This window comes from Coffea arabica, chromosome 9e, assembly GCF_036785885.1.
Source record: "Coffea arabica cultivar ET-39 chromosome 9e, Coffea Arabica ET-39 HiFi, whole genome shotgun sequence".
Taxonomy (NCBI): Eukaryota; Viridiplantae; Streptophyta; class Magnoliopsida; order Gentianales; family Rubiaceae; genus Coffea; species Coffea arabica.
The window spans coordinates 5716978-5789066 of NC_092327.1; the positions used below are offsets into that span (position 1 = coordinate 5716978).

At 35.4% G+C, this 72089-nt stretch overlaps 2 protein-coding genes and 1 long non-coding RNA gene across 4 annotated transcripts; 1 reads left to right on the top strand and 2 right to left on the bottom strand.

Annotated features, from left to right (window-relative positions):
• Positions 1–10477: 10477 nt before the first annotated feature.
• Positions 10478–13263, top strand: LOC113709665 (putative receptor-like protein kinase At3g47110). The gene is made up of 3 exons (XM_027232487.2): positions 10478–12382; positions 12494–12831; positions 12931–13263. Exons 1-3 carry the CDS (start codon positions 10546–10548, stop codon positions 12994–12996), a joined length of 2241 nt encoding a protein of 746 aa, XP_027088288.1. The 5' UTR covers positions 10478–10545; the 3' UTR covers positions 12997–13263.
• Positions 13264–21187: 7924 nt separating this feature from the next.
• Positions 21188–26811, bottom strand: LOC113709293 (high mobility group B protein 14). Of its 2 annotated transcripts, XM_027232020.2 has the most exons (6): positions 26635–26808; positions 26374–26520; positions 25038–25095; positions 24865–24909; positions 21615–21695; positions 21188–21487 (listed from the first exon to the last, which is right to left on the bottom strand). In XM_027232020.2, the coding sequence occupies exons 1-6, from the start codon at positions 26715–26717 to the stop codon at positions 21437–21439; spliced, it is 465 nt and encodes a 154-aa protein (XP_027087821.1). In that variant the 5' UTR covers positions 26718–26808; the 3' UTR covers positions 21188–21436. The 2 variants fall into 2 exon arrangements, with proteins under 2 accessions (XP_027087821.1, XP_027087822.2); XM_027232021.2 differs by lacking the exon at positions 21188–21487 and having other exon boundaries at positions 21616–21988; positions 26635–26811.
• LOC140014768 (uncharacterized) lies at positions 22055–24858 on the bottom strand. The gene is made up of 2 exons (XR_011821444.1): positions 22749–24858; positions 22055–22642 (listed from the first exon to the last, which is right to left on the bottom strand). It is a non-coding gene; the product is annotated as an uncharacterized lncRNA (long non-coding RNA).
• Positions 26812–72089: the final 45278 nt, after the last annotated feature.

Genomic DNA, 72089 nt, shown 5'->3' on the forward strand with positions numbered 1-72089 from the left:
AGATAGGACGAAACACATTTCACCAAAAATTTTCTTTACTCATGATTTACAGAAAAATGGTGAGATTGATGTGTTACAAATCCGATCAGATAATAATTTGATAGATTTGTTTACCAAGGCATTGCCGATTGCTACATTTGAGAAACTGGTGAAGAATATTGGAATGCATCGGCTAAAAGATATCAAATAATATTTGCATCAGGGGGAGAAATTATTACACAAGAATAGTGTACTCTTTTTCCTTCACTAGGATTTTTGGTCCCACTGGATTTTTCCCTAGTAAGGTTTTAACGAGGCATATTCTTTGTGTAATGAACATCCAAGGGGGAGTGTTATGAAACAATTAAATGGGAGTGAATGTCCATTAAACTCTCCTATGTTTATTAAGCTTATTTATTTCTATTGAATCCGTCCAAAGATAAAAGAATATGGATGACGGTTTGATCTCCCTATACAATTAATTTGTAACCTCTCAGTGTATCTATAAATAGAGGTGTATTCTTGATCGTTTGAAAGGATATAGAAGAAATATAGTTCTCTACTTTTATCGGCTTCTCCTTATTTTATTTTACCCCACATCTTGTTATTTCATTAGTTTTATAACAACAAATGATTTTTTTGAGCTGTCTTTTGCTTAATTATATCAGGGCATTCTGGTCATTTCATCCATTTCCGTTAAATTTAAAGTATTCCGTCACCTTTACAATTTAGTTCAAAGTACGGGGTGTCGTGTTATATATTTTGAAATCACGGGGGGTTTTTCTGTATATTAGATTTATACAGGGTACTTTTTTGTTTTTTACCCTAAAAAAGTCCGTAGGTCTTGAGGAAACAAATTTACTCCTAAGAAAGAAATTATCATTTTAGATGACGATGCTCTTGTATTGGAAGTTTGAACCATTTTAGTTTTTGACAAGTTTTCACACCCAAATCATTAATTTAGTTTTGACTAGTACTGTCAAAAGTCACGAGAAGTGTGTTTATTTATCAAATAAAAGAAAAAGAAAACCTGGTAAACTAAGCAAATACAATTGGTTTAATTAAGGGAATTGGAATATCATATCTGATATGCTTGTTTCGTTAATGTTTTCTGAATTTATCATTTTTGTATTTTCTTTTTTCCACAGGTCTTAAAAATTTATTATTCTATGTTTTCTTCTAAAATAGTAAATTATATTTTTCCTTTCAATTTGTCATTTTATGTGGATAAAAAGTTCCAAATTCATAATAGTCTCTCTCTCTCTCTCTCTCTCTCTCTCTCTCTCATAATAAGCTAAGATGGCCTTGTTTTGGTTTGATTTAGAATTTGGAAACCTACTATCTCTTTGTAGTAAAATTAAGTTACTTTAGGGACTTTGAAAGTATTATGCATCTTTTAGACAAAAAGAAATAAAGAAAAATAATAGCATAAAGTTGGCCACACTTTTGTTCAGGGGTGAGCAAATTCGGTATAGACCGAATTCAAAATCGAAATCAAATTTAATTTGGTAATTTGAAATCGGGTATTTGGTAATTTGGTACAAATTCGGTACATACCGAATTCACCGAATTTTAATATGGTATGAAATAGGTAATGAAATTATGAATTTGGTAATAACCGATTTCATATTCAAATTCGGTAAAATGAAATAGGCTACCGCATTACCGCATTCGAATACGAAATTAGTTTATAAAATTATATAATATATGGATAAATGCTATTTAGTATTAGTATATACTACTAATATATTATTATATTATATAGGTAAATGTTATTAATAATAGTTAGTAAATGGTATAATCATGTACTTATAATAATAATAATAATATATAATAATGTACAATATATTATTTTAGTATTTGTTAATTGTTAAATGACTATAATAATACAAATATATAGTAATACATAACAATATAACATAACTATAGTACTTATTATTTTATACATTAGTAACATGACTAGAATTAGATAATAATTAATACATATATGTATAATACTAAATATTAAACAATAAACATAATTAGTAATTAGAATTTAGATATTGGTAATTTGATACATCATTTATGTTTGAATTATTGAATATTTGAATGCGTAACCTGTAACTTACAAGTATTAATGTGCTCTAAATTTACATTACATATTTAACATAAAAATTCATATTCTCTATTCACTAATCTTAAGACTTTAAGTATAGACAAGACAACTAAGCAATGTAAATAAATGCATATAAATTGCAAATCAATGTATTAGTGTATTGACTTTCACAATAACATATGTAAGTAAATAAGTTTTATTTTGATTTGAAATAAATTATAAGTTTGTAACTAATATTACTTATTATTAATCATTGTAAATTATAAATTCATAAATTATCACTAATCATTGTATAGTCTAAGGTTTATTCTAGTTTCAACTAATCACTTTTTATGTGTTCCTTAAATCATAGACTAAGGATTCTAGGTATAAGTGATCAAATAGATGCCAATTAAATTAAACGACAAAAATGATTAGAACATAAGTAATATGTTAAATTATGAATAAATTTGGGGATCAAATCAGTAATAATTTTTAAAAAATCAGTTTTTTTTTTATAAATGAATTCGGTTAACCGAATTCATTACCATTTCCGAATTCGAAATCGGTTGCGAATGAATTCGGTTATAACCAATTCGAAATTGAAAGCGGTTTAGATTTCTATAAATCAAATAACCGAATTCAACTAACTGAATTACCGAATTTGTACCGTTTGCTCACCCCTACTTTTGTTCTTAGTTTTATGAAAATGAATTATTAGATTTTAAACTTTTGTTGCCAAAAATAAAATAAAATGACAACTAAAGAAAAAAAAGGAAAAATAAAATAGATGTAGTTGAAGCACACACAATTAAACTTCCGCCCCAATTTTGTTGATTTATTTGAAATGGTCTTTTTTGTCTTTTTTTTCAACACAAGGAGTATCCCAACTTTGTCAGACTAATTTCCCAGTTTTTTTTTTGTCATTTGCAAAACTCTTTCCTTGCCAAAAGTTTTTCAAAACCAAAGACATCACTTCTTAAATGCTAAAATTTATAAATTATGATAACTTTATCTACCCATTAGGCATTATTTCCAATTAATGCGTTTGGAAAGTTCAATATTCTAATTAATTGTCATTGTATCCTTCCATTACCAATCATATCAAACTCATAATAGTTGCGATTTTGCAGGTGCAACTCCAAATGAGATATGGAATCTAACTATGTTGACGGGTTTAGATTTTAGCAACAACAAATTAACTGGTATGTCAAATTTCCCTATAGGATTAAAAGGAACACAATCATTTCCAACTAATGCATTTGGAAAGTTCAAAAATATTATCATTATATGTTACTCTAGTTTTCCATTACAAGTCAAATCAAACTCATAAAAACTGCAATTTTGATGGTGCAATTCCGACTGAAATACAAAATTTAGCAATGTTGACGATTCATATTTTCCAAATCCAAACAACAAATTGACAGGCATGCCTTAGTTCCTAATTTCAAGGTCTTAATTGCATAGACCGCGGTTAAAACTCGGCATCAGTTTGATCTATAGGATAACTTGGGCCCATGTATTTTTTTTTTCCAGAAACGATAACGATTTTATTCATAAAATTAATGAGAACATACACATTATATGAGCAAGGGCTCAAGCATAGGCTTTACAAAAGTGGACTAAACCACAGAGGAACCTAAAGGTCCTCATTAAAGTATCCGCATAGCTAGCTTGCTCAGTTTTCCACTGAGCCTATTCACTTCAACAGGTAAACTATCAAATGAGCATTTCCTAAACATTGAGCTAAGGTCTCTGATATCCTCCAGGTGAGTTACCAGCCTTGAATTGCTAGTAGCTTGGGGTCGTAGCATATTCAGCACCTGAGTACATGGTGTTTGGATCTTGATATGTTGCCACCCTTTCTCGTTTAGCTTGCAGAGTGCCAGTTTGATGGCCATCAAGTTGTCCAAAACAGCCGAACCAGTACTTCTCTCCTTCAGTATCCAAGCTGCACATTTCTGGCTCCTGTTATTTTCTGCCGTAACTCCAATTCCCATGTTTTGGCCTTCTGCATGTTGTCCTACCTCAACACTGATGTTTAGCAGATTATCCTCTTCCCTCAGCCTTTCCTCATCTTCTTGTGCTACTTCTGTTTCTGAGATGCTCATATGATGTTCCATTTGTTGCGCTTGTTGATACTCCTCCCAATCCTTAATTGCTTTCCTGATAACTTCCATTGGATGTCTATCCTTCTCTTCGAATTCAGCTTCATTCCTAGCTTTCCAAATCTGCCAGAGTATTTCCACTGTTAAAGCTATATGTTCCAGTCCCTCCCGTCTGGTTTGTGCCTCCATTAAAATGCTCCACCATCTTCTGAAGTCAGCAGTATGTTCCTTAATTCCATCCCACTGGAGGGGTGCCATCTGCCATATCATTTGAGCCTTTGTGCAATGAAAAAAGATGTGTTCAACTGTCTCACTACCTTCTCCACACAGCTTGCAAATCATGTCACCTTTGCCTATTCGTTTGTATATTGCTTCCCTACCCGGCAAGACTTGGTTCAGACTTTTCCATATAAACAGCTTTTGTTTATGCTTTATCTTCAACTTCCATAGCTGTTTCCAGACTTTCTCACTCCCTCCTTCCCAGCTTGTCTCCCCCTTCAGTCTCCCGTTGGATTCCTGCTGCTTACCCTCCCTTGTAATTGCCTCATACGCTGATCTAACTGTGTATTGGCCATTGGTACTATAACTCCAGGAGTAGCAGTCAGGTCGACCAGTTAGGCTTACAAGAGTATTAAGTATCTGTCCAGCTTCTCTTGTGTTAAAGGTCCTGAAAACAAGTGGTGAATTCCATCTAAAATTAGATATCAGTTCACTCACTTTGCTCATCAGGCACCCTGTGGGTTTAGGGGACTCTAGCTTTCCATCCTTCCCATCCTGAATCCAAGCATCCTCCCAAATTCTGGTCCCCTTCCCATTTCCAATCCTCTTCCTTACACCTCGCTTAACCTCCTCCCTAGCTCCCATCAAGCTTTTCCAAATCCAGGATGAGTTGCCTTTTACTTCACAGCTCAAAGGTGACTCCTTCCAGTAGTACTTTGCTTTCAACACCTTGCTCATCAGCAGGTTTGGACTCGTGAGGAGCCTCCAGATTTGTTTACCCAACAAGGCTTTGTTGAAAGCTTGTAAGTCTCTGAATCCTAGTCCTCTTCTGTTCTTCCCAGCTGCCATCTTTTTCCATGAGCACCAGTGTACTTTTCTTTTTTCATTATCTCCTCCCCACCAGAATTTTGCCATTAAGGCATGTATATCCTTACACAATTTCACTGGAAGCTTGAAGCAAGACATTGCATAGGTTGGCATGGCCATAGTGATTGCTTTCAGTAACACCTCTTTTCCTGCTTGGCTAAGCTTCTTGTTGCACCAGTTAGAGACCGTTTTCTGGCATTTGTCTCTGATATAGCCAAATATTTGTTCCTTGGTTCTGGTTATTACCATTGGCAATCCCAGATACTTTCCTTGATGCACCCTTCTTATATTTCTTAGTCTGCTGCAGATTTCTTCTTGATCTTCTTGTGTCACATTCTTACTAAAGAACACTGAAGACTTGTCCATGTTTATCATTTGTCCCGAGCCTTTTCCATATTTTTCCAATATCCTCAGCACCTCTTCAGCTTGACTTGTATCAGCTTTGCAAAAAATCAAGGAGTCATCTGCAAAGAAAAGATGACTGATTGCTGGTCCACTTCTGCTAATTTTCATTCCTGTCAGCTTCTGGTTACTCTCAGCTTGAGCCAGCAGATTTGAAAAGCCTTCAGAGACTAGTAAGAATAGGTACGGTGATAAGGGGTCACCTTGCCTAATCCCCCTAGAAGGTATCACATATCCTCTTGCTTCCCCATTTATATTGAAAGAGAAAGTAGCTGTTGTGATGCACTCCATGATCCAGCTGATCCATTTTTCACAGAATCCCAGTTTGATCATCATTTCCTTCAAATATCCCCACTCCACCCTGTCATAGGCTTTTGACATATCTAATTTTAAAGCCATGAAACCTTGAGATTCCTGCCTTTTGTTTTTGAGATAGTGCATGTACTCATGAGAGACAATGACATTATCCAAAATTTGTCTTCCAGGCACAAAAGCTGCCTGGTTTTTACTGATGCAATTATCCAGCACTTTTTTCAATCTGTTTGCAAGTATTTTGGATATGATTTTGTAAATGACATTGCAAAGACTAATGGGTCTGAACTGCTTTATATCAGTGGGATTTTCTACCTTAGGTATCAGGGAAATGATGGTATGATTAACTGCTTTGAGCATATGGCCAGAATGGAAGAAACTTGTGATGGCCTGAATTACATCTGTTTTGAGGATATTCCAGAATTTCTGGAAAAAGTTTGGTGTCATGCCATCAGGGCCCGGAGCTTTTGTTGGGTTCATGGAAAACAAAGCTTCTTTGATTTCTACCTCCCTAACAGGTTCAGTAAGTCTAAGGTTCATTTGGTCAGTGATGGTCTGTGATATTCCTTCTAGAACCATGTCTACCTGTTCAGTCCCTTTACTGCAAAAGAGGTCTTTATAATGACTCACCACTTCTTCTCCTATCTCCTCTTCTGAGTTAGTCCAATCCCCATTCTCTCGTAGTAATCTGTGAAGCTTGTTTCTCTTTCTTCTACCCTTCACACTAGAGTGGAAGAAATGTGTATTCCTATCTCCCTCCTTTAGCCACTGAACTCTAGATTTCTGACTCCAAAACATCTCTTCTTCCTCATACGCCTCCTTTAATTGCCTTTTTAGCATCTTGTTTCTCCTCTTCTTGTCTTGGCAGTCAGTGTCTTTCAGCTCCTCCAGTTGCTTTTTTACCTTGTCAATATTCTTCCTTGCATTTCCTTGAAACTGGTTCCTCCATTTGAGGATTTCAACTCTGCAGGTTGCAATTTTCCTATGTACTTTGTACATTCTTGATCCACTGTGGGGACTATTCCAAGCCTGTTTTACTACTTCTTCCACACCTTCTTTTTTCAGCCACCTTTTATCAAATATGAATCTTTTTTTCCTTCTTTCTCGCAGGGGGTTAGCATCCAGCAATATCATACTATGATCTGAGCCAAAATTCTCAATGTGTTTGACTGTAGCTCTGTCAAAATGTTGGCTCCAGGCACTACTTCCTAGTGCTCGATCAAGTCTTTGTCTAATTTCTCCTTCTTGAGTCCATTGATTGCTCCATGTCCACGGTTTCCCCTCAAAACCCAAATCTATGAGGCCATTTTGATGGATAAAAAGTCTGAAGTCCCTAAAAGAACCTTCCTCTCTTCTTCTACCCCCCCATTTTTCATCATTGGAAACAATATCATTGAAGTCTCCTGAGATCAGCCACCTTTGTCCCCACAGTACCTTTCTTCTCTCAATCACCTCCCATTGATTCCTCCTAATTTGATCATCAGTGCTAGCGTAAATTCCTATGAACCACCAGTCCACATTAGCCTCAGAATCCATGATATGGACTTCTACTGTGAAGGCAGTAGTTACCACATCCATTACCTGCATCTCATTGCTCCACATTACCGCCATCCCTCCTGCTTTATTCATAGATTCCACCACCACACTTTCCTCAAACCTCAACTGTTTTTGTAGTTTTTCCATGAAAATTTTTCTGTTTTTGGTTTCACACAGGAGCACCAAGTTTGGGGAGAGGAGGTTACAAGCCTCCCTCAACTGGGGAATTGTCAAGGGGCTCCCAGCACCTTGACAATTCCACACCAGAGCTTTCATTTATCCATGGGTGACCAAGTTGGGCTGGTCACCTCCCCCTCACCTTCCATTACACAGCTTTTTTGACCTATCTCCATTTTTCCTTTCTTTCCCGTAACCTCAACCACGTCAACATCCACCATATCTGCATCTACTAGATGAAACTTCCTTTTTCCTGCAGGTTCTTTATTAACCAAGAGGTTTTGTATCTGTTTCAGAGGTTTCCTCCTTATAACTGGAGTTTTGGCCTGTTTCCTTCTCCTTATAGATGCCTTCTGATTGCTTGTGTCCCCAACATTTTCCAACGTTTCTTCTACTTGCATACTCTCAGTTTCTAAGTGCTTTAAAAGCTGTTCACCAGAATTCTCTGGCACCCTGTTCAGCTTTTCTGTACTGAACATCTCACCCTCATCTTTCGTAACCTGTTCCATTCTTACTGTCCCTACATTCCTGCTCTCCTCCATCTCTAATCTCTTCCCCTTTCCTTCTGTTTTTTCATTTTCACTCTCTTGTTCTTTTGTAGCCCGGTTAGTCCCTTCCTGACTACCAGCCACCTTCAGTCCAACTTCCTTATCGCCTACATCCTTAATACCTTGCTGCTTTTTTTCCATCAGTTTCCCTCCTCCTGTCCTTGGCACCAGTTCCCCATCTTTGAATCCCCAGCGCTGTTTGTTAGGAGATGTATTACCTGACTGTCTGTCTCTCCCTTCTCTCTGAGGTGACATCTTCCCCCCTCCTGCCCTGAGCCATGGCCCAAATTGGTTATCCGCCTGGCCTTTCTCCACTTGTATACTATCAGTGCAATTCCTTTCACTATGTCCTATTTTACCACAAGTGTAGCAAAAATCTGGGCACCTTTCATACCTAAAATTAACCCATATCACTTTTCCATCCATTTTAACTGTGGTACCTCTCATAAGGGGTTGGGATATATCTGCCATCACCAATACCTTAATGTGCCTTCCTTCCTTACCACCCCCTTGAGGTATGATAACTTCCTTTGTTTCCTGGAACACCGAAGCTATTTTTCTCCCCACTTCTTTCGAGAGCCAGTGCACTGGGAGGTTCCAGATTTGTATCCATAGTGGGGCGATATTAAACTCAGCCGTTCCCTCTTCAAAACCTTCAAACCAAGGCCTTACTACTAACATATGGCTGTCGATGATCCATGGCCCTCCCTTAGAGATCCTGTCTCTATCTGTGTCACTGGGGATAATGAACTGAAACGTATTGACTCCTACCTCCACAACCTTCAAACCTTTAGGGTATCCCCATGCTAAGGTAACAAAGTTTTTCACTCCCACAAAGTTTATTATTTTTTCACCTTTTATTTTCCCTACCAGGCTTTCTTCACATTCCTTCACGCTCGGTCCTACGTCTCCCCGGTCAATTTCTGTGCCACCCAACTCTTTTTTTGATAACACGAATTTTTGCAAAATCTCTGCTATCTCCTCAGCCATAGAAAACCAGCTATGTTTCCAGAGAAGGAATATCACTGACCAAGGCACCTCCAGGAGATGAAGCAAGGGTTAAGCCTACTGAATAGGGGTGGTCTAAACGAACTCTAACACTCTAGGTATGAAGCTTCCACTGAAGGGAAAGCAGTTCAGAGAGACGACTGGACAGAAAAATAGAAGCGTACAACTGCATCAGTGCACTTAAAACACCAGAAACCAACAAAAACCAACACAAGGCCTACTCTTTTTTTTTTAATTATATAAAAACCTTTTAAGGCTGTAGAAAGCCAACGAAAAAACAGAGTGCCCTCTCCTATCCACGAACAAGAAAGAAATAAACAAGATTTCGGAAATAAAAAACCCTTTTTTTTTTTTTTTTGGAATGCACAGGATAAACGCGAGGACAGAGAGGACCTCAGCGGGAAAAATAAAACACCTTTCAAGAGTACTTGCAAAACCAGGCTAGATCCGTACAGTAACGCTTTAAAGTTACCTGTCTGAGCTTTGAAGACAGAGGTTAGTGGAAATCCTACCAGACTGCCTTGATTTTTGGCTCCACCTATCTGAAGCTGAGAAAAAATCTTGTCCGTTGTCTTTTAATGCTCCTACTTAAATCTGTCGGAAGCTTTAAAATATGTAGAGAGTTTTGTATTCTTGCATATGGGTTGGAAGTTGTATGGTCACTCAGGTTTCAGGCAAAGTTTCTCAGAAAGACCTCCCAAGGAGGGAGATCTGCACACTTCCCAAGAGAGAGAAAATTTTGAACTCTCACACGGCGGGAGAGAAAATTTTTCAACTTGGGCCCATGTATGGTTGATTGAAATCAACTTTTCCTTTTAACGGAATTTATTTTGAGTAAATATTATATATACCAATAATGTATATACTATGACAGTTAGATGCATGATATATAAGTAAAATTTGGATTTAAAATTTAAATTCAGATGAGTTATCATGCATCCAATAATGATGATGTATACATTATCAATGTATAAAAGATTAATCCTATTATTTTATGTTCAAAGAGGTGAATTTTAAAGTTACAAATAGAAGGATTAGAGAGGACCTATAACCCTCATTTATTCTAAAGGTTTTTTAAATTTTTGTTTAATCTTGGAGCCTTGCTAGACAATGCCAATGGTATGCTAACATAATAATAATTTACCATATTACAGGTGGAATACCCGAAAAGATTGGGAACCTTCACAGATTGGGGCAGCTTTATTTAGACAATAATACATTATCGGGTTTTATACCTACAGCAATTTTCAATATTTCATCTCTCCAATATATTGCACTCGACCAGAACAAATTCTCAGGAACAATTCCTTTGACAATGAGCAATAAGCTGAGCAATCTGAAGTTTCTTTCTCTCCAACAGAATCACTTGACTGGAATTATACCTACCTCCATCTCAAATGCTTCAAAGCTCGTTGCTTTGTCGCTTCATGATAATGAGCTCACCGGTTCAATCCCCAACTCTTTAGGAAGTCTAGGAAAGCTAGAATTGCTAAACTTGGATTTCAACAGGCTGTCAGGTGAATCCTCATCTCCAGAATTAAGCTTTCTCACTTTCTTGACGAGTTGCAGATCCTTGAAATATTTAGTAGTGGGATACAATCCTCTGAATGGTTTCCTTCCAGCTTCCTTCTCTAACCATTCAACCTCTCTTGTATACTTTACTGTAAGCAATTGTAAAATCAAAGGAAACATCCCAACTGGAATCGGCAATTTGAGCAGTTTACTGCATCTAGATTTTTCAGGTAATGAATTGGTTGGATCTATCCCCAAAAGTTTCAATAGGTTGAAAAATCTTCAGGTGTTCTACTTGGGCATCAATCAAATAAGGGATGTCTTGAATATTTTCTGTGAACTACATAGCTTGGGGTTGTTACAGTTGAGCCAAAATCAATTTTTTGGTGGGATTCCAGAATGCTTAGGAAATATGATAAATTTGACTCAGATTTTTTTGGATTCCAACAACTTGACTTCTATGATACCTGCCAACCTATTGAGCATGAAAAATCTCCAAGTTCTCAACCTTTCATTAAATTTCTTGAGTGGTTCGCTACCTCTAGAGATCGGGAACCTCAAAGCGGCATACAATTTGGATCTCTCAATTAATCAATTGTCAAACATTATTCCTACTACTATTGGAGAGCTGCAAGCTTTACAGAATTTTTCATTGGCAAAAAATAATCTGCGGGGCTCTATACCAGAATCAGTTAGCAATATGGTCAGCTTGGAATTCTTGGACCTTTCCCACAATAATCTCTCTGGTGTGATACCCAAGTCAATGGAGGCACTCAAAAATCTTAAGGAATGCAATGTTTCTTTTAATAGATTAAGCGGCGAAATTCCTCAAGGTGGTCCCTTCAGAAACTTTACAGGTCAATTTTTCATTAACAATGAAGCACTCTGTGGTGACTCAAGGCTTAATGTTCCACCATGTCAGCGTAATTCAACTAGAAGGTCAACTAAAAGGAAGGTGCTTCTACTTGTCATTAGTCTGTCAGGAATTGCAGCAATACTGATAATAGCAATTGGAGCAATATTGACTCTAAGGAGGCTGAAGAAACGAAAAGGTTTAGGTGGAACAGAGTTGATGTTAGTGGCAAAATATGAAAGATTTTCATACTATGACCTTTTGCAGTCAACTGATAACTACAATGAAAGCAATTTGCTTGGAGAAGGGAGCTTTGGTTCTGTTTACAAAGGGATCCTAAGTGATGGCATTGTTGTGGCTGTCAAGGTATTCAACTTGCAAGTGGAAGGTGCATCAACAAGTTTTGATAGAGAATGTGAGATACTAAAGAGTTTACGCCATCGAAATCTTACAAAGGTGCTCGGCAACTGCTCCAACCCTGATTTTAAAGCCTTGGTACTCAAATACATGCCAAATGGGAATCTTGAGAAGTGGTTGTACTCCCACAACCATTTTTTAGATCTGTTTCAAAGAGTAAACATAATGATTGATGTTGCTTGTGCATTAGAATATCTCCATTATAGTTATTATACTCCCGTGGTACATTGTGACCTGAAGCCTAGTAACATCTTGCTTGATGAAGATATGGTTGCTTCTGTAAGTGACTTCGGTATCACAAAAATGTTTGGCGAAGGAGAAAGTATATTGCATACCGTCACCCTGGCAACACTGGGATACATTGCACCAGGTTAATCTTGTAGCTTTGGCTATCTATATTTCCTTTACTTCTAGGTTTTTCCATCTGTTGTTTATTCTTTTGGCTCTTTCTATTATTCTAACTATTGTAATCTTATGATAGAGTATGGATCCGAGGGATTAGTTTCGAGAAGAATCGATGTTTATAGTTTCGGAATAGTTCTGATGGAAACTTTTTCGAGAGTGAAGCCTAGCGATGAAATGTTTTCAAGTGATTTGAGCCTTAAAAGCTGGGTAGAAGATTCTCTTCCTAATGCACTTCAGGTCATTGACGCAAACTTAATAAGGCCAGAGGATGAACATTTCACTGGCAAGCTGAAGTGTGTTATATTGATTCTGAAATTGGCTTTGAACTGCTGTAGAGAATCTCCAGGAGAAAGGATGAACATGAAAGATGTTTTAGCAGAATTGAAGAATATTAAGCGCCAGCTTCTTATGACAGTAAGTGCCTTGCATTTTTTTTTAAAGCAAATTTTACTTTTCAATGTAGGAAGTTACTTTCCTTATCCATTTGAGCTCATAACCTACTATTTATTGCAGCAAACTGTCAGACCTCGAGTGGACCAGATACGTTTTTTACCACATCAAACAGATATTGCTGTATAGTTCTGAAGCTTGATTTATTGTGCATGCTGGATTCCATAGTTTTCACCTACATCACATTTGGACTTTCAGTTAGATTCCATAGGTTTCTCCTACGTCATATTTGGACTTTCAGTTATGGATCACATTGCACAGCTTTTTTTTTTTTTTTTTTGGCTTTTCGTTTTCTATCTTTTAATTCTGACTAATTTCTTGGATACATTTTGAGGACCTGACTATGTATCTTTTAATCTTGATCTTGAATTAAGATTGCAAAATGATGAGAGCGAACCTATTCTTGCAATAAATCTTTCTCTTCGGTAAATGAATATATCATGTTCCTTGAGCTCCTCCTAAACTATAGAAAGAGTAGCAGCTGCTGTTTGTTCTCTCTCCTTTACAACAGATATATCTTACATGCCTCCAAAGCGCTCAATGAAGAAAGCTGACTTGTGTTGGCAATTGTCTTACCTCCCTTTTCCTACATCACAAGTCTTATGGAATTCTTGAATCATCATATATCCGATTTTAAGTGCCTGTTTTTCTATGCAATGAAAATTGTGTGCAGTGGATTTGGTCATGATAGAGCTCTGCTGCCTGCTGGACTCTGGGTGTGGAGTCTAAAGAAATAGAGGTATACAAGCATGAAGTATCTAAGAATTTATAAAGCATTTTACCATAGAATATAGTTCATCAAACTTCAGCTATCGGTCTTTAATGCTACTTAAAGAATTGGCCTCGTGTGTGTAAAATTCTTGTAATGTACAGTTCTACTTTAAACAATGGGTAACAACCATATAGAGGACGTTGATGAGATAATTAATTACTAGGGAAAAATAGCAGTCGTGTTCTTGTTCTTGGAGTCTTTTAGTCTTATATATGGACTTTTCTCCAATATCCTTTGATTAGTATGAGACTAACGAAATTCATGTAGATAAAATGAGGATACACATGAGCATTTTGTTATACTATTGCTTTCTTTTCTTTACTCTTGTGGCAGAGCTATTTTGTTTAGAATCCATGTCATAGTTCAAACTAAGGTTGCAAACGAATCGAACCACTCACGAGCGGCTCCAGTTAAAAGTCGACTTGACATCGATCAATATCGAACTCGAGTCGGGTTCGAGTTGGCCAAATCGAACTCAAACTCAAAAGTATTAAACTCGTTATTTCGCGAACTCGAGTATATATATATATATATATATATTATTTTAATAGTAAAATTACATATATATACACTTAATATTTTATTATTTATTTTTTAAAAATATTATTATATTATTTTTTAAAAAATAAAATAATTATTTTTTATTTTTTCAAATTTGAGGTCAAGTTCGAACTCGACTCGAATTTGAGTCGAACTCGAGCTCGAATTTTAAATTGGCAGCTCATCAAGTTCGAACTCAAGTTCAAGTGTGATAAAAATAAGTCAAGGATCGGCTCGATTTGACAAAACTCGACTCTATTTGACTCGTTTGCAACTCTAGTTCAAACGAATTGTGATGAAAATACATGAGAGCTTCAATATTCAACAATTTGAGTTTAATATTTTACCAATAATCAATTGCTGTCTTTTACAACCTAATGGTAATATCATGTCGAATATTCTACAATAACGTAAACATTTAAAACGTATGTTAGCAACAACCAATGCAGATAGAAATTCAAGAAGTGAAAAAATGGGAGAAAAGAAAAGATTGCTAATGAAATTATTGGAAATTAATAGCTCCCTTCAATGTAATGGGCACTAAAGGTTGCAATTCGATAAATCAAAGGAAAACAAAATCTAGACAGTAGGTCAAAAAAAAATTAGATTGAAAGTTGAGTTTTGAAAACATGAAGAAAAACCAATGAGAGAAAACCCCTCGCTTAGGTGAAGATTATTATAGACATTTGCCACTGTGGAACATGAGACCAGTGGATGTTGGGGCTCACGTGGATGTTGTTACTAATGGTACTTCTAAAATCCATTACCTTATGTAAATTTCGATCCAAATAAGAAAGGCCAAAAAAAAAAAAAAGAATCCCTCAAATTAGCTGTGTGGAATTTGGGATTTCAATTACCACAAAATCTAGCAATGAATTTTCCATGCATGGTCATGATAGTTACGCAGTGAATAAAAAGGGGTATGCTTGGGTTGTAGTTTAAGTTTTGCAATGTTTGAAGACAAATTATGTAAAGTTAAAGCATGAATCACCATGTCTTGGAATATCCCAAAAAAAATTGAGATGATACTGTCAATAGTTACGGTGATAAATTACTAATTTGTTTAGTTTTTACTTAAAGATAAACTTTTAGTTGCATTTCGGTTGTTAAATTCTCTCGTACATTTCAGCTTGTAGCTGTACACAATACTTATGATAACATTGGAATAAGGGGGAAGAATGTCACACCTTTACAGCAAAATATAATAGTCCTTTCAAAAAATTATTTAATTGAAACTTTTATTTATTAATCTAAAAAAACAATATGTGATTATTAGGAATTACAAATGATAGTACTTACAGCGTGCCCAAACTTATAAAAGTAAGTGGGAGTGTGGTGTTTTCAGTTAGAAAGATACTACTCCTAATTAACTTTGAAACAATTACCAGTTAATTTAATATCTATAATTCTATACTATATATAAAGCCTGAGGAAGAAATTTGAGATTAACATTGGAGTTAACACTTTATAAGTTTTCTTTTTTACCCTTATAAAAAAAATTTTCCACTGCTAATAGAGTCCAAATAACAGTTCCCTACCATAAATTGGAATAGCAAATGCATATCATTCACTTTCAAAAATAGTAGATAATGTACTTCATATTATGACAATTGGCAATTTCGTATATATAAACAAATAACAATATTGATGTGGAGATACCAACCAATTGTGCTAATTGGTAAAATACAGTTACGAAGAAATATGATCGCTAAGCACAAGTATAAAATAAGTTGCCGCTGTATTATACATGTACAACAATTGGTAGATAATGTACTCCATATTATGGCAACTGGAAATTTCGTGTATACAAAAAAATAACAATATTGATGTGGATACATGAAGAGAGCAATTCATGTCAACCACGATATATGTATATGAAGAATCTAATGTAATGGTGAAAAAATAACTATTATGACCTATACATTAGGAATCAAATGCAATAATAAGAACTCAAAACTATGTATATGTATTTTTCGTGGGGTGTTTAGCCTAAATCAACTATAATGCTTCTAATGCTTTATTCTTTTTCCCCCCCCCCCCCCCCCCTATAATTTTGATTTATTGAATGAATCCTATCCTGAATGTACTATTTAAAATTCAAAAGTGTATTAGTCTTTGAAAAAAAAAACATGTTCTTACTTATAACACGGTAATCGCTTCCTTTTTTTTTTCTTTAGTCAAACGTGGTAATCACTATTTTTAATTTACAAATAATACCCGAGGTTCATGTCAATTTAATGTTATGTTTTCACTCATGTATGCCAAGTTACCCCTTTTCAGCATAGAATATAAAAATTAAATGTAAATATTCAGAGAATGATAGTATAACTTAGCTTACATTGGTTCCTTTTTATATATTTTCAATTCAGAATGATGCATGGATGGTTTACAAGGGTTGTTGGATCTTCCTCATGGAACAGCATGCACTAAAGCAAGGTAGAGTAAGTAATTATACCAATGAGAGAATGATAATGCGGTGGTCTATCAGTTTGATAATGCCATATTAACTAATTGACACTTCTTTGGATAGTGATAATGTGTAAATATTCATAATAATATTGTAATTTAGCGGACATAACTACCAATACATTTTGCACGTAATTAAAATGTTTTGTAGGTAGTAAGGGATATGAGAAAGAGTACATTCTTAAATCAACTAGAAAATAATATCAAAGTGGCCGTTAATTTAATTATGTCACTTTTTGACCTATCTTTATTTATGTTAGCCAATTATATTATATCGATGTAAAAATGTAACTTTAAGGTGTAAATATTCATAAGGATAGTGCAATTTAACTAACATAGCTACTAGTACATTTTGAATGCGATTTAAATTAATTTATAGGTAAAAGAAAAAGTAATGTAGATGGGATATTCCCCTGAAAAAAAAGTGATATACCCTAAGAAATTTTAGTAAACTCTTACAGTAATGACAGAAAAATAGGTTGTGACCACTGATTTTATAGTAATTAATCTAATGACTTTTTCATCAATTTTTATTTATATGAACTAATCATGCGCATTACTTAATGCAGGACTAGAAAATATGCATTATTCTACTTCCAAAAAAGAAAATGTACTTCCAATAAGGAAATCAGGTAGGAGTTGAATCATCAAACATAGTGAATGATAAAAACTGATGATAACAATTCTAGCAAGAGAACTAGGTCTACCAAGCGGTACAGAACAAGTCCTAATTGTTTTCACAGGAATTAGTCGTTCAAGTATCAAAGCGGCCTTTGCCTGACTCTAATTTAAATCTATTCATACTATTTAGGTGAAATCAAATAGATATATACAGCGAAATCAAATAGAGATATATTACATGCTATTCGTACATGCTATTTGTACTATTCAGGTGAAAATCAAATAGATATATATATATATATACACATATATGTATATGGGTTTAAAAAAAAACTATTCGCACATATGATCAATGAAGGATGAAAAAATCTATTTTGAAAAATGTGAAGGATGAAAAAATTAATTTTGTAAAATATAAGGGATAAAAAAAATTCATTTTGTGAAATATGAGGGATTATAAATCGAATTATATAAAATTTGATTTGACAATTTTACTCGTAAAAAATAATCATGTGCAAGGTACGTGGTAGATTCTGGCTAAAAATTAGTCGAAAACCTAGGTAGAGATCAAATTTGACAAATGTAAATTTGTAAAGGACATAAAATTATACTTTTAAAAGTAAATGACAAAAAAAGTTATTTTATAAAATGTGAGAGATATTTTAAACGAATCCCCCTTAAAATTTTCTAAACTTAGCCATCCTTGACTCTGTCATTGCTTGGATGATAATTCACAAAAAGATCCAGCCCATTAAGAAGTTGATGCTCCTTCTAGGTATTTGCATTGATTTCGTAGGATATCCTTGAGTGCTTGGATGATAATTCATGAAAAGATCCAGCCCATAAAAGAAGTTTAAGTCATATCAGGAAATCAGAGTTGTTGAAGGATTTGGACAGCATCTGACTTGAACTATTGCATTAAAGCACATCGAATCAGATCTGGACTAAAACATGATAAGTTGTAGGATATTGATCCAAGGTTAGATCAGATCAAGTCAATTGGAAGTTTTGGTTATTGAGATACGCCAAAATTACCACCTACTAGTCAAAAGCCTATTGAGGAAGTTTTCAAAAACTTGGCAGCAGGAATCGCTACTGTAACTCAACTTTTTTTCAATATTAAAATGATAGAACTGGATTTTGGTATTTTTCATAAGAATTGTAGCTCCAGATATTAGTTTTTAATGCATATCAAGAATAATCTCAATCTTATATCTGTAGTTCAAGATATATTCAAAATACTGAAACCTGCAAAATCTGAATCTCAAGCGCGATTGGATTGTAAAACTGATTACCATAAGTCTTCTATGGTAGTGCTAACGCGATTTCGTTCTTTTCCACAGCTTTCCCAACATATTTTGGCATCGACAAACCTTCCTTTAACAACCCTTTAAGTCCATTTAAGCACGGATAAACTCTAGAAATTTCAGATTAACAAAATCATGCGAAATTTTCCAAAAACTTCAAGGAAATAACCTAATTTAGGCGACGACCTACAAAAATAAAAATAACTCATTAATGTAACAAATGTGATAATAATGATGCTAGTAATTAACTAAAATGGAGTAAATTAATACATAAACAGTTTGTCTAACGGGTGCCCATAAGGCATTCATTAAGATATATTTCAGGTGTTATATTTTTGAAAATATAAGATTAATTAAGGAAAGTAAATAAATATAAGGAAGGGTAGATAAGATTAAATAAGAAAAGTATATAAATGCAAGAAAGGATAATAATTATTAGTATGTGTATATATATAATAGGTTAGGTGAATACTAGATGTGTTGACGAGTAACCCAAGGACACCCGTTAGAAAAACTCATACATAAAATGTAACTACATTATGAGCTTATCAACTACCCCTTTTTCTTGGGGAAAAAATGATTATAGATCATTATAACTGCTACAAGACAAGATATCAAACACATATAAATGTAACCTGAGAGTTTTGGAAGACATTTTTTAATCACAAGTAGGGTGGTGTTTTTGAAATGATACTTGCTTAATTTGTACTATCATTATTTTTATTTTTTTTTGTAACATATTATTATCTTTTTACTAGTGGATGAAACATGGTTTTTACTACACTCATACCTTCTTTAGCCGATATTCGTTTTCTTTTTTTTTTTTTTTTTTTTTGCCTCTTTTTCTTGAGTGTTTCTTTTGGACGTTGATTTCTGTTGTATGTAAAGTAAGTTTGTTGTATTGCCAAAGTTTGAGTTCCAAAGAATCAATAACTCTATCATCATAAAATTTGGTTTGTATTTGGCAAAACATAAAAATAAAAATATATATATTTGGAGATGAGAGAATATTATATTAATCATGGTCTTCATTTTCTCATAGACACAGGCAGCATTAGCAACCAATGGTGGTTGAGTATTTCAAATGGATATGATTTTCTTTCTACCTTCATTCACTCTCTCTATGGTTCATAATTCATAGAAAAACATACACGAAAAAATGAATTGCTTTGAAAATTGAAGAAAGTTTGGTGCGGGATCAGCTTTAAGTGGTTGCAGTCCCATTTTGGTATTAAATTTATTAATAGAAGGACCTTAGAAAAATAGACTGGTTTAAGTGGTTGCAGTCCCATTTTGGTATTAAATTTATTAATAGAAGGACCTTAGAAAAACAGACTGGTTTAAGTATGCAAACTTCAATTGATGCAATTGCTACCAAAGAAAAGCATTAATCAATCAACAAATAGACACTAAAAATTGGATTAGTTTCATTGTTAAAGCATCATTAGAAGCTGATAATACAAATGTTGATTAGGTTCATAAGTTTATTTAAGCTAATTATATATGTGCATCTTTTGCCTAGTAATAAAAAAGAAAGAGGCACACAATGAACTCTCAAAACTATTTCCCTTTCTTAGTAGTTTGCTAGGAAGCTCTATTTTTGCTCTTTAGCAAGGGATGGATGTTAAAATTGGCCAATTTTATCTGACAACTTCAGTCCAGACTCCCAGATTCTGAGTTCAGGAATTGAACAAAGGGCCTATAGCTTCATCTTAGGTCGTTTTCAAAACACCAATAAAATAAAATCAGCTTATTTTTGGAACAAACTTGAGGTTTTCTCATTTCTGTTACCCCATTTTGTTGCTTTAGGCAAATGAACACCGAAGGGTAAAACTCAGGTCCAAGGGACATACTATCAACATAAATTTGCTGCTCAACAAAATGAAACAGTCGATTTAGGCATTTAAACAGAGTGGTAAAAATTATTATCGATCTATTGATTAATAGCTAGTTATAAAATAAACATTGTTACACCATATAGAACCCGCTTTCCATCTACTACCTGGTGTGAGAGAGTCTGACCACATTGTTTTAGCCCGACATTGATTTTTCAATGTGCCTTTTTTTCTTTTTTTTTTCTAAAAATGAATAGTTGTCAGGACATGCAAATACTAGCTGTAGCATGCATGAATGTAAATCCCTCTTACTCCTTATTTTAACAATTCAATTAACATTTTCATCCAAAATCTTGAACTACATGTATGGCAATGTAAGAATAATTTCTTTCACTTGCAGCTTTTTCCTCTTGATATTTCCTTCTTGGAGTCCAAGATCATAAGATCATCTAAGAAAACGAAAAGTCAACGTGGAAGGTGGTGTTCTATATTGCACAGCTTAATCCCTTCTTCCATTCATTTTCAGATTGAATAATTTAGAGAGGAGAAAAGGTAACAAACAGAATTAAAATTTCCATAAGAAAGGACTGTAAAGAGATCTAGAATAAAACAAGATTCAGACAAAAAAGCTTCAGCTAAAATCAATTTGTCAACTATTTGTTGACAATTCAAATAAGCTCATAACTGATGAGAAATAGTACATCAAACCAAACGTCATTTCTGAATAAGCTTAACTGGTTCAAAATATCAAGTGAAATACTATTTCTGGACAGTTAAAAGAGTACAAAGAATGACAAGTATCATTTGCAGGCAATAAAGAGTACATAAGGATAGATAATACAGACAGTTTTGAGTTGTCAAGTCATTTCCTCATCTTTTAGTTCGTGATTAAATAGGGCTGGCAAAGAACCATTAATCAAGGATAAACGGGTGAAAGGCAATTTACATGATCCATAAACTAAAGGGACCTGAACACTAGATACAGACATCCTACTAAAAGTTTTTCGGAAGAAGCAATACTAGTAGTCCTAATTATCAAAGTCAGAATCATCTTCATAATCCTGATACTCCCCTCTTTCCTGCAAAATGTTTAACGCATTATAAGGAAAATGCTGCTGGATGCTTTGGTCTTAGGAAAGCTATTGCATGAACGTGCACAGAAGAAACTAAAAGTGGCAAAACAGAATAGGATTGGTGGAAATTAACCTTTCGTTTCATATATTCTGCCATTGCTCTGTCAAACTCTGCTCGTTTCTCTGTGGCTATATCATAATATTGAACCTTTTCCTGCACAGTATCAAAACAGTGGATGGAGAACAACTACTTATTCCATAAGCAGGCAGCTCATAAACTTCTTTTCTGTCAGAACACCATAAGGTCCATTTAACAGTTGAAATCATTAAAGAACATATTGCCTTTTTTCTGGTGACAAAAAATCAATTTTGACACCTCAGCATGCATCACTGATCCATCAAACACAAGAACAGGAGCTAAGTTTGCCAGGATCAAGTAAGCCACTATAGAGTCCATCTGATGGAGATCATTCTAGAAGGATAATGGCTTTCTTCTTCTTTTTTGATCTAGCAATACAAGCCAAAGCTAGTAGATTCAGTAAACCTTACAGAATCCCTAGTATACCGGTTACCTTTTCAGTTTGAAGCAGGAGGAGAATTTAACAAGATCCCCAATATAACATTTTGCTCCTTCCACATAAATACATTTGTATCTTGGCATATTTCTAGGGTTTTTTCCAATTAAATTTGTTCAGAGAAGATTGACTAGAGTGAAACAACTAGCTGAAGTTCATTTGACCCTCCCAATCTTAGTATGTAAAGGGTGAAAATACAAATAACAGCACCACATTTTCCTTTAATCCCATACACCCAAAAGAAAGTGTCCCCAGTCAAATGTGGGTAACAGTAATCAACTTGAGAGTTGAAACCCTTAAAGCACTTTGATGATCCCCAAAACACCTCAGATTAAAATTTCATAGGTAAATCATGACTTGTTCACCTGTCAACTACTAAAACTTGTCCTATGGAATATGATTAATGGTTATTAATTAGTTAAAAGCACTATATTGATTAAGCATCTTTCACAAACACAGACAAAATCTCCTTAGAAAGCGATGGTAAAATATGTATATCACAATTGCTTACTTGGATTCAGAATACTGTTGAATACACATGGGCATGCCCTACTCTTATTGTCCTTCTAGAAAGAGTCAGTGATATCTACCATCAATTCGAGCTTGTTAGACGGATCTTGTAGAACATATGAAGTGTTGACGTGGAACTCTAGACAGTTAGATGAGGTGTTTACAATGGCTAAATTTCTCACCTCAGGATATAAATCTGAGGAGGATGTTTCATAGCTGAAGATTTTGAGAATACCAGGTACGGTGCTATCTATAATTCTTTCAAATACAGATTTCATTCTGTTCTTATGCATGTCTCCAGAACCTTGCTGCTGCCACAGCTACCAAAACCAGTACTTATACCCCAATTACTCAAATGAGTTCCTAGGGCAAACATTTAACTGTTACCTGTTAACAATATACACAACAAAATCTGGACTCAAGCATTATGTTCATTTTAGAGACGCAAAGTTTACTGGGTGATACAGACATGGAAACTTTTCTTTTTATCGTTGGTAAAAAACATACTTCCTAAATTGACCTTTCAACTGTTTATTTTATTTTTGAATCTGAGTAAAATACGTTTTTACGATGGTAAAATACGTTCGGAAAAAATCCGTTTTTCGTTCTTGAACTTTGAGTTGGGGACACATTTTGTCCCCAAATTTTTAGATGCATCACATTTAGTACATGAATTAATTATTTTGGGCCACATTTCATCCAAAAACAGTAAAATATTCAATTTAAACTGAGAAATTGGTTTTGCTTAACGATCACATGCCAAACACGTGACTTTCTTCATCCAAATTAAGCAATTTATCATTTTTGGACTAAATGTGACAAAAAATAATTAATTTATGTACTAAATGGTGCGTCTAAAAGTTTGGGGACGAAATGTGTCCCTAACTCAAATTTTAGGGATGAAAAGTGAATTTTTCCCATCAGAAACTTGTTTGCATTTGAGTTCAAAAACTTTCCTCAAATTTGCACTCAACAGATTTTTGTATAGAGTTAATCTTATGTACACGAGCTGTGTATATAATGGATCAGATCTCAGATTCAACAAATGAGAAAGGCAGAAAAGGTAGAGGCAATAAACGAAAGAGACACGTAAACCTAAGTAAAAAATATACTTCAACTGACAGAAATTTATCAAGGTCCTGCTTCTCAATACAACAAAGTGGCTATTACAATTCTTAAACAGGCTAGAGCAGCAGTCCAGTTCCTTACGTGGTCATGAAAGAGCAAATGTAATGAGAGTTTCACAAGTCCTTCCAGATGCCCTTTTGGAGATGATTTAGCAGGATCAACCTTAGGATATACTAAAGCATAGTTTCAAAAAGATTTAGGCTTTTCAGTTGAACTTATTGTGTGGACTATCTGGTTTCACGTCTGGAATATGTGCTTGTTGGGTCAGTATAACCATAACTGATCACGAGACATCACTGTGAATAAGTAGCATTAGATGTGTTTTTTTCATTTAATCGAATTAGTTAGTTTTTTCAACTGGGATAAGATTTATATGAACATTTTGAAGCTTGTGATTAACCTTCTATAGAAAGGCTGTTTGTTAGCAAACCAGGTGGACTCTATGAATTTCTTCCACATTTACTATTCCAAGTGTCACTTTACAACCCCTATTTCACCATCCTTTTGGCTTCTAAAACGTTTCTTTTCTCCTAAAACAAATTCTAGCCCTTTGGCAATTACAAAACATCAAAAATTACCACCCATCACCATTGGCAGCCTCTTTTTTTTTTTTTTTTTTTTTTTTAGATTCCAAAATCTGTCCTGCGATAATACCTAAAATGACAGATCAAATTGTTTCCACTTCTCCGGATGACTTTTACTTTCAGATAAGAATTACAAGATGCAAAACCAAATGTAAGAGGATACTGATCTTGGATACATATTGCCACCTTCAGGATCTCAATATAATTAAGTTATTACAGATCAAGCCTGTAATGAGAAGGCCATTAGAATCTTTAATTTCGTAGCTTAATTGCAATCCTCAGAGAAAAAAGTTCAATCACTTCTAAGATGCCACACTAACATCTTGTGTGTTATGAACTTCAAATGCTTTACCATATTATACAACATTAGACATACTCCAGTACACTACAGAGTTCCTTCTTTCAGATTTACTGTTAATCTAAAGAAATTACCAGCCATTGAACATATTTTGCCCCAACATTATCACCAGATTATGTGCTCATGCGATTTCCCTATTCTGCTTACCAAAACAATTTGACTAGCAAAAAATATAGAGATTACGAAAAAGCATCATAAAAAAGTAAAGAACTATAAGAGTTCAAAAACCTCATATGTCATTGTTTTCCACCTCTCTCCACATGCCTTGCCAATCTGATGCAAGCAAATGTTGCCACGATTCATGCACAAGAGAAACAACACTGCTTAAGTAACCACAGTTGAACCAAATTGAAAAGAAAAAGAAAAAGAAAAGAAAGAAAAAAATGCCATAGCGAATATACATCACGCATAGTTTTGATATCAGGATTCTTCTCTTGAAATTCCTTGCGAAAATCCTCCCTATAGAAACATAATAATCAAGCAACAATTAGTAATTCAAGGGATTGTATCCCTTCATATTCAGAGCAGAAGATACAGTTCAAACACACGAAATGCAACATGACTCTTTCTACTACTTCCAGATGCTAGACTACAACAAAAGACCACATGATAAAGTTAGCATGATTCTGATAATTCACAAAAGTTAAACACAACCACAAACCAAAACATTGAAAACTCTGCGATACTATAACAAATTTCGACACAGTAAACAGAAATAGCAGATTGAAACTGGGAACCACATAAACTACTTCAACATTAAAAAGGCACAAATATGCATGTCCTCATCCTTGGGTCATACTTTACAGATTTCAATCGAGTTTCTGCAAGAAATAATCCAAACTAGCTACAAGCTGTTCTTGATTGCTTCCTAGTTGCTGTCTTTATTCCATAGGATGGAGATAATCGGCACATTCAACTGTACATTGGTTGGATAACATAGATTGTCTTTGAAGAGTACAACCACAAACTCGAAAAGTCTAAACTCAGAGTGCAGCATAAGATTTTGGATAGTAAAATAAACACAGATTTTTTACTGTAAAATTTTTGGTGGTCTTTAACAAACTTAACCTATATTGGTCAAGAGTGATGCCTAAAGTACACCAGAAATGCTTGGTGGTCTTTAACCTACATTGGTTAAATTTTTACTGTAAAATAAACACAGATTTTTGACTGTAAAATTTTTTGGTGGTCTTTAACAAACTTAACCTATATTGGTCAAGAGTGATGCCTTAAGTACACCAGAAATGCATTCCAAGCATCTTTCAAAAGATAACTTTATCTAACATAAACCCAAACTACCATAACATATTGTCGGACCACCTACGCCACTCTTGTAGATTCATATAATCAACCAATTTCCAGCTTTACTCTGCCTTCTCTTTCCCCCTGCTTGCAATCCCCATGTTTCAAAACATATCATCTCTATATAGCTTATTACATTAATTGCTTTATCATCTCTATATAACTGACTAATCAAGATTTTACCTAACTTCATTATCCCAATTCCAAATTTAAATATTAAAAGAACCCAACTCTAGTATTAAATTTCAAAAAACACGCCATAAGTTCATTATCAAATAAGAACAAAAGCTACAGCTGAATTTATATCCCAAAAAAATAATAATCAGTTCATAATAGAATTGGAGCAAATGCAGCAAGAACCCATGAGCAATCATAAACAATGAAAAAGTATTGACAGTAGGGGGCAAAAGGAGTATAAATAGAAGAAGAACATACAAGAAGTAGAAGAAAGCAGTAGGGGGCTTCTTGGGCTTAAAGGCATCAATTTTGGAACTCTTCTTCTTCTTCTTTGGTGTCATTTTCGACTTGTTTCCAGCAGGGTTTTTCATTTGCTGTGATGTTCTCACCCTCAAAACCATTCTCCTGAAAACTTGAGATTTTTCACTCAATAACAGCCAAAAATTACAAACAAAATTGAATAAAAAAACATATAATTTCTTTTATATGAAGTAAAATCCAGAAGCCAATAGTACCAACCCATCTGTTGTTTTGGCAGTAGCTGCTGAAGCAGAGGCAGAAGCAGAATTTTGAGAGGTTGAAGAAGCTCTTCCCTTCGCCATTGTTTAGTTGTGGCCTGGTTCAGCGTCTGGGAGGTTTGATTGTTCTGCGACTCTTTTGAGTCCTGACTAATAGTAGGTTTTTATGCGTCTCTGGGTCCGGACCCGGTCTGGTTCGATGGTATATACGGTCTTAGCAATTGAAATTTGAAATATCTAGCGGTTTTTTTTTTTAATCTTGTCATTAACTAGTTGTTTACATTGTGATATCTTCAAGCAACTTTTTTATATTTGACAAATATTTATTGAACTTTGACAAAAAAGATATTTATTGAAAGAATATTCATAGAAAAGAATCAAAATAATGAATGATATAAAGTTAAGATACCAAATATAGGATGAATAGTAAAATTAAACGGAATAAAAATAGCTGTGCACAAGTTAATAAACAGTTCATAGTGTTAACTTGTGCTTCATTTATGTACTCTTTTTTTTAAGAAATTTGTAAAGAAATTGGATTTTGGCAATGGAGAAATTTTAAGAAAATAATATCCAATTATACAATTTAAATGGATTAGTATGAGTGGTATGTTAAAAAAAACGTGGAGTAAAACATGATAGAAAATGAAAATTTGTAAGATCTTAGATCTATTATTAAATAATCAATTCAAATAATAGGAATAGAAAATGTAATTGTAAAAAATTTTAAAAATGAAATTATAAGCTGATTGATAAAAGAATCAATAAATGCACGATTAATATAATCCTCTTTCCTGTCCCTACTTCTTAAATCTTACTCCTCCTGTACCGGAAAAATTAAAAGAAAATGCACCATCAATGTAAACGCATATAAATTAGGGGATTACTAGACTAATTGAAATTTACTATCATTAAAGATAGTAAAAATAGAGGAAATGATATGAGAGAATTATGGGTTAATTGATAAAAGAAAATTATCAACTAAGGAATGCACAATCAATTTTTATTAGTAGAAAAGTGAGATGAATGTTGCAATATTTTTGCATTCAAATGTCCTTCACAAATTGTCCTTAAAGGAAACCTTACAAAATGAATCTTATGATAAAAATTTGTCTGGGGAGTGAATTGGGCGATAAGGGCTGAGAAATTGTAAGTAAGAGATTCTGAATTCAAAACTCTTACTTACAAAAATAAAATAAAATTAATAATTTGTTTTAATTCATTTTTGTCACATTCTTTTGTTTAACAAAGAAGTAATGTTTAGTCCTTCAATACAAGTTAGCTTTTATTCAAAATCAATTTCTTTGGATAACCTTTCAAGGAACCAAAAGAAAATTTAATTCAGTTATCCTATATCAATTCAATATTCTCTCTTTTTTTTTTTTTTTTGCCAAACAATAACATAGGATTATATTGCATAAAAACAATTATACATGTTCACAATTGTAGAGCAACTGATCCCATATTTGTCCTGGCTAAACTAGATAATCAAGTAGAGAGGAAAACCTTCCACTGAACATCATTGACTAAACTTAAGGCAAATTTTGCCAACTCATGACTAACAAAGTTATCTTTTCTTTTGACAAAAGAGATGGAACATTTACTAAAACTTTGTCTCAGTTTTGTGATATATTCCGCAATGGTTCTGATTTTCGCATCTTGATTGCTCTCTACTATAATTCTATCTACTGCCATTTATAATCAGATTGTATCGCTACATTTCTCCACTCTTCCAACTTTGCCTTGATTAAAGCTCTTCTGATTGCACTTGCTTCCTCACTAGTGGGTCACTGCACTTTTGCTCAGTTCCAACCCAAGCATTTATGATATCTCTATCATTCTTTCTTGCAAAATTCCCCAACTTGCTATCCTCTTTTTATTGTCCAAGGCTGCATCTGTGTTGAGTTTAACAATGCCTTGCTATGGTGGCTTCCATTTAGCATTATCGTTAATGTTTTCTTCTCCTAAATCTCCTATATTCTCCCTTGGATTTGCGATATCGTACTCCTGCCACTCCAACATTGCTTTGTTAACTGTCTGTCCTGGACATTTTCTTTCTTTGTTGAAGTGGACTTGGTTCCTTGTCTTTCAAATCTGCCAAAGAATATTTATTGTTAATACTACATGTTCCCTTCTCTCATTTCATTGCTGAGCATCCATTAAGCTATTCCACCAATGCCAAAAGTTGTGTCTAAATTCATTCAATTCATCCCATTTAATAGGTGCTGCATTCCATACAAGTTTATTATGTTGGTAGAAGAAAAACAAGTGTTCTAAGGTTTCAACATTTTCACCACAATATAAGCATTTATCTTGCCCTTTCTAGTTCTACTCTTTATAACCTTATTTACATGTAATATTCTGTGTAAGCATTTCTATATGAAGTGCTTCAACTTGTGTTTCATATTTGGACTCGATAACAACTTCCAAACTCCGAAGTTTTGTTCATTCCTATTGCTATTTTCTTCTTGGTTTCTTTTGGTCTCATATTCCTCTTTAATCCCTTTTGCTAGTAAATAACCTGTCTTCACAGTATACTCATCCAATGCTGATAGTGGTCAAACCAATATAACCTTACTGTTATCAATACTCACTGGGATCTTTCTGATGCTCCTGCAGTCCTCCTTATTAAACACTGTGTCAATCAGTTCCATCTTACATTGAGCATTCTGTATTAGATTACTCACTTTACTTATCCAGCAATCTGTTGGTTTTTCTATTATGATCATTCCTTTACTCTTGTCAATATTCATCTATCCCTCTAGATATCAATTGGTGCACCCATCCCCCATTCTCTTTCTTACCCCTCTCTCAAGCAGCTCTCTTGCACTCATGATACTTTTCCACATCCATGAATCACTATCTCTTGTTTTCATCTTCCAAATTGACCCATTTTAAAAATATTTTCCCTTTAATATCCCACTCACCCTTTAGGTTTGGCCTAGTTAATACTCTCCGCAACTATCTTCCTAACATTGCCGTGTTGAATTCCATCAAATCTCTAAAGCCCAAGCTCCCTTTCCTTTAACTTCTATTGAGTTTGTCCAACCAATCCAGTACACATAGTCCTTTTGGAAGCCTACAACACCCTATAGCATAAGTAGGCATAACTAGTATAACTGATTTCAGTAACACTTCCTTTCCTGCCCGACTCAACAAGTTTTCCAATCATTCAGTTTTGACATCACCCTTCCCTTTATGTAGCTAAAGATCTGTTTCTTGGATCTCCCAATAACCACAGGTAATCCTAAGTTTTTACCCTGCTGCACATGTTTCATGCCTTCAAGTACTTCTAGCACTACATTTTTCCTGTCTTACCTAATATTTTTACTAAAAAACACTGCTAATTTTCCCACATTGATCATTTGGCCGGATACTGCTCCATACATGTTGAAAATTTGCATTACTTGTTGGGTTTCCTCTTCTGTTGCTTTACAGAATATGAAGGTATCATCAGCCAAAAAACAAATGGGATATAGCAGGGCAATTTTCAGCAATTTTAAGTCTAGCCAAAATTTACATTGCATTACTTGCTTTAATAAGTTAGAGAAACCTTCAAATATAATCACAAACAAGTAAGGGGATAGATGATCCCCTTGCCTGAGTGTGACAGCCCCATCTCCCCCTAGAGTGTACCTAAGGGTTTGGTGGACCGCCTGCCCAACTCTCGCCAAGATTCGGTCATGCGCTACGAAATTTTAGAACAATAACATCAATAATAAAGGCGATAACAAATACAACCTCCAATGTGTACAGTTATGGATCTCAAATGCCCGTACAATCTATGAATACCGCTACGGAGTCGAATTTACAAAATCAAAACCACGCAAGCAAGCTAGAAATTCTAAGGAGTGCTCACACGAGCAACTAACAAAAGTTAGACAAAGTCTATGCCTTTCCCAATTTAACCTCTCATGTTCTGATCCCTGTAAGGAAAACAAATTCATAGAATGAGCTAAAAATCCAGTGAGCTTCCAAGAAAACAGGCAAGTAAACTCGCATACATGATACTATTCACAGGATATCGGAAAACAAGTCATACTCAAGCAGACCGTGACATATGGTTTAGTAATCAGGTAACCAGATAGATCATGCATTAATACACGGTAAATATCACATTTATGTCAAAAAGATATAGGCTGCTCTCAGGAGTAGGTTCCACAGCTGCTTGTTTGAGGTTCGTTGACTCTCCGTCAACCAGGAAATTATAATGTCCGTAAATCACCACTAAACGTCAATCTCTGTCCACTGATCATCCCCCTACCGGGCTCCAACACCAAAAGTACCCATGGTTCGTCAATCTCCTCGACCAAACCCTTTACCGACTCAATTTGTCCAACTAGCCATGGGGTTGGGCTTATAGCCCTAGGTATTCAAGAATCAAGTATTCATGATATGGTTTAAAGCCCCAAGTATTCAAGAATTCACAAGTGGAGTCGTTGGTTGTTATCCAATGCTCGTGCAATTATTGATTGGAGCCATTAGTTCTTACTTAACGCTCTGTATCAGAGATTTCACAGTGTTCAGATTAGAGTTCCAGTCCGAGTAAGTAGTATTAGGAAATTCTTCCTTTACCCAAGGTTACCCAACTTACCCGACCGCTCTAAGGCTGGTCTCAAGCAAAAGGTCTAACGAAAGCTCAATTCAGCAATTACGTACCTATATTCACGCATACGCATGAGTAACCCAAGTTCGAACTTACCCGACGTCTCAGATAAGGATCTAAGGGCTCAGTTCAACCGCTGTAAGAAAATACAACTAGCCTACAAGTCATGCATGTATAACCGCTGTAAGAGAAATACAGCCGGCCTACATTCACACACACGTATAAATGCAAGTTCACATGCAAGATCAAGTAATTCAAATTCACAGAGATTGAGTGTACATAAGACCACACTCACCTAGACAGGATCAAGTCACAAGTAAGCTCAACATATCAAGTTTTCAAGCATTTCAAGTATTTCAAATCCAAATACAGGTTACTTGCAAATCAAATTTGCTGGTACATGCATGAACAAAATATCAAAAGTTTAGTCGAGTTAGGTCAAGTGCGATAAAGTACACACTTGCCTATGAGATGACAAATCAAGTGTCTAGCAATTTCTAGCAGCAATGAGCATGAAACATGCAGTTAGAATACTCACCACGGCAACAAGCTTAAGTGTTTGCCTCAAGAGCACTTCCGACCTCACCTTCAAGTCCTAAAATCAAGTATGTAAAGTGTCATGAGATCCACTACTCCAAACTACCATATTCAAAGGAAAACACTTCCAAACCAACCAATTTATCTCAACTCTAATCATAAAACCAAATTCATAATGGTTCTACAACTCCAACTTGAAGTTGGAAATGAAATCAAGAACAACTTTTGAAGAATAGAATTTTCTCTAGTTTTATGTAATGCTATTTGAAAAATCATATCTTAAGTTTCTTAAATCCAAAATTTATAAATTTTATACCGTTGGAAAATAGACTCAAAGGATTACAATTTCCCAGAAGACACATTTGTAAGATTCTATTCACAAATCAGTCAAATTTCAGTCTCAAGTTGCTGCTTCATTGGATAGAAAAATAGAACAGGTGTGGAAATTCAGTCAACTTTGGAAAATCACAGATATTCATAGGAATTGAGAAAATTTATGAAATTTTCACGGTGGAAAGCACTCTGAATCTAGTTTTAAACGCAAAAAACAGAACTCAATTCCAACTTTTTTACACGAAGTTATAACCAAATTCCCAAAGCTGTGCAGAGCTTCCTGCGAAAATTTTCAGCAGCAAAACAATGAAGAAAAACAAGGTAGTTCACCTCTTAAAACCTTTCATTTTCCATTCCAATTCACTACTCATACCAGGATAACTGTCTAATCATGTGTTTAGGGTAGTACTACACCAAGTTCATCACACAAAACCAAGAACAAAGCTATATAAAGTCACACACTCTCTCTCGGTCAGTTTTAAGCAGAATTCCAGCCATGAAAACAGTGAAAGAAATGGTGTTCTTACCACTCAAAACTCATGATTTTGGTTCAAATCTAACACATACTTATAGCTTAACATATTATAGAGTATTTTGAGCAAAATTGAGCTTAAAATCATCATGAAAATTTAGAAATCAAGGCTGCAATTCCAACCCTAAATTTCGGTCAGCAAGCAGAATTTTCTCCAATGGATTTTCGAACATTCCTCCAATTAATTTCGTAATTTGTCAACCAAACCTATCTAACAAATCCATAAGATTTCATCACCAATGTAACAATAAATACATATAAGCCAAATTTTCAACAAGAAACCCATCATAATCATATATACATACAAACCCTAGCAAAGCCATGAAATTGCCATAAACATGCTTCCTTTAGCTTCTATAACATCAAACCTCAAATAAAATCAAAGATAAGAAGAGAAAACTAAGGTTCCTAGCCAAATTCAACTCTTTACCTCCAAACCCAAAGATGACAAGCCAATCAAGAGGGATAAAAGATTTTATTCTTCTAAAACTTCACCAAAAGCTCCTCTCCAAGCTTACCTTAAGATTGATCAGAGTAGATTAGGATTTTTCGTTGGATTCTTCATGATTTAAGCAAGAGATCAAGGCTGAATTTTTTTTGTTGTGTTTTCTCTCCCTTTCCTCTCTCAAAATTTCGTCCATGATGTGTGCAAGAAAATGAAAATGATGAAAACAAAAAGGTTTGGTCAAGATAAGAAGAAGCAAGCATGGTCTTGGTCAAACTTGGTTGGTTAATTGACAAATGTCAAGGAAAGATATATTATCTATCATTTTGCCTCTCTATTTGTCTCTAATCGCTAACTGTCACGCCCCGAGCCCGCACGCGCCCGTCATGCGACATCCGCCATATTCTCAACTCCCGCTCAAGAATACAAGGCAACATTTAACAAGAGTACACTTTAAAAGTACTAAATAATATAATCAAATAAAGTGCGGTACAAACATCATATAAAAGGTAGTCAACAAATATCCAATAATTTTGTACATTTATTCTCTGGTTGAAACAACGGAAACAAAGCAAATAAAAATTAACTAGAAGTAGCTAGTCTGCTAACTCTTGTTCACTTAAAAACTAATAAAAGTCATCCTCAAGGTCTTCTACGTAAATCAACTCATACTTTTCAGAATCTGCAAAGATAGTAAAAAGTGGATTGAGTGACAAGTCGCTCAGTAGGTAATATCTACCCCTCTGTTGGACCATGCATTCATAACTTTATAGGTACATATATAGATCTAAATCAAATCATTTGCACACCGTTCACATCCATAATCATGAAAGTAACGTTGTTTGTAAAACATTTAATCGTAACGAGTGGCAAACAATTTAAAACCATTTTATTGATAACTATACATGAAAAATCATAAAGTCATAAACCATTTCATATCAATTCATAAGTCTCTTCATATCAGTTCAAAAATCATTTCATATCAACTCATAACAAGTACATGTAATGATAGACTACTGAGTACTCAATTTAGAGATTAAACCCCTTCTAGGTGGGCGACCAATAGATTTCATGACTATCGATTGGTCTCATTACATACATGGGTCAATCGGTCGGACTTTATACCAGGCTACCACGACCTTGTCAATCGGCCGGATTCTATACTAGGCTACCATGACCATTAGATAGGATTATAACCCCTATCATCTATTCCATGATTGTTTTGAGCTTTTTTTTTACATAAATTTATTTCACACGTCACATGTATAGTTCTTGATTTCATAAAAGATACAGCTCATTTGGTATATAATAACATATCAAGAGATTTCAAAGAAGTCATATGGTCCATTTTTGTATAGTCAAAATAGAATTTGTTTAAACAGTCAAGTAAATCATTTAATAAAAAATAATTCAGATTAACACGTAAAAATATAGTCGATGACAAAAATTTCACTTTAAACTTTTGAAATCTCAGAAGGGTAAGTATCACCTACCTTTGTTTAGCTGCTCAAGTGGAACAACCTTAGGTCCTTTTACACTTGTGTCATACTTATCAAATGCATAGATTTGCTAATTAGTTGATATTTCTTATAGATGCATAAATATACTAACTCTGAGTAAGTTTAAGATTCGTGTCTAAACCATTATATGAACCCTAGTAGAGTTTTTCCCTAAATTGAGAAGTTTCTATTTTTGGAAAGTTTCTATTTTTAGAAAGTTTACATTTTTGGAAAGTTTCTTAATTTGAAAAGTTTTTCTTTTTTTTTTTGTAAAGTTGCCTAATTTAGAAATAATTATTTGTAATCACATTTATTTTCTTGACCATTGTACATATTTATCTATACATATATATTTATTATTATTTTATTATTTTTCATTGTTATTGTTATTGTCCTTGTCATCACTATTTTATTTTATTATCATTTATATATATATATATATATATATATATATATATATATATATATATATATTTGTTAATTAGTTACTATTATCTTTTGCTTCACTTCTATTTTTGCGCATGTGTAGGTGTTATTATTATTTATATCTATATGTATATATATATATATTGGTTTAATATTATAATTATTGTCTTAGTTTATTCCACTTGTATTTATATTTTTTTATTTTTGTTTATATATTTAATTTACTTCATCTATATCTATATTGTTATTATTATTGTTATTATTTTAAGCATATAAAAGAAACCTAAAACTTATCTTATATTGTATAACTCAATCTAATAGTGATAGATTAAAATGTTTTAGATTTCTACTTAAATATCTTAGGCCTAAATAAATAAGCCTGAACGACTAAATCTTTAAAAGTCACACTTATTTTAGGTTGGGTCTTGAAATTTAGTTCCTATGTTAGTCCATAAAAAGTGGGTTGGTTATACCTAAAATTTAACCATTGGACATTCACTAATCCCATACTATATTTTTGGTCCCAAATATACTTGCCATTTTTTTTCAAATTCTATTATTATTATTATGATTTTTTTATTATTCGCAATTTTTTCCTCCTTTCGGTTGGCCCTTTGGCCGCTCTTCTAGCTTGTGAACAGATGAGGGTCTGATGACCCTCCTTTGTTATTTTTTTTTTCTCATTTGGTTGGTCGAAAGGCCAACCTTTCCTACTTGGTCAATGTCGCCAACCACTTGCTGGCGACTTTCCTCCTAATTTTTTTTTTTTGCATTGCTGAAGCTAAAGCTTCAACAATGGCGCACAATCAGCAGCGGCGATGAGCCACTGCTCTCCCCTTCCCTTTTTTTTTTCTTTTTTTCTTTTTAACTTTTCAATAGATTTGGGTAAACCCTATTCATCCCATAATTAAAATTTAATACCGTAATTCTATTAATCCAAATATGAATCCTCCTAAATCTCATATAAAAGCATATCTCTCTCTCTCTCTCTATATATATATAACATAATAAATATCTATAAAATCTTTAGAATAATTAATGTGACTAATAGAAATTAAAAGGGGAGTTTTCATGTGAACTTGGGACTTACAGTTCTAGGTGCTTAGTTGCCTGATTGATTGACAGAGACGCCTTCTTCTCCTTCTCTACTCTCTTATGACTCTTACTCTAAGAGGAGGCAGACAATGAAAGGTAGGAGTGTTGTTATTATTATTTTTTTCTTTGCCATTTTGATAAGTGTGCTAAACCCTAATAACCATCCACTATCTGGAGGTTTAGATAAGAGTTCTAATTGTTGTAAATTTTTACCCTATCTTATCTCATTCCTATCCCCAATTAACCCTTTAACCTATCTTACAATTATTTTTACTTTTACTCATGGTAAATTACCATTTAATTAATTGGGCAAGGATAAAAATTGAGCCCAAAACCGTGGGTTTTCCACTAACATATCTAATGCCCCTCTAATTAATTCTTAACACTTCTTGTCATATAATTCCTTTTACACAAAACTCCCTTTAATCCTTCAAATTTATCGCACGTATCTCACTAGTCGATCACACTAGTATCATGCACTATAAAATTTAACATGTATCAAATTAAACATGCGCCAAGGTAAATAAAGTAATAGGGTTAAGAACACACCTCAATCATCAAAGCAACTACAAATTCAAGGCAAGTAAGAAAAACAAGATAAAGGATAAGAACCTAATTTGCAGGGCCTCACACTCTCTCCCCTTAAAAGAATTTTGTTCTCAAAATTCTAACCCTTGCTTGCAAAATAAACTCGAGATCTCTTTTCTACGGGGTTTCCTCTGATTCCCAATAGCTTCCTCTCTCATGAGGCTTACACATTTGAATTACTAAACACCTATTACCTTTTCTAATCAAAAGTCCTTCCTTTATTACTAGGCACAAATAAGAATCCTTGTTCAAACCTAAGAATAAAATGCAGAAATCGAATCATGGATAGGGGTTTAATTCCAAATAGACACAGACATTTAACATCACTAATTAAAACATCAGACACCTAGTTTACTATTTGCAATGGAGATACAACTTACTACATAAAGCTTTCACTACACATAGTCCAATAAATACAACTATTTCAAATAAAACATCACTAATTATTGACTTCAACTATTACAACAGTTTCACCATTGCAAAATTCATTTATGTTGGCCAGTTGCTCACTTGATGTCCAAGTTCGTCGCAACTAAAACATGCACCAGTTTTCAAATAACATAATCCAGTATGATTTTTGTTACAGGTTTCACACTTAGTAGCTATGCATCTTTTCTTGAAGTGTCCATTCTTTCTTTTCTTCCTCCATTTATCCTTCATAACAAGTTCATCTCCACCAATCTCTTTATGTTTCCCTTTAGTATCATGAGAACTTCCTTTACCCCTTTTAACTTGATTGCTAGTATTGTTTTGAGATGCTACTTGACTAGACAAATGCACCAATTCAAACTTATTCCGCACCTCTTTCAGGATCCTTTCATATTTCTTTTTTAGTTCTATGTTCTTGTGCAACAGCTCAATTTTCTCCACATATTCTTGTTTCCATCGTCCTTCCCAGTAGTCAGCCAATTTCTTTTGAAATTCTACCTCCTTTCGAAGGATGTCTATTTTCTTATACATATCTCCCAAATTTGTCATCTCACCAATTTACTTAAATCAAATGATAGCTTGCCGGGCAAATCAAAGGATCGAAATGAGTAACTAATCACAATTGGAAACTCTGGCTATATAACTCTTCCATTCCTTTGCTTACAGGCTATCCAAGAAATATAAGTCTTAACTATTCTCTATTTGAGATAGACGAGTTCTTGGGTCTTTCCATCAAAACTACTATCATTACTTCTATACATAACAAAATATGGAATCATATTCTTTAAAGTAAAAGTTCTGCATCTTAACTCACTCTATTATACACTTTCATACAAACTTACTCAAGAAAAAATCATAATCCCTTACCTCCACTAGTGCCTTGTACCATCCGCCATCAAGACGTTCATCCTAATTCTGTCAAAATTTACATACCAATATAAAACTCACACCTTTGTCCCCAAAATCTCATAGATAATCCAAAACTTGTAGAGAAATATGAATCAAAACCAGGTTCCTATAGGGTATCATAGAAGGGTAGAAAATAGAAAATGGTAGTCAAGTAAGAAATTAAAAGAAATACATATGTAATCGTAATCAAATCGCAACAAAATCAAGAAAACACGGAACAAGGATTCATAAGTACAGGAGAAATAAAACAAGCTGCAATACTAGCACCTTAAACATTCACGACGACTGCAAAGTTAGCCATCATCTATAGAAACCCTCACTAGACATGCACGAGACTAGTCCATGATGGCACCAATTCATCCATTCACCTTGATCAGTTCAATCTCAGGTCCAATACTAGGATTTTTCATACCTTGACTTTTGCCATTCAATTTTATTTCAAGTGCAATCGTGATATCGACCCTTATTCTAGTACTCTCCACTTTTGGTACTCGGATACAAGAATCCCAAATTAGAAGAATTCACATCTCAAGCCGTACGCTCCCAAGTGTAAATCAACCAAGTTTAAGATTCCTACCTGACGTACATATCTATCTTCTTCAAGTATCATGATAAAGATTTTACACCAATAATTTTCATGATTCATAACTTACGCTCAAGAAGAGCATTTAGTTCTTTATACTTATTTACATAATTGTGACCATAACACCACCTGAGCCAAACTCACCCTGCGCAGAGACCACGCGAAGCAGCTCTGAGACCACCTGTGACAGCCCCACCTCCCCCTAGGGCATATCCAAGGGTTTGGTGGACCATCTGTTCAACTCTCGCCAGGACTCGGTCACGCGCTACGAATTTTAGAACAATAACATCACTAATAAAGGCGATAACAAATACAACCTCCAATGTGTACAGCTATGGATCTCAAATGCCCGTACAATCTATGAATACCGCCACGGAGTCGAATTTACAAAATCAAAACCATGTAAGCAAGCTAGAAATTCTAAGGAGTGCTCATGCGATCAACTAACAAAACTTAGACAAAGTTTATGCCTTCCCCAATTCAACCTCTCATGTTCTCATCCCTGTAAGGAAAACAAATTCATAGAATGAGCTAAAAGCCGAGTGAAGTTCTAAGAAAACAGGCAAGTAAACTCGCATAGATGATACTATTCACAGGATATCGAAAAACAAGTCATACTCAAGCAGATCGTGACATATGGTTTAGTAATCAGGTAACCAGATAGATCATGCATTAATATACGGTAAAGAACACATTTATGTCAAAAGAATATAGGCCGCTTTCAGGAGCAGGTTGCACAGCTGCTTATTCGAGGTGCGTTGACTCTCCGTCAACCAGGAAATTATAATGTTCGTAGATCACCATTAAATATCAATCTCTGTCCACTGATAATCCCCCTACCGGGCCCCAACACCAAAAGTACCCATGGTTTGTCAATCTCCTCAACCAAGCCCTTTACCCGCTCAATTTGACCAACTAGCCATGGGGTTGGGCTTATAGCCACAGGTATTCAAGAATCAAGTATTCATGATATGGTTTAAAACCCCAAGTATTCAAGAATTCACGAGTGGAGTCGTTGGTTGTTATGCAACGCTCACACAATTATTGATTGGAGCCATTAGTTCTTACTTAACGCTTCGTATCAGAGATTTCACAGTGTTCAGATTAAAGTTCTAGTCAGAGTAAACATCATTAGGAAATTCTTCCTTTACCCAAGGTTGCCCAACTTACCCGACCGCTATAAGGCTGGTCTCAAGAAAGAGGTCTAATGAAGGCTCAATTCAACTGTTACCGACCTACATTAACGCATACACATGAGTAACCCAAATTCCAACTTACTCGACGTCTCGGATAAGGGTTTAAGGGCCCAATTCAACCGCTGTAAGAAAATATAACTGGCCTACAAGTCATGCATGTATAACCGTTGTAAGAGAAATACAGTCGGCCTACAATCGCACACATATATACATGTAAGTTCACATGCAAGATCAAGTAATTCAAGTTCACAGAGATTGAGTATACATAAGAACACACTCGCCTAAACAGGATCAAGTCACAAGTAAACTCAACATATCATGTTTTCAAGTATTTCAAGTCCAAATACAGGTTACTTGTAAATCAAATTTGCTGGTACATGCATGAACAAGATATCAAAAGTTTAGTCGAGCTAGATCAAGTGCGATAAAGTACACAAACATGCTTCCTTTAACTTCTATAACATCAAACCTCAAATAAAATCAAAGATAAGAAGAGAAAACTAAGGTTTCTAGCCAAATTCAACTCTTTACTTCCAAACCCAAAGATGACAAGCAAATCAAGAGGGATGAAAGATTTTATTCTTCTAAAAATTCACCAAAAGCTCCTCTCCAAGCTTACCTCAAGATTGATCGGAGTAGATTAGGATTTTTCATTATTCTTCATAATTTAAGCAAGAGATCAAGGCTGAATTTTTTTGTTGTGTTTTCTCTCCCTTTCCTCTCGCAAAATTTCGTCCATGATGTGTGCGAGAAGAAGAAAATGATGAAAACAAAAAGGTTTGGTCAAGATAAGAAGAAGAAAGCATGGTCTTGGTCAAACTTGGTTAGCTAATTGACAAATGTCAAGGAAAGATGTATTGTCTATCTTTTTGCCTCTCTATTTTGTCTCTAATCACTAACATAGCTAATGCCCCTCTAATTAATTCTTAACACTTCTTGTCATATAATTCCTTTTACGCAAAACTCCCTCTAATCCTCCAAATTTGTCACACGTACCTCACTAGTTGATCACACTAGTATCGTGCACTATAAAATTTAACATGTATCAAATTAAATATATGCCAAGGTAAATAAAGTAATAGGGTTAAGAATACACCTCAATCATCAAAGCAACTACAAATTCAAGGCAAGTAAGAAAAATAAGATAAAAGATAAGAACCTAATTTGCGGGGCCTCATACTGAGTCCTCTTGTTGGTCTCACATAACCTTTTTTCTCTCCATTAATGTTAAAAGTGAAGGTAACAGAGGAAACACGCTTCATATTGCCCATTGAATCCACTTAGGATAGAAACCAATTTTTTGTATAATTTTTGGTAGCAAAAATCACTCTACTCTTTCATAGGCCTTAGACATATCGAGTTTGAGAGCCATATGACTGTTCTTACTAGTTCTTCTCATGTTAAGGCAATGAATAAACTCATGAGCAATAACTACATCATCAAAAATCTGTCTACTTGAGATAAAAGTAGATTGGCTGGAGCTGATACAGTGTTTAAGCAAAGGTTTAAGCCTATTCACCGAGATTTTTGAGATAATTCTATAAATCACAATACATATGCTTATAGGCTAAATTGAGAGACTAGTATGGGGGAATCAATTTAAATAATCAAGGTAATCACAGTTTTATTAATAGAATTCAAAAGGTTGCTAGAATGGAAGAAACTAGAAATAGCAGCAATAAGATCACATTTGATTATGTCACAGAATTTTTGAAAGAAAATAGGGATCATATCATTAGACCCTTGTGCTTCGTTTGAATGTAAAAAGAAAATAACTTTTCTAACTTCCTATTCTGTCACAGGCCTTGTTAGTTGCACATTCTTTTGACTAGCAATAGACTATAGAATTCCTTCAAGGGTTGTATCAAACGTCTTACGTTAGAAAGACTTCAAGAGGTATTCAAAGTACCCTATAATCTCCAACTCCATCTCCTTTTCAGAATCACACCATGTGCCGTTTTCTTTCTGCAGTGTATGAATAGTATTCCTTTTCTTTCTAGCTTCAATAGTAGCATGAAAGTATCCTATGTTCTTATTTCCTTTCTGAATCAAAGTAATCCTAGCTTTCCATTCCCAAAAGATTTTCTCTTTCTTGTAAGTATAAACTAATCTCTTATTTAGCTCATTTAACTTATCTCTTCTATTCGACCCATCTTTTTCCTTGATCCTACCAATTTGTTGCTTTAGTTTTTGAATCTCCTTTGCATTATTCTTTAACTTTCTATTCCATTCTAACAAAAGCAATTCTACACTCTTTTATTCTATTCTGCAATTTAAAACATCTTGACCCTTGTTGGTCATTTTTTCCAGACTCTTTGCACAACCATTCTCACTTCTCTATACTGAAACTATTTCCTGTTATAATAGAACCTTGTCTTCCATTTTTTTTTCTTTTTTGGCTCTGTATCAAGTACTTTCATGCAGTGATCTGAAACTTCTTTATGCATGTGAATGCATCTGGCCTTTTCATACTCAGCTTTCTATTCTCTACTGATTAGGATTCTGTCAATCCTCTCTTTTATCCCACCATTCATTTTTCAATTATTACACCATGTACAAGGTATACCTTCAAATCCCAAATCAATAAGTTGTGTAGCGCCCCATTTTTTTAAATAAAATGATAAGGTTGAAAAAATAAGTTTTTGATTTTATAAAATAAATAAAGAAAAAGAGTCTAAAATGAGACTTTAAAAAGTGTGATGATTTGAGTCTAAAATAATAGTCTAAAAAGGGTTTTTAAGTAAAAATAGGAGTCGCTACTTGATATCAAGTTTAAGTATACCAAATCATCTAAAAATATATTTTTGATTAAAAAAATATATAAAACCCTTTTTAGACGACTCCAAATCTTTGAAAACAAGATAAAAGAGTTCAGAAGTCACGGTTGAAGAAAGGGAAGGAAAGATTTGATAGAATCAAACTTAAGGCACCTTTCAACCTAACCAAGATTAGTTGCGAGATTTAGTCAAAATTTTTCCTAATCTAACCTATAAAACTTATCACATTTGGATGTTTTTACATGGATGCAAATCTAAACCTAAAGGATATTGAGAGGGTCAAAATATCTCTTCAAAATTTAATTAGTGCAAATCACATTAATTGTGATGGCCAAAGTGATTCTTAGAAGAGATCATGAATATGTAAAAGATAATATTCGAAGAAAAGAAGAATTATAATATATAAATAAGCATGATTTAAAAGAGAGGAATGCAATATAACGAGTACGGGGGACTAAGATTCGTGACTCAAATTTTCCTTTTATAGAGAGGAAAAGAGCATGCTAAGGTTAAGAAGCCATACTTATTCATTTCCTATATTTGAAGGGTAACTTTCCTAACCTAATCAAGAAAATGAACTAACCTATTTCTATTTTTCTAAATAGAATGAAAGTCTAAATGTCATGTTTCGCGCACATAGATAATAAGAGAGATAATATATAGAGAAAATATCATGCAGATGAAAAAATATTCTAAAAATGAAAAATATGCATGAAATGTAATAAATGTCACGCAAACATGTTATTCTATCGCAAAACGGCCTAAAAGGTCTAATATTGGACTAACCCATTTCTACAAGTTCTTACTAGCGTTGGACTAGTGAAAAATCGGAAAAAAATGCCACAACTAGCGTTGGACTAGTGTGGTGACGTCTGTACGCGATAAAATTTCAAGTCTGCAAAACGACAAGAAAAATACACGACAAATATATGATATATAAATTTAGAAAAGTATATAGGTACAATCTCTGGGGTTTTCTCGAACTTGTGGAGAGTTTCCCTCGATTCTTCTCCTCGAACGCCAATCCAAGGGCTTCGCAGCTTGTTCTTGGATCCACCACCGATTCCTTCAAATCTTGATATAGAAGATTTGAAGAACTTTAGAAGATATTTGAAGACTCAAGTCTTGATATCTGGGAGACTTGGAGAGCTTGAAGAGCCGAACCTTTGTAGCTTGGAGCTTCAATGCTTTGAGCGTATATGATGCTCTTTGAAGTCCCTCTGTGTATTTTTTTGTGTGCGTTTGATTTGGTTGAAAGACCCCTATTTATAGCTGTGGCAAGGGGTAGAGGTTGAAGACCTGCATACCACTTACTTGTCTTGCAAGACGTGCAGTCATATTAGGACTGTGCTAGCCAAATATTATCTCTTCATTTTATATTTATTAATAAAGAGATAAGTAATCCCTTGATTGGCCAAACCCGTGGGGACACGTGACGTGGCGCCGTTTGACTGGTCAGGCCATTGCAGTATATAAGAGATATATTTGGATAAAACAACTCTAAATATTATCCCTTTGATAAGAAATAAATATTTAGATATTTATCCGATAAACATGTGATATGATGTGATTTGGTTGGTGGAGATACCCCTGCAATTTGAATTGATTTGGAACACCTCACCTTGACACGTGGAGGAATATAATTGGCTATTTAATAACCAAACTTTCCAAGTGTACATGATATATGGCAATATCCGATTGGATGAAAATATTTAATAGACCAATGGTAATTTTTAGAATTTAATTAAAATTCCATTGTCTACAAATGCCCCCTCGAAACTCGTTCGTGAATAAAATTAAAGCGGGATTTGAGCGAACGAGCTTCGACAATTTTTTCCAACTTAATTCGATTGTCCTAGGAGCAGGACAACATTAACCTCCAATTCAAATCCACAAACGTATGAAGTTCCTAGCCATAGCTCTCAATTGATAACAAGCTCCCGAGGCCAGTTCCAAGTAACATTTGGGTTCCAATTAGCACTTGATGTTGATGATGACTAAGCAAGTCCCGAGGCCGGATTACTCCAATTTGAAGTCTTATAGTAGAGCCCGTCAATGGACTTAAAGCTTTGCAATATCTTAGCTTTTGAATTGGTCATGAGAAGACCACGTGGGGTGCCACCAATACATGCAAAATTCGGTGATATCAATCCAGGACCAAAACATACCAATCTAAAGTTTCAAGTCCACCGCTAGATGTATCATTAAACAAATTCTGCTGGTTTCAATTTTCAAGGCCGAATGACTTCATATCCATTTGCCCAATCACCTACGTGCAAGGTGCTCTAAAAATGAAATCACAGGAACCCAATTGATCTCCCACGCATTTTGCTTATCAATCACCCACGGCACTCCACAGATCCAAACTCCAAGACCACTTCTCCTTGTCGGCCTCGGGGACTTGGGCGACAACTCTTCAAGGATTCATCTAATATGACTAGGACACCCGAATTAACAGCTTTCATTCCCTTGTTGGTTTCAAAGTCCAAGCGATCTAGAAGTTCGAAATCGACTGCGATGGAGCCCATCGCGGAAGCAATCTCCCAAGACTTAAAAGACTTCGTGAGCAGGTTTTTTTTCCTTTTAACTCGGATTGAATGTTATAAGGGCAAGCCCTCCAATTTTTTAAAAGATCAATTGACTCTCTTTAGCCTCATATCCACCGCCCCAGCCATGTGTTTAATATTCCCAAGCTGAACCAGAAACTAGTTGCCATCGGAGAATCCCAAGTAGAATTTGAGATTCGTTAGAATTCTACAAACCACGTATAACAAAATCTAATTAACCGAGCATGAAGTCCTGAAGCCAAACTGATGTTAGAATCATAATGGACCTTAAACTCATGTGCGCAGGACCTGAAAGTAATTTGAGCACCCGACATATATTAAAACTCCATATCGGATCAAAACTCCACGGTGACTTGCCATTACAAATTCCGCTGATATCCACGCAAACCCAAAGACTTTGATGAACTAATTTCGGTTTCGGATGGCAATCAGTATATCCATTAGTAACTGGAATAAATTAGGAGTCCGCAGGATATGCACACTCCAATCTTAATTGACCAATCAGGAAGGTCCCGAAGCCAGACTCACGTTGGACTTGTAATCAATCTCAAAGTCATCTTACGGTTCCTTGCATTAAAGAGCTTAACTCTACCTATTATAAATAGTCAGGACCGAAGCCGGGAATTCTTCACTGAAAGCTTTTAAACCAAGCTTTGTTCCTTTCTTCTTACTTGCCGTCATCCAGCTGCCGCTACTGGGAATTGCTTTGTTGCCATCACCACCGCTTATTATTTGCCGTTCGCTCTACTCAACTGTCTTTCAACTGATAGAAACAAGCTGGAGTTGGTCATCACCTTTGCCGAGCTACTCTTAAATTATTTGGAGGTACGCATTACTTCTCCAAGCTACGAGTGGATTTTTTTTCTTTTGCTAGAGTCTAAAACTCTCCCTTCCTTTTTTTTATACTACTGTCTCTCGGACCTAATCACAATGCTACTAGTGTAAATAACCAAGATTATACCCGTACGTTCACTTGTGAGAAGCCAGAGACAGCAATAATCATTTCCCGCTACTGCCGAGTTGCCTTGTCGCTGCTACCAGCGCTTTCTTGTGGTTGGCGATTCGAGAGCTGCTGCCTAGAACTGCTACGGTCGCTGGTGCCACCAGATTGATGCTTGTTACTTGTAAACTGCCTCCATCGTACTGACCTAAAGCCGTTGCGCAAGCCGCTGCCGCGAGAGTTGATCATCCTCCGCTGGTTGCACTCCAATATTTTTCCGCCTGCCAGGTACTTGAAGCCCTTTTTGTTTCCTCCTTGCAGCATTTAATTGTTTCAAGATTTTTGCATGCAAAAGAATTGGTTTCGGTCAAGGCTTTTGCAGGTTTCATCATTGGATGCTTTAGTCACTAAATAGCTTTGGTCATACTTGTCAATAAATAGCCTCGGTCAAGGCTCTTGCACGCTTCATTGTTTGACGCTTTGGACATGATCAGCACTTGGAATTTATTTGTCTACTCCACGTGTGCTTTTGACTTGTATCTCCAAGACAGTTTGGCCCTTTGTGATTTATCTACTAAAATAATGCCAAGCATGATATTTGAGTTATCCCTCAAGGCTGAGAATTTAGTCTCAATTTTTGTACCCCCTTTTCTTAACACTAAATATAAATTTTTTTTTTTTTTTTTTGCTAATCTATTAGGACAACACCAAATATGATATTTGGGCAAGAATTTCTCTTCTTTTTGCTAGAACTCTGACCTCAATCTCTCTCCCTTTCTTTTTCTGCCCCAGTCCATGTCAATATCTCAACTTTACTAACTTGCTTTTTTGTAGACACCTTATCTTGTGCCTAAAAAGGATCTTGGAGCAATTTCGGGGATTTGAGGAGAGGCAACCAATTAGGTAATTTAATTACCAAACTTCTTGCCCGAAACTCCTGCATCTTCTAATATTTTCTTTTACAAAATTCCAGCAATCATGCAAATTAAGGACTACGCCGTGCCAGTGCCACATATTTCACTGACGGATGAACGGGGAGGAACTCAATCAAAGAGCTTGTCACTACATGTTTACAAACCAGCAATCGGGCCGCTCGCTGAATCCTTCATACCTCTCGAAGGATGCTTTCATCTCGAAGACTGGACTAGCAAGTGGACTAAGGAAGTGGTGGCACCGTCGACTTTCTCCACTACGTCAAGGGAAGAAGAAGTGGTCGTGCTAAACTCGTCTCTTCACAATGGAGATCCAGAAATAGCCAAATTCACTCTTCCGTTCGTGGGATTCAATGTTGACAAAGCTACATGGAAAACCCCCTCGTCGTTCTTCGGTGAGGCGTGCTTCACCTCCCATTATTGGGAGTGGGTTGAGGACATGCTCGGAAGGTATAAAGACATACTCACACGCGCTGGCATATTTGAAGCCGTCTACGCGTCGAGATACTCCTACGACCGCTGTGAAAATATCTTGCGGGCCTTCTTCAAATATTGGTGTCCCTCGACGAACACGCTCCATACGCCCGTTGGGGAGTTATCCATCACACTTTGGGACCTTTATCGACTCGGTGGCCTTTCGATCGACGGCACATTTTTCGATGAAGTTGTTCCTTCGGCGCGGGAGCTCCTCACTCGTGACAAAGAAGGGAAACCACTTCTCCCTGAGAGTTGCAGGCATCTTTTTTCAGCTTACTACCACCTCTGGACGAATGACCAAGGGGTATGGATGAAGGACTGGATTCGCTTCTGGTTCAAAGGAGAGGCTAGGTATAGGGCTCCTCCGAGTAGAGCGAATAAAAGGAAGACCACATCTAAACCAAAAATGACTTATAACCCTTCTGGAAGCGTGGAGCCTTACGACCTTGCCGATACGAATGACTTCAATGTCCCTTTTGACACCCTGGGTATCCCAGGGTCTCTAAGAAAGGAAACCTATATTGCGGCATTCATAGCGTGTTGGATTTGCAAGTTCCTTTTGCCAAGCAAAAAGGTCGACCGTATTCGCCCAAGTGTTTTCAAGGTTGCATGCTTAATGGCTACAGGGAAAAGATTTTGTCTTGCAATTCCCATCCTTGCGAGCATATATCATGGGTTGAGGGAGATCGTCCACGCCCCTAACCTTGGAGAATGTGGGGTAACTTTTCCAATCCATTACGTCTATGCTTGGATTGGCCAATACTTCGATGTATACTACGAAAACCATCAAGTGAGTAGCCACCACGCGCGCATGACAAGATTTAGTGGTGAGAAAATGGCAATATTTTATGGCCAATTGGAAGCTGAGGAAATTTTCAAAGAAACGAATCCTTTGATGCTTCCTAAATCGTGCTGGACTGAGAATGAAGAAAAGGCGTTGATCGATGACGGATCCTTATCATTAAGACTCACGAGCTACTTCATTAGTCAACACTCTTGCCATTTAACTCTACGTAAGGACAATACTTTCATTACTGAAAAATATAATCCTTGCAGGTTCAGCAGGCAATTCGGTTTTTGTCAGGACATCCCCAACAACTTGAAAGAGATCACTCACACTTATACCTTAGGTGAAGCTATTCAACTATGGGATTCCTCAGTTCGCACTCAGACGCGGTCTCGGATGACTATACCCATGCACAGGAAGCATCCATTGATCACGAAAGACTATGATGCCTGGTGGTCGACTCGGTCAAATAGTGTCTCTTCAACTCCCTTAAAATTCACCGTTAAGATCCCTCAGCAATCAGTGAAGAAGGGTAAGGTTACCTCCGCCAATGAGCCAGTGCATCATGATGGAGTTATAGAGATTGTAACGGGTCTTACCTCATCCACTTTGCGGAAGAACAAAACCATTAGCGGCCCCTTGGAAAACGTTGTTACAAGAAATAAGTCTTCCAAGGACTCTCGACAGGTCATCAAAGAGGCGCAACCAGTGATTCCCTCAGAGAAGATGCCGCCCAAGGTTTCAAAATCTTTATCAGTGACTCACATAGAAGAAGATGTCGAAATTGAAACGATGGACGATCGTGATTCTCTCGAGGCTATAGAACATGAAGGGACTCAAGCTCGGGACATCGAATCTACCCAAAGAGAAGCCCATTCGTTGGCGAGTGGCAGTAGTAGCCAAGACCGTCATTGGAACCGATTGAAGAAGAGGACATCTACTGATTTGGAGGAAATTTCCTTTTCACCACCGTCGGTTGGAGTGTCGCCGCTTAAGGTAATCATATCTTCCTCTCTTTTTTTTTTTTTTTTTTTTTTTAAAAAAAACCTTCATAACACACATTTTTTTTTTCAGCCCCCACTTCTTGAATTCCACCAAGAAGATGTTGGTACCAATTCACCACTTGAACTTGAGACTGATGCTATAATTTCAAACAAGAAAGATGACGAAGTCGTTATCAGCATCCCAAAGCAACTTGCCCCCAGTGGAGGCGCTTTGTCAAAGAAGGAGCTGACTAATTTGCACGAAATCCGAAAAAAACCTAAGGTAGCATTGGTTTCAGAATTTCATGGTCAAAAATTGATCCAGGCACATCGAAGGAAGTACTTGCAGAGTTTGTGGATGGATTTTCGCGAACAGATTCTTGACACTCCAACTGAGCAGATCTCTTCTTTAAAAGAGTGTGCAGAGGAAATCATTGCGGAAATCACAAGAACGGATCCTACCAATGGTCTCCCTTTAAAAGATCACTTGATGGAATTGTTTGCCAAAGCGGAGGCATATGATGTTCTGGCATCCTCATCGTGGGAAAGGATGAGCAAAGAAACACATGCAGAACTCCTTTCCAACGCGACCGTCCAACTCGAGAGAGTTAAGGCAAAGGAAGAAGGGCTAACTTGTCACGTGCAAAGTCTTGAAGAAAAGTTGCAGTCCATTGAAGACAGGAAGAAGGTTCTTCAACAGGAACTCATCAGTTTGGAGAAACAGGGCCTGGAAATCAGTTCGACTATCGATCAAAAGCATGAGACCTTCAAGGAGATCCAGGCTGAAATAACCCAAGCGCATGATGAGCTATCTTCCATTGAAAATACTAGCATCATGACTGATGACGCAATGAAGGAACTTGAAGACATGAAGTCTGCACTTGAATCATATAAAGTAGCTGTAGTGGAATACAAATTTGATATTTAGACTTTCCACCATGTTCTTCTTTTCCTTGAATTATTTTATCACTCATTTTTCCATGTAATGAGTTTTTCTTTTGAATAATAAAAAAATGCTTTTCATTTCTTATCTCTTGTTTTTTTTTTTTTTTTTTTTTTACACGACAAGGATTTGATTTGGAGTGGTGTAACTGAACTTAGAGGTTGCCCTCCAAGCTGCCTACGTATCCCAACAAGGGAATCAAGTCACACGTAGTTCCTGCCGTTCGCATTTTAACCTCATGCGGGCCAGGAGTATCTATTTGTTTACCACCTTAGATTTGGTGGAGTGTTTCAGCAGTTTTACCACATACTACACCATTGGTGGTTGCCATCCACAGTTTTAGCTCATGCGGGCCAGGAGCATCGCGCGGTTCCGATTATGCATAGTACCTTTTTAGGTACTTGCCATTGATGGGGCCAACCATTAATCCATCTTCAGCAACCAACTTGTATGAGCCATTTGTATATATTTCTCGAACGACATATGGACCATCCCACTTAGGAGTAAACTTTCTTTGTCCCCCATGAGTGAGAATGATTGGTCTCCGAACGGCGAGCACTAACTCTCCAATTTGAAAAGAGCGGGGTCGAACGTGCTTATTGAATGCCTTTGAAAGGCGAGCCTGATAACACTCAATCCGTTGTTGAGCTTCCAATCTCTTTTCGTCGAGTGCTTCTAATTCCTCAAGGCGAAGGCGAACATTATCTTCTCCACTGAGCCCCTCTTGAATTGCAATTCTTAGCGAAGGTATTTGACACTCAAGTGGAAGAACAGCTTCAACACCGTAAACAAGCGCATATGGGGTTGCTTGTGTAGGAGTTCGAAAAGTGGTTCGGTATGCCCAAAGCGCTTCTCCAATCCGAAGATGCCAATCCCTTTTCGATTTATCCACGATTTTCTTCAACAGATTACATAAGATCTTGTTGAATGCTTCAGCGAGTCCATTTGCGGCAGCGTAGTACATGGACGAATTGTATTGTTTGAAATGAAACTTTTCACAAAGTTTGTTCATTGCTACATTGCAAAAAGGTTTACCATTATCGGTGATGATATAACGCGGGACCCCATATCGATAAATGATGTGCGAGCGGATAAAATCTACTACATTCTCCTTTTTGACCTCTCTTAGAGGAACCGTTTCGGCCCACTTTGAGAAATAATCCGTCGCTGACAAAATAAAAATGTGTCCTCCGGAAGATTTTGGAAGTGGTCCAACTATATCCAAACCCCAAGCATCGAACGGCCAAGAAGCTACAGTTGGATGCAATGGTTCAGGAGGTTGACGGATGAAATTGCCATGGAATTGACAAGCTTGACATCTTCTAGCAAAATCGATACAGTCCTTCACCATTGTTGGCCAGTAGTATCCCATTCTTTTAATGCGGAAGTGTAATTTCGGGCCAGATTGGTGAGCACCACATATCCCAGAGTGAGCCTCTTCCATTGCTTGCATGGCCTCATCTTCCCCAAGACATCGTAGAAATACCCCATCGAATGATCTTCGGTAAAGCGTCCCTTTGTAGTAAATGAAACGTGGCGCTCGACGACGTATATCAACCCTTTTCTTGGAATCTTCTGGTAACTTCCCATGATTAAGGTAATCTACTATGAGATGACGCCAATCCTCCTTTTCGATCTCATGGACAAAAATATGATAAGTATTTTCTTCCTCACCATCATCATCTTCATCAAACATCGGGGGTATGACCCAATTTTGACATATTGAAATCTGATTTCAATGAGAAGGTAGAGTGATCATGGACGCCACCCTTGCCAAAGAATCAGCTTGTTGGTTGAAGTTTCTGGGGATATGTTCTATAGTGACATCACCCAGATATCCCATGAGCTGTCTTGCATACTTATAATATGGGATTAATTCGGGTTTCTTGACATCATAAATACCAAGAAGTTGATTTACCACCAATTTTGAATCGCCATAAACTCTAAGCTGCAATTGCTTCATGTCTACAGCCGTTTCAAGACCGAGAATCAACGCCTAATATTCAGCCACATTGTTGGAACACCGGCGTGTTAAAGTGAAAGAGTATGGCAATATATCTGCTTCAGGAGTATAAAAGATAACTCCCGCACCAGCTCCATCACGGTGAGCAGCTCCATCGAAATACATTGACCACGACGATTCGACCATAAACACTTCTTCATCGGGAAGTTCATCAGTCAACTCCCACTCGGCAGGTAGGGGATGATCGGCTAAAAAGTCTGCCAATATTTGTCCTTTGACAGCTTTCGCAGGTACATAAATGATTTCGAATTGTTGAAACTGGAGGTACCATCTCGCGAGCCGATCAGACAGTACAGGTTTTGCCATGACATATTTAATGGGATTAGACTTAGATATGAGTCGAATAGTATGTGCATGAAAATAATGTTTCAACTTCTGAATGACAAATATAAGTGCCAAACACAACTTCTCGATGGGCGAGTAGTTCAACTCATTAGATGTCATCATCCGACTCAAGTAATACAGTGCATTCTCCTTACCTTCATCGTTTTCTTGAGCAAGTAAGGCCCCAACCGACCGTTCTTGAGCTGAAATGTAGAGAATCAATGGTTTTCCTGGAATGGGCGCAGCCAGCACTGGGGGATTCATGAGGTACGCTTTGATACTTGTAAAAGCATTTCTACACGATTCATCCCACCCGAAGGGTACCCCTTTCTTCATCAGTCGACTAAAGGGTTGGCATCGTCCGGCCAAATTAGAGATAAACCTCCGGATATATGGCAATTTCCCTTGAAGGCTCTTCAATTCATGAATATTTCGCGGTTCAGGCATGTTCACAATGGCATCAATTTTAGATCGATCGACTTCTATTCCCCGTTGATGAACGATGAAACCAAGAAATTTGCCAGAAGTGACTCCGAATGCGCACTTCAAAGGATTCATCTTTAATTGGTATCTCTGAAGGCGTTGGAAAACTCTTCGAAGGTCTTGAATATGATCCTCTCGCTTCCTTGATTTCACCACAAGGTCATCAACATAGCACTCCACATTTCTATGGAGCATATCATCAAATATTCTTTGCATTGCTCTTTGATATGTCGCCCCAGCATTTTTCAAGCCAAACGGCATTACTTTATAGCAATAAATTTCCTTGGGGGTGCGGAAGGCAGTTAGCTCCTCATCCTCGGGTGCCATACGTATTTGATTGTAGCCAGACGATCCATCGAGAAAAGATAGTGCTTCATGCCCGGTTGTAGCATCTACCGTCAATTCTGTGATGGGGAGAGGAAAATCATCTTTGGGGCAAGCCTCGTTTAAGTCTCGAAAGTCAACACAAACTCGAATTTGCCCATTCTTCTTCCTTACAGGGACGATGCTTGAAATCCCTGTTGGATATTTTACTTCTCGTATGAATCCGGCTTCAATCAATCGATTTATCTCATTTTCTATCAGAGGAATCAATTCGGGCCGAAAGCGCCTTTGCGTTTGCTTGACAGATTTTGTTCCTCGCTTGACAGACAAATTATGAACGGCGACCCTTGGATCCAAACCTGGCATTTCTGAGTAATTCCAGGCAAAGACGTCCCTGAACTCGAGCAGTAAATCAACATACTCTTTTTCTTCTTCAGGAGTCATACAAGAGCTTATGTAAATTGGGCGAGGATCGTCGCTTGTGCCAAAGTTAATCTCTTTTAGCTCATCGACTGTATTTTTTACCCCTTGTTCAAGTTCAGGGGGAGCGTCATCTGCATCTTCTTCTTCTTCTTCGGGATCACTGATCGTAATATGGTGACAGGAAGCCATACTTTCTTGACCCTGTTCCTCAAAAATGGTTTCAATTCTTACATTGAATAAGTCTCCATAGTGCATGATGAAATTGGAGACTCGCTTTCTTGGTCCGTTCTTCTTTATAGGAGTAAGACTTTCTTCCTTGGCAACCTGGTACTCTTGCTTTTTACTCCCTAATCTTTCATAGACAGGCGGCTTCAAATTTTTTGGCTGCGGGCCAAGTCTGTCAAACACAGAAATACGCTTTGACTTATTTCCCAACCTATCGAACACAGATCTCTTTCGGCTTGTGACCTCCATTTCTTCGTTCACATAGTTACAACTCGCTCTCTTGATCATTATACGAACAGGAGAGGGCGGTTGATAACCAAGACCCATTGATGAACTTTCAACATTATAGCCCCTTTCTTTCAACATTTTCTGCGTAGGTGTCAATCCGTGAGTCTTCTCGCCAGTCACTTCAGGAGGGAGTTTGCCCAATGTATTCTTCTCATTTGGGTTATAACCCGCCTTAGCAAGAAGTCTATAGGCGTTTGGATCAAAACCTTCTTGAGTCCGATTAGTTGGTAGCGAGTAATGTTCCACTGCCGGTTCTTCTTTGGGACGGACAAACCCTTGCAAGCTCTCCTTCTCAATTTTAACAGGCTCTATCTGGGTGAGCGGAACATTTAATGTGTCATTTCTGATAAAAGAAGACTGACATTCTTCTCTCTTTGATCTTGGAGTATACCGCAAAATGGGTACTTTGGAATCTTGACTTTCTTCCCTTACCAATTCCTTTCTTTTTGCTTCTTTGTGAAGATAAAATTTGGCGTCGGCAAAGTGAGTTTCGGCTTCCGTGAAAGGTTTGTCATCGGCAGTAACTTTCTTAACAATACCGTCTCGACAATATTTGAAACATTGATGCAGAGTAGATGGTATAATTTCATTCTCGTGAATCCAGGGCCTTCCCAAGAGCATGTTATAAGAGGTTTTGGCTTCAATGATATGAAATAACGCGCTTGAAGACAGCTCACCAATGAGCAATTCAAGCCTTATGAGGCCAATTGCTCTTTGCCCCCCTTGGTTAAATCCTTGGATCATGAGGCGGCTCTGGGAGAGTTCATCACTTGAGATTCCTAACTCTTTCATAGCACGTACGGACATGATATTGACAGCAGATCCCCCATCAATGAGTATCCGATTCATCTTTTGCTCTCGAACATATGCACTAACGAACAAAGGTCGATTGTGGGTCTTGAACTCAACAGTTAAATCGTCATCATCAAAAATGATGGTCGTTGCACAATCCACCGGTGGTTTATCATCGATTTTGAGTTTTTTCTCAAATTCAGTGCCAATTTGTGTGACTTGAGGATTTTCAGCTTTGACGACATTACAAGAAGTGGAATTATCAGTATCGTCACTTAAATACCCCTTGGGTATAAATTCTCTCATTGTCACGGGCTGTCGAACCTCTGGAAGAAGTTGAAAATCTGACGAAATTGGTGTTGTGGCGACTCCCTTCTGTTTCTTTGTCGCATTTCGTCGTTTCATCGTCACTTTCGGCTTTATCGAATGAATGCTTTTCGAAAAGATGTACTTCTTTATTTTTGGCTTGCAAGTCCTCTTTCGAGTGACTAAAGTCCATCCTTCGTTGTCATCTTCAATAGCATTTTCAATTGACGATTTTTCAAACTCCGTTTGTACAGACAGAGCACTGCTTGATGTGGGTAGAACTTCTATCGGGCAACACACAGATCCAAACATTATTGTTGTTTGGTTTGCCGATGCTTTATCTTCCTCGAGAAGGATCTTTCCTTGACGGGCCAATTCCATAATTTTGTCTTTAAAGACAAAGCATTTAGTGAGAGGGTGACCAATCAAGCGGTGATAACAGCAATAATTCGGATCATTGACTTGACCGGCTTCCTCCGGACGCTTCATTTCAGGAAGTTCAAGGAGTTTCTCCTTGAAAAGGTCATCAAACATCCCTTGTAAATCAGATTCAAGAAATGGGTATTCCTTTTCTTGCATCTCTTTTAAAGTAGGTCTTCTTGCCGACCTATTTTGAAAAGAGTCTACTTTTTCGGTGATTTTTCGACTCACCTTGGTAGCAATTTTCATGGGGGCTGTGTTTATTGCCATGGACTCCTTATTACTGAATTTTGAAGAAGGCTTGCCCCCTTTTTTATTTTCTTGTCTTTCATTGTTTTGCCGAGGTGGCTGTACTCGCGGAGCTTGAATAGGAAGCCCATCAGTTGCATTGGCCGTGATGCTTAACTCCATGTCATGAGCACGAGTAGCTAATTCTTCAAATGTATTTGGGCGTATACCTTGTAGAATATAGCTCAGGCTCCAATGCATTCCTCGGATGCACATTTCTATGGCAGAGGGTTCAGACAGTCTGTCCTTGCAGTTGAGACTCAGACTTCTCCATCTATCAATATAGTTGACCACAGGTTCATCCTTCCATTGACGAGTGTTAGTCAACTCCAGCATACTGACAGTTCTTCTAGTGCTGTAGAAGCGATTTAAAAACTCTTGTTCCAGTTGTTCCCAACTGTCGATGGACCCCGGAGTGAGATCAGTGTACCAGTCAAATGCGTTGTCCTTCAAGGATCGGACGAACTGTTTGACTAGCAGGTCACCATAGGTTCCAGCGTTATTGCAAGTTTCGACAAAATGAGCCACATGTTGTTTTGGACTGCCTTTTCCATCGAACTGTTGAAATTTAGGCGGTTGATATCCAGCGGGCATTGCTAGGTTGTCAATTCTAGCAGTGTAAGGCTTGCAGTAGGTAAAGCTTGACTTTGAACCACCCTCCGTTTTATCTTTGATCACGCCTTCAACAAGCTCCTTCAGTTGTTCCACGGGAATAGCTCCATCGGCGGTCACATATACTTCCTTCACCTTGTCTTTACCTTTTTCACGCTCTTGGTGCTCCTTACGATTCGCATGGCTTCCTTCAGGAGCATGATCTTTCTGGGTGAGCAGTTGAGCAATGAGAGCATCTTGGTCCTTAACGTGTTTCATCATGGTTTCCATCATCTTGGACATGTTCGAAACCTGCTCTTCGAGACTTAAAGTATTTGTCATCATGGCAGGCATTGCAGCAGAAGAAGCAGCAGAATCTTCAATAGAAAATCTTGAATGAAGAGTTTCATGTGAAGAGGCTGATCCAGTGCTTGATGAATCATCGTCATGCTTATAAAATTTGGGTTCGGATCCAAATTCGAGCATGGCAAGAGTCTTCTCAATCGAGGTGAAAACGTCTTGGACCCCCATCGTGGAGGAATAGCTCATTTGTGATGTTGACCCGAAGACGGGAGTTGGCGCCGAGGGTTCCATGCTACTTTGGGTGGAGGCTCTCGTCATACTCCTTGTCACGGGGCCAATAACACGGGTATTGGTGGCAACGTGTGCAGCTTCCTGAACAGGCTTAGCATCAGTAGCCTTGGAACGTGCAATCACGATTTTGTTGCTCTTTGGTGCCATTGGTGATAGACGTAGTTGAATATTCGAGGAGAAGAGATGGAAGGCAGAGATGGTCCCACTGGGCGTGCCAAAAATTTGTACGCGATAAAATTTCAAGTCTGCAAAACGACAAGAAAAATACACGACAAATATATGATATATAAATTTAGAAAAGTATATAGGTACAATCTCTGGGGTTTTCTCGAACTTGTGGAGAGTTTCCCTCGATTCTTCTCCTCGAACGCCAATCCAAGGGCTTCACAGCTTGTTCTTGGATCCACCACCGATTCCTTCAAATCTTGATATAGAAGATTTGAAGAACTTTAGAAGATATTTGAAGACTCAAGTCTTGATATCTAGGAGACTTGGAGATCTTGAAGAGCCGAACCTTTGTAGCTTGGAGCTTCAATGCTTTGAGCGTATATGATGCTCTTTGAAGTCCCTCTGTGTATTTTTTTGTGTGCGTTTGATTTGGTTGAAAGACCCCTATTTATAGCTGTGGCAAGGGGTAGAGGTTGAAGACCTGCATACCACTTACTTGTCTTGCAAGACGTGCAGTCATATTAGGACTGTGCTAGCCAAATATTATCTCTTCATTTTATATTTATTAATAAAGAGATAAGTAATTCCTTGATTGGCCAAACCCGTGGGGACACGTGACGTGGCGCCGTTTGACTGGTCAGGCCATTGCAGTATATAAGAGATATATTTGGATAAAACAACTCTAAATATTATCCCTTTGATAAGAAATAAATATTTAGATATTTATCCGATAAACATGTGATATGATGTGATTTGGTTGGTGGAGATACCCCTGCAATTTGAATTGATTTGGAACACCTCACCTTGACACGTGGAGGAATATAATTGGCTATTTAATAACAAAACTTTCCAAGTGTACATGATATATGGCAATATCCGATTGGATGAAAATATTTAATAGACCAATGGTAATTTTTAGAATTTAATTAAAATTCCATTGTCTACAACGTCATACATTTATTATAACTAAATAAATCATATAAAACATAATTAAAACAAGTAAACACATAAAGCACATAGAGCACGTAACATATAAGTATAATATTTAGATGCAAAAACCCTAAAAAAATGAATAAACACATAATCACACAAGCATGCAAGCATACAAGTAAAAAAAATGCGCACTACTATTACATTTGGAACCCTAACTACAATCTAAGGGAGGAAATTTAAAAATAATAACCTAACTATTACATTTATCTAACTAATTATATTTTTGCCAAAATTAAAATCTATCTATTATATAGCCTAACTAAATACATGTCTTGAGCATCTATCTATTACAACTTGGCAATTAAATGCCCTCCAAATAATCATAAAAAATTAAATATAATGAATGAAAATAAAATTAAAAAATGAATAAAAATGATTAAATACAAGAAAAAGCACTCAAAACATGCATTCACATATAAAAAGTATATAGGAGCACATAAGAGGATTTAAAATAATACTAGAAGATACCTCCCTTGAAGTAATGGTTAATTGAGATTGAATTTGCCTTATTTATACTCCAAAATCAACAAAATGGTCAAGACACTAATTTAATTAACAAATAAATTATAAAGAAGTGGAAATAACCATGAAATCTATCAATTAAAACATTTAAATGAAGTATAATTAATGATTAAAGAAGATAAACAACTTATATTTGAGAAATCAAAGCTGTCGGAACCCAATTGCAAAAATTGAGAAATTTTTTGGGATAAAAAATAATTATTATAAAGATTATGGTCAAAATCAAAGAAAAATAAAGTTTAGGGGCCAAATTGTAATTAAATTAGGGACCTAATTGAAAGAAATATAAAATTTTAGGGCCAAAATAAAATTACTCAAAAGTACAGAGACCAGATTGCAATTTTCGTTACCAGATTTCTTAAGAAGCAAAATCTAATATGCCCTTCTTATTATTTTCATGGGCCAAAGACTCATAGGACAAGCCAAAAATCCAAAGAAAAAAATACGGGCCAACCCAGTCTTTTGACCAAGCAAACCGAACAAAAAATGTTTGGCCTTTAGCCTCCAAGCCCACACCATAACCCAAAAAAAACAACATCAAAGCCACTCTCTAAAACCCAACCAAATAACATTATCCAAATTCTTAAACTATTTACTAAACCCAACATGATAATAAATCTTTCCAAAAATTAGTAAGGCCTAACTATGTCCTAAAATCCAGAAATATTTTACTAAAAAATATATTTAAAATATGCAAAAGAAGATTAAAACTTAAAAGGGGAAAAATTGATTCAGTTTTTTCAGATTTTGGGCCACAATGGAATTATATAAAAATTTAGAGGTCAAAATGCAATTTTTGGAAAATATATGCAAATTTGTTCGAAGCATCTTCTTCTGCTCATTCCATTCATCCAAAAATTGTGTAATATGATTCCTAAGCATCCAATATCTTATTAACGCTAAATCTAAGTGTCCAAACACAGTATAATGAGATGAAAATATGGGCTAACAACTAGCAAAAGAAAGAGAAAATCACAGGAAAAAAGAAGAAAACCAACAACAAGTACAACCACAAGATTTTAACATTTTTTGATGCACATCTGATCATATGTGAATGGAAAAAGATGAAAAAAGATTACCTTTGACGCTTAAAAAAGCGAAACAATGCGTTACACCGTCAAAAAAGCGAATCTAGACATGGGAAAGTCGCAACTGGAAACCCAATTCTTGTTGCAAAATTTCTTCAAGGGTTGACAGTTCCGCAACTTTGGGTCTCGATTTGACGGATTTAGAGTTGTTTTTCCTGCAACCACCCAACACAAAAGTTTCTCCAATATGGTTGGAGAAGGTGCAGAAACAAAGAAATCACCCCGAAAGTCTCAGTCGAAGCTGAAAATTAATGATGAACAAGGCTGTTCAATCAGCCCTAGACATGTTTTCTGTAGAAAAGAGTTTCGAGTAGGGAAGTTTGGACTGTGATTTGAGAGGCTTAGAGTCATTTTTCAGGGAGTTTACAAAACAAAAGTTCCTCATCTTTGATCGAAGATGGTGCAGAAATAAAAAAATCACCCAAGGGATTGAAATTAAAGTCGGATTTTGCACCCGAAGTAGGCAAGGCACTCAATCCTGGCTCAAGGTTTTCACTAAAAATTTTTGCTCTCCTTTTTTTTCTCTTTTTTCTCTCCGCTCTCTCTTTTTCGCTCCCCTTCTGTTTTTTCGCCGCTTTCTCTTTTTTTCTTACCTCTCTTAACTCTGAAACTACGTTCTCAACTATTTAAATGGAACAAAGCTTCTCAAACCCTCCTCTTAAGGGTTGAGATTGAAACCCTTTTTTCTTGCTTATTTTTGGCCCTTTGATGGCCTTGTTTTCCAAAACATTCTTGATATTTCTTATTATGTTGAGGTGGCTTTCGTACTATCAATCTTGGCGGAAAAGAAAAGGAAGAAAAAATTGAATCAAAATTGCCCCAACAATTCAAGTTGCATTTTTGTACTTGCTGGCCTTGGTTTTGTGTCCTGAAGAAAACTTGCGCGCGTGCTGCGAGTGGATCAGATTTTTTTTTTTTTACAAAAATTTGATTTTGATTCATTCCCATTTCCTTTTCCTCTCTTTTTAATTTTTTTTGTAAAAACCAATCAAATAAAAATCAAATGAGATGAAATGATTTTTCTTAGAAAAATAAAAAATAAAGACAAATAAATAATTTATGAAAATTTTGATGTCTACAACTTGCTCCGCTTTGTACACCAAATTACCTACCTATCTAATGCTTACCTACCTATCTAATGCTACTACAACTGAAACGACCACTAAAAACCTAACGAATCGGAAAACCTAAGCCTGAAAAAGGTTGGTATGATCGAATCTGAACCTAACGAAATGGTCGGTGGGATAAAATCCTAACCCAACAAAAGTCGGTTGGCGGGATAAAATTCAAACCCAATGAAATAAAGGTTGGTGAGATAAAATTCAAACCCAACGAGATAATGATTTGTGGGATAAAACCCAAACCCAACAAAATAAATGTTGATGGAATGAAATTCAAATTCAACAAAATAATAGGTTGGTGGAATAAAACACCAATCGAATAAAATAGCGGTTGGTGGATAAAATCCAAACCTAATAAAATAAAGGCTGGTGGGACAAAATCCAAACCCAACAAAATAATAGTTGGTGAAATAAAATCCAAATCCAACGAAATAATAGTTGGTGGGATAAAATTCAAACTCAACAAAATAAAGGTTGATAGGATAAAATCAAAAGCCAATAAAATAATGGTTTGTGAGATAAAATCCAAACTCAACAAAATAATGGTTAGTGGGATAAAATCCAAACTCAACAAAATAACTGTTGGTAGGATAAAATCCAAATTCAATAAAAAAAGGATGGTGGGATAAAATTCAAACCCAACAAAATAATGGTTGATAGGATAAAATTCAAACCCAATAAAATGAACGGTTGGTGGGATAAAACAAAGTAACAGTTGATGAGATAAAATTCAAAACCAGCAAAATAAAAGTTGGTGGGATAAAATTTAAATCCAATAAAAAAATGATTGGTAGGATAAAATCTAAACCCAACAAAATAAAGATTGGTGGGATAAAACTCAATCCAAACAAATTGACGGTTGATAGGATAAAAGCCAAATTCAACAAAATAAAGGTTGGTGGGATAAAATTCAAATCCAATAAAATAAAAGTTAGTGGGATAAATCCAAACCCAAAAAAATAACAGTTAGTGAAATAAAATTCAAATTCAATAAAATAACGGTTGTTGGGATAAAACTCAAATCCAATAAAATAAAGATTAGTGAGATAAAATCCAAATTCAATAAAATAACAGTTGATAGGATAAAATCAAATACCAACAAAATAAAAGATTTGTAGAATAAAACTCAATCCAAACAAAATAAAGATTAGTGAGATAAAATCCAAATCCAACAAAATAACAATTAGCGGGATAAAATTCAAACAAAACAAAATAACAGTTGATGGGATAAAATTCAATCCCAACAAATTAACGGTTAGTGAGATAAAATTCAAACACAATAAAATAACAGATGATGGGATAAAACTCAAATCCAACAAAATAAAAGTTGGAGTGATAAAATTCAAATCTAACAAAATAAAGGTTGATGAGATAAAATTCAAACCTAACAAAGTAACATCAACAAAGTAACAATTGATGGGATAAAAATCAAATCCAACAAAATAACGGTTGTTGGATAAAATCCAAACCCAACAAAATAATGATTTGTGGGATAAAATTCAAAGTCAATAAAATAACAATTTGAAAGATAATACCCAAGTTCAACAACATAATATTTGGTGAAATAAAATCCAAATCTAACAAAATAATTGTTGGTAAGATAAAACTCAAACTCAACTAAATAAAGATTGATTGGATAAAATTAAAACCCAACAAATTAACAGTTGGGAGGATAAAACCCAAATTCAACAAAATAAAAGTTGATGGAATAAAATCCAAATCTAACAAAATAACAGCTGTAAGATAAAATTCAAATCTAACAAAATAATAGTTGATTGGATAAATTCAACTCCAATAAAATAAAAGTTGATGGGACCAAATTCAAACTCAACAAAATAAATGATTGGTGGAATAAAATTCAAATTTAACAAAATAATAATTTGTGGGATAAAATCCAAATTCAATAAAATAACGGTTGGTGGGATAAAATTCAAATTAACAAAGTAAAATATTTGTGGGATAAAATTCAAATCCAACAAAATAACAGTTTGTGAGATAAAATCAAAACTCAAATCTAACAAAATAAAGATTGGTAGGATAAATCCCAAATTCAACAAAATAACAGTTTGTGGGATAAAATCCCAATCAAATAAAATAAAAGTTTGGTGGGATAAAACTCAAACACAAAAGAATAACGGTTGGAGGGATAAAATCAAAACACAACAAAATAATAGTTTGTGGGAAAAAATTTAAATCCAACAAAATAAAGGTTGGTAGGATATAACCCAAACCTAACAAAATAACGATTTATAGGATAAAATCCAAACCCAACAAAATAACAGTTGAAGGGATAAAATCAAATATCAAATCTAACAAAATAAAGGTTGGTAGGATAAATTCCAAACCCAATAAAATAACAGTTGGTGGAATAAAATTCAAATCAAACAAAATAAAGGTTGGTGGAATAAAATCCAAACCTAACAAAATAATGGTTGGTGGGATAAAATCCAAAACCAATAAAATAGCCATTTATGGAATTAAAAATCAAACCCAACAAAATAACCGTTGATGTGATATAATCCAAACATAACAAAATAAAGGTTGGTGGAATAAAATTCAATCCCAACAAAATAGCGATTAGCGGGATAAACCAAATCACTTAAAAATGTATTTTTGATAAAAAAAAAAAATAGATAAAACCCTTTTTTGACGACTCTAGATCTTTAAAAATAAGATAAAAGAATTCGAGAATCACGATTGAAGAAAGGGAATGCAAAGATTTAATAGAATCAAACTTAAGGCACCCTTTCAACCTAACCAAGGTTGTGAAATTTAGTCGAAAATTTTTCTAATATAATCTATAAAACTTATCGCATTTGGACGTTTCTACATGGATGCAAATCTACATCTAAAGATATCGAGAGGGTCGAAATATCTCTTCAAAATTTAATTAGTGCAAATCACATTAATTGTGATGCCTAAAGTGATTCTTAAAAGAGACCATGAATATGTAAATGATGAGATTCAAAGAAAAAAAGAATTATAATATGTAAATATATATGATCTAAAAGAAATGAATGCAACATAATGGATACGGAGGACTAAGACTCGTGACTCAATTTTCCTTTTTATAGAGAGAAAAAGAGCGTGCTAAACATAGTTATTAAACTCGGCCCAAAGAGGAACCCGGTGAAAGAGGTGGGTCAACGGATTACTGGTTCAACCAGTGGGTGAGTGGTCCAACCGGTGGGTCACTACATATATTTAAATATTATGTTTTATAATTTTTGATATGGTTAAAACTATAATAAACTATGTTATAGCAAATACTCAGTTAGTCCAATTTATTATAGAATCATTAATTCTTATAAGAATTAACAAAACCTAAATTTAATTAGTAATGCACCAAACTTCAAGTATAAAATTTTATCTAAGTATAATTATCTAGTTTATTTTTGAATTTTAAGCACAAAAGGTTATTAAGAATAATATTTGTTTTTAAAATGAATTGTGTAATATGTTATTTTTTTAAATCCATTTCATAATTTATAGAATTTAGAGAATAATAAAATTTATTAAAAGATTCCAAACAAATATTGTTTTGAAGAAATAAAATAAGAACAAAAATCTAATATATAATATAGAAGGAGTGAATAAGCACCAAGTGAGCTGCTAGGCTAGTGGTGAGTGCATGTAGCTTTTATGCTTGAAGTCTGAGGTTCGAATCAGCATTGGAGCATTTTCTAATCAATTTTATCCCAAAATTGGGTTCCTTACAAACTGTCCGGTCTTGGTTGACCGGTTGAACTGCCGGTCCGTTGAAAGGTCAACGGGTTTGGTGCATAAACTAGGGGTGCAAACGAGTCGAATCGAGTCGAGTTTTGGCCTAATTGAACCGAGTCTCTAGTTAATTTTGTGAAGTTCGAACTCGAGCTCGAACATAAAAAATAAAAAAATTATAATAAAAAAATTATTTTTAAAAAATAAAAAAATAGTTATTTATTTTTAAAAATAAATAAAATAATAATTTTTAACAAATAATAAAATATTAGAAATATATGTGTAATTTTACTATTAAAATAAAATAAAAAATAAAAAATATATATATAATTGAGCGAGCGGCTCGCGAGCCAACGAGCTTAATGTTTTTGAGATTAAGCTCGAGCTCGAGTTCGACTTAATTAGCTCGAGCTCAACTCGAGTTCGATATTGACCGAGCTCGAGTCGAGCTCGTACTCGAGCCGCTCGCGATCGGCTCGATTCGTGAACACCCCTAGCATAAACGATCCAATTACAAACCCAGTCCGATTTTATGGCCGGTTCACCGGGTTGACCGATTGAACCGCCGGGCCGGGCTAGGTTTAATAACTATGGTGTAAGGCTAAGAAACCATACTCGTTCATTTCCTATATTTGAAGGGTGACTCTCCTAGTCTAATCAAGCAAATGAACTAACATATTTCTATTTTCTTAAATGGAATGGAAGTCTAAATGTCATATTTCACGCACATAGATAATATATAGAGAAAATATCATGCAAGATGAGAAAATATTCTAAAAATGAAAAATATGCATGAAATGCAATAAATGTTACACAGACATGTGATATTATTGCTAAACGGCCTAAAAAATCTAGTATTGGACTAACCCATTTCTACAAGTTCTCATTAGTGTTGGACTAGTGAGAAATAGGGAGGAAAAATCACAACTAGAGTTGGACTAGTGTGGTGACATCATGCATTTATTATAACTAAATAAATCATATAAAACATAATTAAACCAAGTAAACATATAAAGTACATAGATCACGTAACATATAAACATAATATTTAGATATAAAGATCCTAAAGAAAGCGAATAAACACATAAGCACACAAGCAAAGAAACGAGCACAAAGACCTAACTATTACATTTGGAACCCTAACTACAATCTAAGAGAGGAAATTTAAAAAATAATAACCTAACTATTACATTTATCTAACTAATTATTTTTGGCAAAATTAAAATCTATCTATTACATAGCCTAACTAAATATTTGTCTTGAACATCTATCTATTACAACTTGCCACTTAAATGTCCTTCAAATAATCATCAAAAATTAAATATAATGAATGAAAATAAAATTAAAAAATGAATAAAAATGATTAAATACAAGAAAAAACACTCAAAACATACATTCACATATAAAAAGTATATAGGAGCACATAGGAGCATTTAAAATAATACTAGAAGATACCTTCCTTGAAGTAGTGGTTAATTGAGGTTGATTTGCTCTATTTATACTCCAAAATCAACAAAATGGTCAAGACACCAATTTAATTAATGAATAAATTATAAAGAAGTGGAAATAACCATGAAATGTATCAATTAAAACATTTAAATGAAGTATAATTAACAATTAAAGAAGATAAATAACTTATATTTGAGAAATCAAAGCTATCAGGGACTTAATTGCAAAAATTCTGAAAGTTTTTGGGGCCAACATATAATTATTAAAAAGATTAGGGGTCAAAATCAAAGAAAAATAAAAGTTTTGGGACCAAATTGTAATTAAATTAGAGACCTAATTAAAAGAAATCTAAAGTTTTTAGGGTCACAATAAAATTACTCAAAAGTACAGGGATATGTGAACGGAAAAAGATGAAAAAAGATTACCTTTGATGCTTAAAAAAGCGAAACAATGTGTTACACCGTAAAAGAAACGGATCTAGATGCAGGAAAGTCGCAATTGGAAACCCAGTTCTTTTTGCGAAATTTCTTCAAGGGTTTACAGTTCCGCGACTTTGGGCCTTGATTTGACGAATTTGGAGTTGTTTTTCTTGCAACCACCCAACACAAAAGTTTCTCCAATATGGTCGGAGAAGGTGCAGAAACAAAGAAATCACCTAGAAAGTCTCAGTCAAAGCTGGAAATTAATGATGAACAAGGCTGTTCAATCAGCCCTGCACATGTTTTCCGCAGAAAAGAGTTTCTGGTAGGGAAGTTTGGGCTGCGATTTGAGAGGCTTAGAGTCATTTTTTCAGGGAGTTTATAAAACAAATGTTCCTCATCTTTGATCGAAGATGGTGCAGAAACAAAAAAATCATCCAAGGGATTGAAATTAAAGTCGGATTTTGCACCTGAAGTAGGCAAGGCACTCAACCCTGACTCAAGGTTTTCACCAAAATTTTCTGCTCTCCTTTTTTTCTCTTTTTTCACTCCGCTTTCTCTTTTTCGCTCCCCTTCTGCTTTTCCGCTGCTTGCTCTTTGTTTCTTACCTCTCTTAACCCTGAAACTACGTTCTCAACTATTTAAATGGAACAAAGCTTCTCAAACCCTCCTCTCAAGGGTTGAGATGAAAACCCTTTTTTCTTACTTATTTTTGGCCCTTTGATTGGCCTTGTTTTCTAGAAGATTCTTGATATTTCTTGTTATGTTTAGGTGGCTTTCGTACCATCAATCTTGGGGAGAAAGAAATGGAAGAAAAAATTGAATCAAAATTGCCCCAACAATTCTAGTTGCATTTTCATACTTGCTGGTCTTGGTTTTGTGTCCTGAAGAAAACTTTCAAAAATTTTTTTTTTTTTTTTTTACAAAAATCTGATTTTGATTCATTCCCATTTCCTTTTCCTCTCTTTCTGATTTTGCTGCAAAAACAATCAAATAAAAATCAAATAAGATGAAATGATTTTTCTTAGAAAAAAATAAAAATAAAGACAAATAAATAATTTATGAAAATTTTGGTGTCTATAAGTTGATTATTTCTGATAAAATTCCTAAACAGTCTAAAACTTGCCTCACATCTTCTGGTACCCTTCCACTTCTCATCATTTGAGATTATATCATTCATGGCTCCAACTAATATCCAATCTTTTCCCATTGTTTTTCTCTGATTTGGTCATTGAAGTTTGAATAAACACAAATAAACTACCAATCCATCTTCCTTCTCTAGTCCTCAATTAGAAGCTCAATAGTGAACTAAGTAAATAGAACTTTACAAACTTTAATATCATTTTTCCATATAACTACTAATCCACCTAATTTTCCCACTAGATTCACCATAAACAAAGAGTCATATCTAAACTTCATTTTTATCTTATTCATATAAGTCTTATTATTTTTAGTTTTAGATAAAAAATAATAATATTAGGGGAGCGGAGTTTAACAATCTCCTCAAGTTGGGGAAATGTCAAAAGGCTCCCAACACCTCAACAATTCTACACCAGAACATTCATGGAAAATTAGGAGCCCCATTGAATTTGGACTTCACACCTTTAGCAACTAGTTGTCATTTTCTTGATTCTCCATCCTTTTGTACTTAGGTTGAACTCCTTTTCCATCTCTTTCCTTATTCATTCAACATTTGTATGTAAGATCTTTTTTCCACTCTCTTTTCATGTTCTCATTCTTCCATTACATTTTGACAAAGGAATTTTATTCTCTATCTCTTTTACCAGCCTTCTCCATCCTTTACTTTCTTGACATTTTCCTTTCTTTGTTCCTTTGCAATCATCTCCCCCATTGCCTTCTATACCTTTGACTAGATCTTTTAACTAGATCTCCTCCTTCCTTATCCACCTTGTCCTTCCTGCTCTCATTTTGGCCATCTATCCACATTATGTCATATTGCTCATTCTCACTCAACTCTTTATGGACTCTACTACTCACTCCCATTTCTATTTCTTTAGTACTCATCACTTTTTCAATCCTATGTCATCTATCATCCCTCTTTCATTCTCATTCCTAGTGAACTAATCATGTTCTAATATATTGCTCTAACTTTCTTTTTGTCCCTCACTTGGATTCTGAGCTGTTATAGTTCTAATATCATAGTTAAGATAATCATCATTTTCAGTAGTACTTTCCCCATCCCTGTTACTTTCCTGATCATTACCATTCCATGAGAACATTAACTTACTTTTCCCCCTTTTCCTGATTGAGATTGTTTCCCTACATTTCCTGATTCATCTCTAGTTTGAACTTGTCTATGAACATTCTTTAGAGGGTTTCTTGGGTTACTAGCTTTCATCCATGCCCCATACTGGGGCTCTCTTTCCAACTGACTAGCTTTCTTGGGATTCATTATGTCCTATTACCCCAAAGCAATAAAAGAAACCAGGACAACATTCGTACTTAAAATTCAACCCACTTGATTATCCCATTCATTTTGACTATAGTTCTCTTGAGCAGTGGTTGGGTTAAGTCAATCTCAACTAGAATTTTTAGATGTTTTCCATCTTTGCTGCCTCCATTTGGAACAATAACCTCCTTAACAAACAAGAATACACCCCCAATCTTCTTTCTAGCATCCTTAGTTATCCAATGAATAGGTAGGTTCTAGATTTGTATCCATATCCATGTTTTGGTAAAAGCTTTTGTATCCATTTCCAACCCTTCCTTCCATGGGAGAACAACCATAGGTTGGTTATCATACACCCATCGTCTCCTATTAGCACCTTATCTCTACCATTCAAGTTTGTGAATGACAATTGTAACATATTCACTCCAATTTTCACTACTTATAAGTTTTTCGCAAATACCCACATATTATTAGTGAAACTTCTCATACCTGCTATATTTGCCACCTTATCCCCAACTACTTTTTCAATGATATTCTTCATGCATTCTGCTAGATCTTAGGACACATCATTCTTATCTATTTGGATTCCACTTGTCTCTCTTTCTTAAAGGACAAACTTTTTCAAAACTTCTTTTAGTTCCTCTGCCATTTGATACAATCCTTGCTAGTTCCCCTAGAAGATTACTCGTCCAATAATGCTTTTCTAACATTGCCTGTAATAGAAATTAACCAAATTGAATAGATACTCTTTAGAAACCAAACTAAGCACAAAAACTGAAAAGCTAAGAATGCAGAAACAAAGGATCAAAAATACAAAAGATGAACAGAGAATAGACACTAGAAGAGAACATAAAACCCAAAATACAAAGGGAAATAGATCTAAAATAGCCATGAGGAACTTCAACTACTAGCTACGGAGTAGAATTTTAGCTACTATCTAGAGAAATAACTACAAAAATTTTCAAACTGATTCATGATAATATAACTATTGCATATAAGTTTAAGCAAAAACACTCAGCAACTAGGAGAAATCTAATAGTCCAATTAAGGAAAGTGAATTAATTATGTGGAAAGCCGTGGTACAAATGGATTGGGATTTGAAATTTTAAAAATTTATGAAAACACCCACTAGGGAGAAACTGTACTCTTTAGCTAAAGAGAGAAAAAGGTATCAAGAATAAAGATTTTTGGTTGGTTGGCTATTTTTAATTGATGAGTCTTTTCTAGCATACATGTTGGGCTTGATAATTCAATATTCATTCGGTCCAAGATATTCTATTATAAATGTACTGCTCGATTAAAATTGGTTCCATAAGAATTCAAATTCAAATTGATAACATGTCAAACAAATACATTACATCTTCTACCAATTTAGTATTGTGATTGAAAGAACCAAAAAAGTGGCTTTCTTGCTTGTGACTTTCTTTCATGAATTTAGGCTTGAGGTCTTCTGTTACAATTTTTTTATGTTGCACTTTGTTGCACATCCTTCTTAAAGTGACAAGTGTCTCATGAGAAGAGAGATTTTAAAACTTTGTTAGACTTTGTTATACATCGAGAGGTTAAGAATGCTAAATTTTCCTTCTCTTTTCATTGATTGGATCCAAAAATTGTTTTACTACTACTAAATTTTCATTATATCTAAATGGATCACTTGTTGGTTTTTTCAAGAGTGGTAGAGGATTGAAACAAGGGGATCTCATCTCACCCTATCTCTTTCTTCTTGTTATGAAAATGTTTTTGTAACTTTTTGATGCAAATGTTGATTTGTTGGGATATGATTACCATCCAGAGTTTGAAGGGCCAAATTTGACTCATATTATTTTTGTAGACGATCTATTTCTAATTGTTGGAAGTAGCTTTAAGTCTCTAAACACTATCAGCACTACTATTGACTCCTAATATGGCCAAGTCTAAGTGTTTTGTCACAAGCAATGATGAAGAGCAAATTCTTGAAATTCAACAATATTTTGATATATCTATTGGTAAACTTCCTATTAAGTACTTAGGTAATTTCTTTGATCTTGACTAGACTTTGTGCCTATGATTGTTAACGTATATTTAGACAAGATACTTTGTAGAATATAGAATAGGCAACTAGAAAATTGGGAGAGAGTTGAGATAGGTGGTAAGATGGAATGGATTGTAAATAAGAGGTCTTGTATTCAAATCCTCTCACTTACCAAAAAAAACTAGAAAATTATTATACGGTGGAATGTTGGTTAAATAAATCTAGTTTAGAAGCTTCTATTTATTTATTTATTATTTTATTAGAGTCAAGTTTGTAGCGGTTGTGTTATTTAAAAATATGTGTTCTATTTGATGATTGTTCATGCAAGTGATTTCTTACCCAACAAATCTAATAGGTTATAAACAAGATATTAGTTGAGCTATTTTCTTTAACAAAGTCCAAGAGAATTTGTAAGGTATTTATTGAGGTGTGACATTTTTTCATTATTTGAGATATCAATAATATTGTGAGTTATTTATTTCTTTTCTCTCACATAAATATTTTGAGTGATTATTTTATCCCTTCGATTCTGTAATCCTACATACACTAATTATTGTTGGAACCTTAAAGTTGGCTTCTGTAATTGGTATTAAAGCCAAATTACGAAACTAGTTCTGGGCATTTTTGCTATCAAAAAATTAGGGCACAAAGTTTGTCAAAAAATATTCAATCGATCAAGTTAGGCTACATTACAAAGTTGGACCTAGAGTGTATGAAGAATTCGACCATAAAATTGGTCTAAAATTATCAAATTGTTGCCGATGTTATGACAAAGATCAGAGAAGAATATTATCAAATTTATTGATTGCTACAGGTTATTAAATTGAAAGATTGGATTAGTTAACTAGCCAGAAAAGCCAAAAAAACTTGACAGAAGGGAGAGAAAATTC

Coding starts and splice junctions, on each gene's coding strand:
- LOC113709293 (XM_027232020.2), bottom strand. CDS start 26,717: ATGGCGAAGGGAAGAGCTTCTTCAACCTCTCAAAATTCTGCTTCTGCC. Junction 24,910..25,037: donor ATATCAAAACTATGCGTGAT/GTATATTCGCTA, acceptor TGCTTGCATCAG/ATTGGCAAGGCATGTGGAGA. Junction 21,696..24,864: donor GGAAAACAATGACATATGAG/GTTTTTGAACTC, acceptor GATACTGTGCAG/GAAAAGGTTCAATATTATGA.
- LOC113709665 (XM_027232487.2), top strand. CDS start 10,546: ATGAGCAATAAGCTGAGCAATCTGAAGTTTCTTTCTCTCCAACAGAAT. Junction 12,383..12,493: donor ACTGGGATACATTGCACCAG/GTTAATCTTGTA, acceptor ATCTTATGATAG/AGTATGGATCCGAGGGATTA. Junction 12,832..12,930: donor AGCGCCAGCTTCTTATGACA/GTAAGTGCCTTG, acceptor TATTTATTGCAG/CAAACTGTCAGACCTCGAGT.